Raw genomic sequence first — 71,326 nt, 5'->3', positions numbered from 1 at the left:
GCCCTTCTCTGACCTTCCTGACAGTCGCAAGGATAGATGAAATAGGTTCAGAAAATAAGATGGGCACACATGGTCGTCGAATCCCATATGACGCCAAGATAGGTGGTTCTCTGTGATGGAGAAAGCACACTTTTCCCGGCATTCAGCTGAAACTCCAGTTTCTTCATCTGAGCGAAAACGACATCACATGCCAGACCGCTTACTGCTCTGATCGAACTAATATTAACCAGTTGTTGATTATAATTGGGGATGCGGATGCCCTAAAGTCTCAGGAGAGCCAGAGCCGCATCGACACATTTTATGAAGATTCCGGGGTATTAAGGCAAGGCTGAACAGAAAACCCAGGTATTGGTACCCTTTAAGGCCAAGAGCAAACCTCAGGAACTTCCTGTGCGAAGGGAGAATGGGTACATGAAAGTACGCATCCTTTAGATCTACCGTTACAAACCAGTTCTCGGATCTGATCTGAGACACCACCTGCTTAAGGCTCAGCATGTTGAACTGGAGCCTCATCAAAGAGTGGTACAGCTGACTTAGATCAAGGATAGGACGCTAGGAACTATGAAGTACCGGCTGCAGAACCTGGACTATTTGTCTGAAGGAGGGACCACCTCGATGGCCTTCTTCCTCAGGAGGGTATGTACTTCCTGTTCTATGGCCAGAGCCTGCTCGATTCCAACCAGAGTGGGGCAAGCTAAGATGAAACCCGAACTGAATTATATAGCCTCGCTCTACAGTGTGCAGGATCAATCAAGACACCATCAAGACAAGACTGTAAGCCTTACCCACCAGCGCTGACGTAGTACGCTGGGACTTGGTGGGTAGTGTCGGGGTCTTAAGTGAGGATGCCACACCTGGGGAGAGATAGCCTCCTAGCATCTCTTCAACCCATTGCATGACTCCATAGACTTCCATAGAAGGGTCAGGCCGAGATATATATATTTTTTGTATTTTTCTACTAAAGATTTTACTTTGATTATATGAATTATATGTGCATGTACGCTGTTTGATTATAGTTAAAGCATGTCGCCTGCAGTTTTTTGGTGCATTGGCTGCTCAAACTAAAACCGAACTACTGCTCGAGCCTCTCCTTCCTCCACTTATTCTCTAACCACTTCTTTCTCTTCTGGTGATGAACCTGGTCCTTCCTATTGCTCAGGACCTGACACCATTGTTCTCTCACCGTGAACTTTTCCCCCAGCAAGTTGTGTTTTATATTTGCTTTCTTTTCTAGGCTCTAACCTCATCCATCAGCTTCGCCTGCTCTCCAGCCTTTAAAATATGAGTGTCATATGCACGATTAAGCATTGTGATGATATATTTCTTTTATGCAAATTTTGCCTCTTTAAGCATGATTATTAGATTTTTTATGAACTCACTTTATACACCGAGTTCTCTGCTAAGCTGAGTATTATACTATGTTAATGCTGAATGCTGATTGTCTTTATACACCATTTTATGCAAAATTAAAATGCCATGCAGTTTCTAGCCAAGCTAATCCGCTGTGTTGCTTACATTTTGCACACTTTGCAAAACTGCACCTGCTATTTTCCGAAAAACCTGGACTGGAGACAAGGAATTAAAATAAATCTGACTTTCTATAAAAGCTGGTTAAATACATAAATCTGGTCTTAAATACCACTAATTGATCAGTACGAGATTATAAGAGGTTATAGTACTTGGACTCTAATAATAAACACAGTTGATTTATGATCATGAATACGGCTAGCAGATGTACTGTATTGAGATCTGCAGGGGTTGGGATAAGTCGAGAGAAATTCATACCTGGAAATTCACAATAAATGTCAGTAAATCCCAAAATTTAGTGAATCATTGTGATGGACTGAATAAAATGAATACTTATAAAAGTAGTGAAGAACAGAGATGATGACGAGCAGATTTCCACACACTGTTAGAAGAACCACAGCAGCTGAACACACGTACAGTAAGATATAAACTGCAGGAGATACAGATCTCTCTGGACAGAAGAAATGCTCACAGATATCAGACCGGTTAAACTCCGTCATATTCATGAATACAGCCATTTTTTTATCTCTGTAAGAGTAACTGTAATAAGACACTAATAGATGTTTCTACTGAACTAATTCTGCTACATTATTGGAAAATGAACTACAGTTCAGGCAGCACTGATATTTTTATAGTTCAAAAATGAAATACGCCTCCAGCCTTAATGAATTCCATGCCTTTGGGAAACAAAAGAACCCAGAACGCACTTCACACAAAAAACAATTAACATGTGATTCTTCATTTTACAAGTAGGAGAGCTTTAAAGGAACCTAAGTAATTAAAATGTGATAAATGCTGTAAATATCTGATCTCAAAATGCACTTTTGCATGTATTGTTCTAAAAATAATTATGATAATTTTACTTCGATTAGGGTCATTCAAAGACATCATAGAATACACCAAGGCATACATAGTTCCCTTTTAGGAACTCAAGCTGTGTGGCAACACTTTGAGAACATTTCTGTGGTGTCCACACTCTGAAATATTGTGTGTAATCAGTCAAAATTGGACGCGGGATGTCACCGTTGGGGTAACGTCATGACCAGGAAGCCATAAAACGCACATGGAGTGAAGCTGGCACCACCTTCAGTTTGTTCATGAAGCGCTCTGTGTGTATTTCATGTTGAATTGTTTGTCTATCGTTTGTTTCATAAAAAAAAATCCTTGGAGCAGAGTTTTTCTAGGGAGACAGCTGTGAGCACTGTGCGAGTAAAATGCTCGTGCTCCTCACGGTTCTGGCCTCACTGTCACTGAAGCAGATCAGTGTGCCACCAGTTCCTGGGGCTTGTCCCTTTCTCCAACCTCACCTGTTAGCATGCCTTTCGGGGGTTTCTACCCCCTGTGATAGGGTTGTGCTAGACACTAGATCACTAGACAGAGCTACACGGCTTTTTCTGCAATTCTGTTAACACAGTGGTCGAAAGGTTTCAGGAGAGCAAAAAGCAAGCAGCAGCATTCCAGCAGTACCTCCCATGCCGCTCTAATGGGGATGCTTGTTGGGCGAAGCCCCAGCCTCAACCCAGCACCTCTCTTCAGAAACCGTACAAAAATAGGATCAGGGATCCTGCGAGGAGCTCAGAGATTACCTAGAGATGCTGGCCGTGCTTCTAGCTTTGAAGCATTTCTCCTGTACCTAAGAGATCATCACGTGCTGCTTCTTATGGAGAACACCTTGGTGGTTTCATATATCAACCATAAAGGAGGTCTGTGCTCGCTCCCCCTGTACAGGCTGCCCCACCAGATGCTCCTGTGGGCTGAGGGAAAACTGTCAGAGAGAAGCTTACATCCCAGGTCGGTTAAACAAAGCAGCAGACACCCTGTCAAGGCAAGGGTTGAGACCCGGGGAATGGCGGCTCAACCCTCACGTGGTGGAGTCGATTTGGGAGAAATTTGGCAAAGCCCAGTAGGATTTGTTCCCATCATGAGAGACATCGCACTGTCCCCCCTGGTTCTCCCTTACCCCTCCAACCCCATGGCTCCGGCGTGGCTGAAGGCTGTGTCTGTATGCCATCCCCCATCATGCTGCGTCCGGAAATTCTGGAGAGAGTTTGCTGGGATGAAGTCTGTCTCCTCCTGGTGGCTCCAATGGGCCTGGTCCTTGAGCACCCTCCCTGAGGGATTCCTCTGAGGATCTGCCATTGTCCACCCCCGTCTGGAGTTATGGATGCTGTGGTTGTGGCCCCTGAGGGGGCACAGCTCCGAGGTTCCTGTCGCTTCACCGAGGTGGTAGAGACTATTCTCCACTCCAGAGCTCCCTCCACGAGTAGGTTGTATGCTGCTAGATGGCGTCTGTTCTGCTCGTGGTTTGAGCACCACCAGCTGGATCCAGTCCACTGCCCGGTTGCATCAGTGCTGGACAGTACAGTCCGACAAAGGTTTGGCTCCGCCCACCCTGAAAGTCTACGCATCCACCATTTCGGCGTATCATGCACCATGACAGGGCAATCTCTGGGCAGAGATCCTCTAATGACACTTTTTCTTCATGGCACCTGGAGGCTGAGGCCCCCCGTGCGACTTAGAGTGCCTGAGTGGGACCTGGCTGTCATGTTGGATGCTTTGTCTGAGCCCCCCTTTATCTTGAAGGCCCCTTTCAATCAAGACAGTGTTCTTGCTGTTGGATATTTGCTCTCTCAAGAGATTCGAAAATCTGCAGGCCCTTTCTGTGGCCCACTCCTGTCTAAAGTTTACTCCTGTCTGGGCTGTCCCACGAACCATTAGGTTAAAGACATTCTGCCCTTCTCCGTTTCAGGCCCCAGACCAGGAGAAACTGAACCGGCTGTGAACTGAACCGGTGTGAGCACTGGACACTTACGCCCACAGGGCAGGTCCCTGGAGGAAGTCTGACCAACTCTGTTGTTTTTAATACACTAATTAACATGTGCATGAACAAATATTGATGCTTTACACAAATGTATGATTATTTTCAGTGAAACCAAACTCAACACAGAGCATGAACACTAAATATTCTTGTAAATGTTTTAAAGTAATTATGGTGTTTTAAATAACAGAAATTATCAGGACACCAAACGGAACCTTTGCTATGTTTCCAAACGGAAATGACATTATTGTCAAATGACGGATAGGTCAGGCAGCGCAGAAATTTTTATGGTGTAATCATTTAGCACGCCCACAAGTTTGATTGACAGATTAATGAATATGATGTCATGCCTTGGGGTAAACAAAGACATCAGAAGACGCCGAGCTCAGACGAATATCTATAAATATTATGTTGAATTCCCCACAGCGATGCTCAGTTTTGATACTAGATTAACGTGTACCAGAATTATAGAAAAAGTATAGTTATAAAGCAGAAAAGAGGATTCATGCATTAAAGCATACTACATCATCTCTTAATGATGTTGGAGGTTATGGCTAGAGCATGTATGCTGCCAAACTAACTGGATCACTGACACTGGTGTATAAATATGTGTATAGATCTATACTATTGTCTGATTTAGTCACATGCAATAAACCAATACGATGGCACTATACTGTCCCGTAGATTCCAAAGATTCCAAAAGTACCATGAAAGAAACCTGAAAAGGAATATTGAGTCAAGCCAACTGAGCTCCTTTTCATAAAGACAAAATGATGGCAGAAGGCTGCAGTAAAAACTTGCCATTTGTTCATGTCCCTGTGTTCCAGATTTCTAGCTGTCACCATCTGCAAATTATTAGCATCCAGGTCTATAAAATAATCCTAACATTTCAGATTCTTATTCTTCACTTACTTGAGGTTATAAAATTAAAGGTACTATAAAAATGTCCATTGCAATTTGTTTGTTAATCCCATTCAGTAAAAGATGAGCCTGAACTTCTATCAGATCCTAATTGCTTCAAATCTAAGAAACAAATATCCAAAGATGTGACACTTTTGTCTCAAAAATATAAAACACATTTATGAAAGTACATTGATTAATGCAGAGTCTGTTTGGAATATTTTCAGAGTTATAATGAATTTAATGCACCTCCTAAACCACGGATAAAACAGAGCGTAAATAATCGGATTAATGGAGGAATTCAGATAAAGCACAATCGCAAGCTTCTGAAAAGTTTCTCTCTGTAGTTCAATAACGTCACCTAATAAACTGTAAATAAAATACGGTAGTAAACAAACCAGAAACACGGACACTAAAATACCGAGGACTTTGGCTGCTTTTCTCTCAGATTTCATGGAGTGGGAGGTGATTTTCTGTGTTTGAGGTCGTGTGTGATTATTAAGCTCTCTGATAGCAGTGGCGTGTTTCTTAGCGATCAGAAAAACCCGACTGTACAATATGATTATGACAGAAAGTGGAAATATAAATGTTACAACAAGATCAACTGCAAATAAAACCTCATTCAGGAAAAGATAACAATCTTCAGGACACCGTAAATAGCTTGAAAAGCTTCCATTAAAGTAATAAAATGCTGTGGTATACACCAGACACACAACCCAGTTAGAAGAAACCACAGTACACATTGTCCTACTGGAGATTGTGTTTGCGTAGAGGAAGGGGTTTGAAAGAGCCAGATAGCGATCCACAGCGATCAGAGCGACATTATAGATAGACAGACTTGTTAGAAAATAAGAGGTCATCAAAAAACAAATGCAGTAACCCATATCAAAGATCCAGCATGACTCCATCGTCCAGATTAATGCCGGCGGCATCACAAAAGCACCCACAAAGAAATCCGACACAGCCAGAGAGAGAACGAGGATGTTGGTTGGAGTGTGAAGCTGTTTGAAGTGAAGAACAGAGATGATGATGAGCAGATTTCCACACACTGTTAGAAGAACCACAGCAGCTGAACACACGTACAGTAAGATATAAACTGCAGGAGATACAGATCTCTCTGGACAGGAGAAATTGACACAGAGATTAGACTGGTTAAACTCGGTCAGGTTCATGAAGACATGCATTGTTCAAAATGTCACATTACGGTCAAATGAATTATAAGGTTATGCAGCCTTTTATATACAGTAGTTTGGAATGATGAAGCACGCCTCCTAAGTCTGACTGACAGCACGATGTCATGCCTTGGGGACACCAAAGACCACAGAAGGTATTAAGCACAGAACAATAACAACTTTTGTTTTCTAATTTTTAAATAAGAAAGCATTTATAGAATCTAGGGACATAATAAACATGGAGCCCCCACAAAAAAACCCAAATAAATGCTTGTGTCTTCTAGTGTGGATAAAGAAAACATTTGTGAAGTAACTTGCAAAAACAATTTGTGCTGAATGTCTGGTCTTATACATCTCAGACAGATTTGCTGTTTAGTTTGTTGTCTTAATATCATTATGATATTTATACCTAGACTAGCCAATAGTCAAGCATAGTGGTATTAGTGGTAGTAGTATTTTGCAATATATCTGTTTGGAAAGACTTCAGATCAAGTAGGCTTGACTTCCATGGTCAAATAATCAGACACTGTGTCTGATTATTTGACCATGGAAGTCAATCCTACTTGATCTGAATAATACTACTACCACTAATACCACTATGCTTGACTATTGGCAATAGGCAATTTTCTAGGTACTTCTCACCTGGGCATTGACACATATTCTGGACATAATTTTCGCCAAACAAGTTTATCTTAGTCATATTTAAGTAAGTAATTCAAGCTCTTGGACAAGTTGTTTTCAGCAAATTGTTGTGGCTTTTCTTGTGAGCAGCTTCAAAAGAGGCCCCTTCTGGGATGACGGCCTAAAAACTGACTGGTTGCAGTGTGAGGTGTACAGTCAGTGCTCAGACGAGTGGACTTTCCACCTCTGCAACGTGTAAAGCAATGGTGCAGAACTCATGCATCTTTTTTTTTGAAGCAGTTTCTGCACCTGATGCACAGTACGAGGACTCGTCTTTTTTGATGGACCCTTGCGAAGCCTGTTCCGAGTGGAACCCCTCTTGGAAAACCTCTGTATGACCCTGGACATTATACTGTAACTCACTTTCAGGGAGTTACTGATCTTCTTACAGCCTTTGCATCTTTGAAAGCAACAATTCTAATTCTCAAATCCTCAGAGAGTTCTTTGCAATGAGGTGCCATCCAGTGGTCAGTATGAGTATGACATGCAGTAAAATGCTTTAAATGACTGTCCAGCTTTTAAGCATGAAAAAAAAAGCACTGGGGGCCCTCCTGCCTTGCTACCTGAGTACCTTGAGGACCCTACCAGGCCCTCCCGATATCTAAGAGACCAACACCTTAAGGCTGTATTCTCCCGCCAATGCATCATCAGGGGTCAGCGGACCTACACAGTGCACCAGATACTGGAGATACTGGACTCATGTCGTTTGCAGAGATTACTGCATTCAGAGATCACCATGCATCTGGTGGATTGGGAGGGTTACAGTATGGAGAACCACTCCTGGGTAACCTTCCGAGACATCTTGGACCCTGAGCTCATCAAGAAATTAGACATCCGACACCCTGATTGGGAGGGAGTTTCCTGTCAGGGGGCTACCGCTGCACTGTTTTTTTTTTTTTTATTCCCTTCTACAATCTGTTGAGGTCCAATCTCTATTTTCATGATTCTACCTTGAGACTTTTCCCAAAGCACTTATTGTGCTTAAAAGTAAGTTTTGTAGTTTGTTTCTGGTGCAGTTCTGTATCTTTCCTGCCTTTACTTTCGGTTTCGTTTGTTACTTTGTCTAATTGTTTTTTTTGGATTTTGGTTGTCACTTTGCTGGGGTGGTATGTACTTGTATGCTTGTCTCTATTTTCTTTGTCTGTTAACCTTATGCTTACCTCTTTATATTTGCATACTGATCCTTGCTAGTTGGCTTGTAGTCTATTCAAACATGAATGTCTTGCAAGATACAGTATCATTAGGGGTCAGACGTGTTAAAAATGTCCTCTATCGGTAGTATGTATTTGTGCTTGGCATCCTTCATTCTTCTCGACAGGTTGGCTCTTGTACTTTATGTACTTTAATTATTTGATCTGCTGTCCCAAAACAATTGTGTTGTGCATGCATTATGGGGACAAACCTTTGTATTCATCCAAAATTAGTGTGAAATGTTTGCCTGTTGAATAAATTAAATTTAAAATGTTCACTGCATAAAAAAAAAAACAATAATGAATGGAGACGGATGATCGGCTGTGAAGACCCCTAATGGGAGCAGCCGAAAGAATAAAGATTTTTTTTTTTGGCAATATACAGTACAGGCCTGAAAAAATATTACTGTAAATCAAATCTGGACCAGCAACTTCAGTGTTTCAGAGTGCTGAAATTTCTTAGCCAGTTCTACCTCATTCATACTTTCTCTCAAATTGCATTAAGGCCATGCTCATATTACAGTCATTATTAAATCCTTACGAACATGCAAACCACATTATTTATTTCAAGTCAGTGAGTGAGAGTCACATTCATGCTTTAAAATTCCTTAATATACCTTCAGACTGTAAAGATGAGTTCAGACGTGTCTATATAATTGAAAGCGGTATATTTTATGAAATAATACCCCCTGCGCCAGGCATGCCAGTTTTGTGTATGTCCATCCTGCTCAGGTTGCAGCACAAATCTGCGCTTGATCAGTTAGAAGCTCAGCTCTGGTATATGCTGCTGTGATATTATATGAAAGCTTCACTAACATAAGACTTTCTTTCAACGTCCGCATCCACGCTTTAAAAATGCCTTGAAATACCCTAATATTTGGACAAGATTGTAAACATGATATCAGACATGCCTCAGCATAATTCTATTACTGCTTTTTTTATTATCTCACAGGTTTCCTACAGAAAATAAACGACATGATTAGGATTTAGAAAAATAAATAAATACAATTACACAATTACAGTTAGTGGTCCAAATTACAATTTTAACAACAAACTGAAAAATTAAACATATATTAACATTTTTTTGTAAATCTATTTATATTTGGCACTTGTTGGTTTCTAGCATTACTGTTTGTATCATTAGGGCCTTTTTCTCTTCGGGTGCATTTGCATTTGTAATGTCTGAATTCCTATTTTTGTTACAGAAATCGAAATGATGTGTCAATCACAATAATTAGACACTTTATCAGAAGGCTATTTATGAAAGAACATTCATTAATGAAGAGTCTGTTTGGAATATTTGCAGACTTATAATGGATTTAATGCACCTCCTAAACCACGGATAAAACAGAGCGTAAATAAATGGATTAATGGTGGAATTTAGAACAAACAGCACCATGAGTTTATGACTTGTTTCTATATTTGTTTCGACAACAACACCTAATAAATTGTAAAGATAATATGGAAGTAAAAACACTATAAACACGGACACTAAAATGCCGAGGACTTTGGCTGCTTTTCTCTCAGATTTCATGGAGTGGGAGGTGATTTTCTGTGTTTGAGGTCGTGTGTGATTATTAAGCTCTCTGATAGCAGTGGCGTGTTTCTTAGCGATCAGAAAAACTCCACTATACAGTATGATTATGACAGAAAATGGAAATATAAAATTGACTACAATATCAGCTATGAGCCACATGTCATTTGAAGGGAGAAAACACTCTCCAGGACACAATACAAAATTCATGAAGGTTCCATTGAAATAACAGAATGATATGATGTATGCCAGACACACGAACCAGTTCGAATAAATCACAATGCACATAGTCCCTGTGGAGATTTTGTTTGTGTAGAAAAATGGTTTGGAGAGAGCCAAATAGCGATCCACAGAGATCAGAGCAACATTATAGAAGGATAAGAACAAAAAGTATCCACCAAGCAACCAAAAACAGATGCAGAAACTTCTCCCAAGAATCCAGCACGACTCGATTGTCCATGTGAACAATGCCGGCATCACAAAAGCACCAGTGAGGAAATCCAGCAAAGCCAGTGAGAACACGAGCATGTTGGTCGGAGTGTGAAGCTGCTTGAAGTGAAGAACAGAGATGATGACGAGCAGATTTCCACACACTGTTAGAAGAACCACAGCAGCTGAACACATGTACAGTAAGATATAAACTGCAGGAGATACAGATCTCTCTGGACAGGAGAAATGCTCACAGCGATCAGAGAGATTCAACTCAGTCACGTTCATGAACACAGCAATTAAAATAAGTCTCTGTTACATTATGGTCAAATGACTTATGTCAGGCAGCGCAGATATTTTTATAGTGTAATTATTTAGTACACCCACAAGTTTGTTTGACAGCTTAATGAATATGATGTCATGCCTTGGGGAAACTGAAGACCTCAGAAGGCACTAAGCACAAAAAACACACATTGTGTTGTGGCTATTTAGTTTATAATTAAGAAAACATTAATAGAAAAAAAAATACATCAAACCCAACCAAAGGCCATGAAATCTGCTCACAGTTTAAGTATTGAAGATTACTCCAAGGCATCTAATGTTATACCAAGGAATTTAGAGTATAAATCATTCCCAGGCATTTAGGGTTGCACATTTATGGTTATGACAAGGCATCTAGGTCTAGGAACAATTCATGTTATGGCAGTAGGTTGGTGAGGAAGCCTGGAGTTCAGTTGTGTCTTGATGGATTTAGATGTGTTTACAAGTGGAAATAAAGTGCGGGAGAACAATTCTTAGGCTTCTTAGTTCAATTGAAGAATAAACTCTAATGTTAAAGTGTACAAAGAAACCCAGCCATTATGGATGCACAAGTCAGTGCACTCTTAGTGCCGGTCCCAAGCCCGGGTAAATGGGGAGGGTTGCGTTAGGAAGGGCATCCAGCGTAAAACATGTGCCAAATCAAATATGCGGATCACAAATTAAAATTTGGTCGAGGCCTGGGTTAACAACGACCGCCACAGGTATCGTTAGCCGACAGGGTACCGGTGGAAATTGGGCTACTGTTGGCCAAAGGAGGAGAAGGAGAGGAGGAAGACGTCTAAGGTGTTTGGCAGGGGACAGTGTAGCTAAACAGCATCGGATGGTGGTCTGTAGGATGGTTTTGGAGGCGAAGAAGAAGAGGAGGAGAGTGAGGACTGAAAGAAGAATAAGATGGTGGAAACTGAAGGAGGAAGAGTGTAGTGTGGGGTTTAAGGAAGAGGTCAGAAAGAGGCTCGGTGGTGTTGAAGAGGTGTTGGATGATTGGGCAACTACTGCAGGAGTGATGAGGGAGGCAGCTAGAAAAGTACTTGGTGTGACATATGGAAATAGAAAGCAAGACAAGGAGACATGGTGGTGGAATGAGGAAGTGCAGGAGAGCATAAGGAGAAAGAGGTTGGCAAAACAGAAGTGGGATAGACAGAGTGATGAGAAAAGTAGGCAGGAGTACAAGGAGATGTGGCAGCAGGTAAAGAGGGATGTGGCGAAAGCCAAGGAAAAGGCATATGAGGAGCTGTATGAGAGGTTGGACACTAAGGAAGGAGAAAAGGATTTATACCAATTGGCCAGTCAGAGGGACCGAGCTGTAAAGGATGTACTGCAAGTTAGAGCAGTAAAGGATGGAGAGGAAATGTGTTGACTAGTGAGGAGAGTGTGTTGAGAAGGTGGAGGGAGTATTTTGAGCAGCTGATGAATGAGGAAAATCAGAGAGAGAGAAGGTTGGACGATGTGAAGTTGGTGAAGCAGGATGTAGATAGGATTAGTTAAGAGGAAGTGAGAGCAGCGATTAAGAGGATGAAGAGTGGAAAGTCGGTTGGACCAGATGACATACCGGTAGAAGCGTGGAGATGTTTAGGAGAGATGGCAGTGGAGTTTTTGACCAGGTTGTTTAACAGGATTTTGGAAGGTGAGAAGATGCCTGAGGAATGGAAAACAAGTGTACTGGTACCGATCTTTAAGCATAAAGGAAATGTGCAGTCTTGCAGTAACTACAGGGGAATTAAGTTGATCAGTCACACCATGAATTTATGGGAAAGAGTAGTGGATGCCAGGCTGAGAGAAGAGGTGACCAACTGTGAGCAACAGTATGGTTTTATGCCGAGGAAGAGCACCACAGATGCCTTATTTGCTTTGAGGATGTTGATGGAGAAGTATAGAGAAGGACAGAAGGAATTGCATTGTGTATTTGTGGATTTAGAGAAAGCGTACGACAGAGTACCAAGAGAGGAGTTGTGGTATTGTATGAGGAAGTCAGGTGTGTCAGAGAAGTATGTGAGGGTGGTGCAGGACATGTATGAGGACAGTGTGACGGCAGTGAAGTGTGCAGTAGGTACGACAGACTGGTTCAGGGTGAAGGTTGGACTGCATCAAGGATTGGCCATGAGCCCTTTTCTGTTTGCAGTGGTGATGGACAGGTTGACGGACGAGGTCAGACAGGAGTCTCCCTGGACTATGATGTTTGCGGATGATATTGTGATGTGTGGTGAGAGTAGGGAGCAGGTTGAGAAGAGCCTGGAGAGGAGGAGATATGTGTTGGAGAGAAGGGGAATGAGAATCAGTAGGAGTAAGACAGAGTACATGGGTGTACAGGGAGAAGAGGTGGAAAAGGTGGAGAAATTCAGGTACCTGGGGTCAACAGTGCAAAGTAATGGAGAGTGTGTTAGAGAAGTAAAGAAAAGAGTGCAGGCAGGGTGGAGTGGGTGGAGAAGAGTGACAGGAGTGATTTGTGATAGTAGGGTATCTGCAAGAATGAAAGGGAAAGTTTATAGGACTGTGGTAAGACCTGCAATGTTGTATGGATTAGAGACAGTGGCATTGAGTAAAAGACAGGAGATGGAGCTGGAGGTAGCAGAGCTGAAGATGTTAAGGTTTTCGTTGGGCGTGACGAGGATGGACAAGATTAGAAATTAGTTTATTAGAGGGACAGCGCATGTAGGATGTTTTGGTGACAAGGTGAGGGAGACGAGATTGAGATGGTTTGGATATGTGCAAAGTAGGGGCATGAATTATATTGGTAGAAGAATGCTGAGGATGGAGCCACCAGGTAGGAGGAAAAGATGAGGGGCAGGAGGGTCTGAAACAGACAGGAAGCTGAAGACACAATCTGGCAGAGAACGTGAGATGGCAGCTGGGGTGGTTGCAGGTTCCGCTGCCCCGGAAGTGGAAGGCGGGAGCCCTGAAAGTGCATGCGCCGCTGGTTGACAGCAGAGATGTTCAATAGGGTTCAAGCCCCGGCTCTGGCAGGGGCCACTTTAAGACATTACCAGAGTCTTTCCTAAGCCCCTCCTGTGTTATCCTGGCTGTGTGCTTAGGGTTGTTGTCAAGCAAAAAGGTGAACCTTCACAGATTGAGGTCCTGATTGCTGTGTAATAGTTTTTTTATTGAGATATTTCTATTGTAATCTATTCAGCTTCCCTCAACCCAGACAATCCTGTATCTAATCCAACCCAACTTGCAACAATCAGTTTATTTGACCTCATGTTATTTTGCTCTGATATGCATTGTCAGTTCTGAGGCCCTATAAAGATTGGTGTGGGACTTCATCTCCACTCAATAAACCTTTTTAAAGGTGGACTCTAATTAAGGTGTCAAAACATCTCAGAAACAATCAAGAGAAATGGGAGGCACCTGAGCAAATGTTTACATGTTGTTGTAAAGTGTCTGAATACTTATGTACATGTAATATTTAAGATTTTTTTTTTTTAAATGATTTACACACATTTCAGAAATTCTGTCTGTAGGTAGGAGTGTGGGAAAAATTTATTCAAATGATTGTAGTGTCAGACTGCATACATGTCTCATTACCTTTTCAATGCTGTAGATTTAATAGAGATATACTTTTATAAGAATTTCCAAAGGATTAAAGTCTTAATTTAAGATTCTTTATTTACATAATAAAATAATGATATTTAAATGCATTTTATGTATAACTGAACAAATATTGTTGTAAGCTAAAACTGTACAATTAGGTTGGGAGTTCAAATTTTATTTGTGATACAAGCCAAATAAGTGATACTAAGGCACATCATCATAAGGAATAGACTTCCTTTTATCTTTCTCTTATCATAGAAAAAATACTTTTCATGAGAAGACATTAATTAATGCAGAGTCTGTTTGGAATATTTGCAGAGTTATAATCAATTTAATGCACTTCCTAAACCACCGGTAAAACAGGGCGTAAATAAATGGATTAATGGTGGAATTCAGACAACCAAAATACATGACTATATGAAATGTTTCTGTCTGAATTTCAATAACGTCACCTAATAAACTGTAAATAAAATATGGAAGTAAACACATCAGAAACACTGCCACTACTATGCCGAGGACTTTGGCTGCTTTTCTCTCAGATTTCATGGAGTGGGAGGTGATTTTCTGTGTTTGAGGTCGTGTGTGATTATTAAGCTCTCTGATAGCAGTGGCGTGTTTCTTAGCGATCAGAAAAACCCGACTGTACAATATGATTATAACAGAAAGTGGAAATATAAATGATATTACAAGGTCAATTACAGTCCCAACCTCATTCATGAACACAAAACACTCTCCAGGACACGTTACACTTGTGAAGTTTGCATTGAAATATAAGAGCGCTAAGCTATAGGCCAATACTACACACCAGTCAAAAATAATTACAATACAACTGATGCAGGGAGTCATTCCTTTGTCCTTCTGAAATCAACAACCATCTCTTTGGTTTTATTTAAATTTATATACATGTTGTTGGCTGTACCTTGAACTTTTGCATTTCATCTCTGAATGCTGATGTTTTTTATTTTTGCTGATGAGACCAACCGCAGTCTTAGGGAGAGTCTCTTTGTGTTGCAGTGTAAACCGCAATGGACTGAGCACACAGACCTGGTGGCCCCGGTGTTCACTGTGATGATGCTGGGGGAAATTGGGCTGCTGTTAGCTGAAGGAGGAGAAGGAGAGGAGGAAGACATCTACAGAGACGACAGGGAAAGAAGAAGTGTAGAAGAGTGGAGGTTCAGGTTGATACTTTAAATGTTGGTACTATGACTGGTAAAGGGAGAGAGGGAGCTGATATGATGGAGAGGAGAAAGGTAGATATGTTGTGTGTTCAGGAGACCAAGTGGAAAGGGAGTAAGAGCAGGAACATTGGAGGAGGAGGTTTAAACTTTTCCAGGAATGAGACAATTAATCTTCTTCTTCTTTCGGCTGCTCCCATTAGGGGTCTTCACAGCAGATCATCTGTCTCCATACCCCCCTGTCTTCTACATCTGCCTCTTTCACATCAACTACCTGCATGTCTTCCCTCACCACATCCATAAACCTCCTCCTTGGTCTTCCTCTTTTCCTCCTTCCTGGTGTCTCCATCCTCAGCATTCTCCTACTGATATACCCCATGTCCCTCCTCTGCACATGTCCAAACCATCTCAATCTCACCTCCCTCACCTTGTCTCCAAAACGTCCTACATGCGCTGTACCTCTAATAAACTCATTTCTAATCCTGTCCATCGCCGTCACTTTCTTTTGAAAATCTTAATGAGGCAATTAGTAGTAAAATAAATAAATAAATAAATAAACAAACATTACCATTATTCTTTATTATCTCATAAAGGTGAGATAAGGAAATGACACTCTCAACATAAACATATATAATATAAAATATTCACAGTGGAAATAATAATTTATCTACAAACAAACTCCTTATATTTCAATTAAATTTCATTACAAATATTTGAAGGACAAATGCTGCTAGTGGAGAAAACAGGATATTATATTGTGGAGGTTATAATTTAATTTTTGATAAAAGTTTGAATGGTTTATAATATGAATATGTAAAAACATAATTATAAGGAACCGAAAATTATTTTCATGAAAGTACATTGATTAATGAAGAGTCTGTTTGGAATATCTGCAGAGTAATAATTAATTTAATGCACCTCCTAAACCACGGATAAAACAGAGCGTAAATAAATGGATTAATGGTGGAATTCAGATAAACCACCATCATGAGTTTATGAATTATTTCTATTTGTAGTTTAATAACGTCACCTAATAAACTGTAAATAAAATACGGAAGTAAACACGCCAGAAACACGGCCACTAAAACACCGAGGACTTTGGCTGCTTTTCTCTCAGATTTCATGGAGTGGGAGGTGATTTTCTGTGTTTGAGGTCGTGTGTGATTATTAAGCTCTCTGATAGCAGTGGCGTGTTTCTTAGCGATCAGAAAAACCCGACTGTACAATATGATTATGACAGAAAGTGGAAATATAAATGAAACAACAAGATCAATTACAGACCAAACCTCATTCACAGTGAGAAAACACTCTCCAGGACACATTACAGAACCTGTGAAGTTTCCAGTGAAACATATAAGTGTTACTATATAAATCCCCAGTACACACCAGTCTGAAACAATTACAATACAACTGATCCTCACTGATACTCTGTTCATGTAGAAAAATGGATGTGAGAGAGACAAATAGCGATCCACAGAGATCAGAGCGACATTATAGACTGATATGATTGTGAGGAAACTGCCAATAAACCAAAAAAAGGTGCAGAAAATCTTCCCAAAAATCCAGCATGTTTCAATAATCCAGATTAACACCGGCGGCATTACAAAAGCACCGACGAGAAAATCCGACATGGCCAGAGAGAGCACGAGCATGTTGGTCGGAGTGTGAAGCTGCTTGAAGTGAAGAACAGAGATGATGATGAGCAGATTTCCACACACTGTTAGTAGAACCACAGCAGCTGAACACACGTACAGTAAGATATAAACTGCAGGAGATACAGATCTCTCTGGACAGGAGAAATGCTCACAGCGATCCGAGAGATTCAACTCCGTCACATTCATGAACACAGCAGGTTTTATAATAAAACAGTAAACGTAAATCAAAATCACAAATAAACATTTCTTAAGCAGCTCTGGTGATTTATTTAGTTTAGAAATTGATCACACCCCCTAATTTGAATGACAGAATTATTAATATGATGTAATGCTTTGATGGAACAAAAGGGCCTTGAAGGGGTCCTGTCACATGGTTGTCAGACACGAGCAAACACTCTGGGAAAACATGTGGCCATGTGGACTTTAGACATTGGATTTTTTTCGGATTTTTTTCACGTTGCCTTTAATTTTCTGTGGTAAAGTGATTGCTAGGTGGTCCACATGGCTATATATGCATCTTCTCAAAAGTATTAACTAAGATTCTTGATTGTTTCCACTCAGAAATTCAGACAGTGAATTGCTAAATTGACATGAACATGTGTAAGGGCAGAAAATGGCCACAAGGTGGCGGCAGATACCGTGAATTAAAGCTTTGCTAAAGAAATGGAAGAAGTGGCATTTCTGCCAGCAGGGTTTGAAAAGATTTCTGATAGTCAGCAATTTACACCAATTTTAAAGCATTTGGTCCCATCATGATCTAACCGTAGTTCTAGATTTGCTCTCACCTTCACCTTTTGAGGTCTTTGTAATAAACATGTTCTAAAATGTATCAGAATCAGTTTTATTGAACAAGCATGCCTGAGCATATAATAAATTAGGTTTCTAGTTTACACCAAAAAAACAGTGTACATTTAACATACAGGCAGTGCATAATGTAACCATGGTGACATGCAGTTGTCTGCTAAAAAAACTGAGCAGGTTTCAAGCAGTGATGCTGGACCCCTTCTGTGCACACATTTTATTTTGGGTCACATCAAGTCAACATTGCATCCTAACCATGCTGAAGTCCTGAAGTTTGACAGTTTTACTGTTTTTTTTGGAGTGGTAGAAGATAGTCCAGTTTAAAAGGATGTACTTGTTACATGAGCATTTTTCCTGAGAAGCTTTAACACAATGCCTGCAAAATAATTCCACCATCCAAATATTCACCAAGGAAACGCTTACGAAAATCTATTTGGAAGCTATATATTAGTATATTCTCTTATTTTTTGAAAAGTAATTGGCTGTATCTCAATTTGGCCGTACTGAAATTGAAGCAATGTGTTTTTCCATCTTTTATTTATGTTATAAAATGTCACATGCACTTTAAAGTCATGATATTGCTTTATGAACGTTTCTTCACATCTGAAAGCTGTGTATAAAATAATTCATTTAAAAAATTCATAATTTTTTCTCTGAGTGCTCCAAGGTGGCTTGCATCATCTCCCTGTTATTAGCCAAGGCCAGACTGTGGGCCCCCATGGAGTGGGAGCATCAGTCGGCCATCTGGTCATTGAACAATGGCTCCTCCGGGGAGCTGCAGAAGATTTTGACACTTCCTGACCCCAGACCAGGAGAGGTTGAACCGGCTGTGCCCAGTCTGAGTGCTGGACTGTTATGTCCACTGTAAGAGTCCCTGGAGAAAATTGGAACAACTGTTCATCCGCTAAGGCCCTCTGAGGAGAGGCCTTCCTGCTCATTAGCAGACGCTCAGCAGATGGATTATTGATGCTATTGCATCGACTTACGGGTCCTCTGTTGTCCTCGCTCCAGTCGGGGTCAGAGCTCACTCGACCCGGAGTGTGGCAGCCTCTAAGGCTTGGTCCTCTGGAGTGTCTCTCTAAGACCTCTGCGACACTTCGGGGTGGTCCACTTCGCTCACCTTTGCCAGGTTTTATACCCTTGACCACTGTGCCACTCGTGGCACCTCTGTCCTCTGACCTTGTGGTCATTCAGACTAGTTAGGGACTGGTCGGTGTGCTGTTATTGGACTCTCGCTCCCAAATCGTTCCTACGCAGCTCGAGTTCCTGAATGGAAACGTCTCTAGGTTAGGTATGTAACCCTATTTCCCTGAGGGAACAAGACGCTGTGTCTTTAGCCACACCTCCGGCGCCCCGTCAGCACTTATTTCACAGTTACAGAAGCTGAAGCCGTGTTCTCTACAGATGAGCTTTATACTCCCTGGTCATGACGTCACCCCGCCGGAGACAGCCTGTCTTCAATTTTGACTGATTAGACTCATTACTCAGGGCATGGACAACGCAGTCGTGTTCCCAAGGTGTTCCGATGCAGAGTATCGTTCCCTGAGGGAACGATATCGTACCATAAAGACGATATACAGGAAGTATGAAATCTTATATTTTTGTTTCTTGTATGTGTGTAAAGTTCTCAATTTACTTTAAACTATTTTTTATTTCGATTAGTGCACCTTTAAATATGAGAAAATAACAGAAGTACACATTGGCAAGCAAAGAGAAAATTGAATTAATTCAACGCTACTTTGAGGAAGGACATTCATATGCATTGATGTTGGAGATGCTGCAGTATATCATGACAAAGATTAGTTTGTACACTTTTACACATACGTTCCAACTTTCTCCTGCCGCAGACTGTTGTACTTCCTGTATATCTTGAATGTTAACGTGCTTCTGTATTTGTTCATTTGTTTTGGGATTTGTAAATGTGTTTATTAGAAATGCAATTGTAAACACTAAAGCACATAATATTATCACTTGGGTGTATATTTTGTGCAAAATGACACATCCCTGATATCCTCCATACAGAGCATTACTAACTGTGAGGCCTCACAGGGCCTGTTTCTTCCTTTATACATCTCAAGATCTTATAGTTCTAATAGAGTGTCTTTAAAAAAAATTTCCAGCATTGGACCATTGCTTTCAGTGCCATTTTTAATAATAATAATAATAATAATAATAATAATAATAATAATAATAATAATAATGCCTTTTTTTATTGGTATTTACATTTGGACTTTTGTTCCAACAAAACATTACCTCATATTAATGATGCTGCCAGCCAGATTGGGGGCGTGACCAATTATTAAACTATATAAAGCACCAGAGCTGCATTTATTTACATCTTTCTTCATTTATTTATGATTTTTTTCATTTATTTTTTATTTATTATAGAAACATTGTGTTCATGAACGTTACAGAGTTGAACCTTTCTGATGTCTGTGAGCATTTCTCCTGTCCAGAGAGATCTGGATCTTCTGCAGTTTATATCTTTCTGTACATGTGTGGAGCTGCTATGGTTTTTCTAACAATGTGTGGAAATCTGCTCGTCATCATCTCTGTTCTTCACTTCAAGCAGCTTCACACTCCGACCAACATGCTCGTGCTTTCTCTGGCCGTGACGGATTTCTTTGTGGGTGCTTTGGCGATCCCGCCGATGTTAATCTGGATTATTGAAAGATGCTGGATTTTTGGGAGAGGTTACTGCACCATGTTGTGGTTGATTGGTTTTTTCCTCACAAATTTATCAATCTATAATGTCGCTCTGATCGCTGTGGATCGCTATTTTGCTCTCTCATACCCCTTTTTCTACATGAACAGAGTATCAGTAAGATTTACTTGTATCGTTATTATTTCTGACTGGTGTCTACAGGTGGTCTATATCTTAGTATTTATGTATTTCAGTGGAAACTTCACAAATTCTATAATGTGTCCTGGAGAGTGTTTTCTTTTACTAAATGAGGTTTGGGCTGTAGTTGATCTTGTAATGACATTTATATTTCCACTTTCTGTCATAATCATATTGTACAGTCTGGTGTTTATGACCGTTAAGAAACACGCCACTGCTATCAGAGAGCTTAATAATCACACACGACCTCAAACACAGAAAATCACCTCCCACTCCATGAAATCTGAGAGAAAAGCAGCCAAAGTCCTCAGCATTTTAGTGTCCGTGTTTCTGGCGTGTTTACTTCCGTATTTTATTTACAGTTTATTAGGTGACGTTATTGAAATACATGCAGAAACATTTCACAAAATCATGATTTTCATGTGTCTGAATTCCACCATTAATCCTATTATTTACGCTCTGTTTTATCCGTGGTTTAGGAGGTGCGTTAAATTAGTTATAACTCTGCAAATATTCCAAACAGATTCTGAACTGATGAATGTTCTTGCATGAAATGCCTTTTTATCTCTTTAATATTTCTTTTATTCATCATTTAAACTTCAAACACAAAACCGAATTTCATTCCCGACAATATACTGTTTTATCCAGTAACAATATTTCCATGATTAATAATCGATTGAATTCAAATCTTACTAGTTTTATTATATAGATGATTGTACCTGATTATGATTGTAAATTGTAATTTTACTTGTAAAACTCCGCATCCCCCCGACCTTCCATGCATCCCATCTCACGCCCGCAAAGCCTGCTTCTTTTTCTCCTTCTCTTTTGTTCATAATTAAAAGACGTTTTATTAAATCTCTCTTCTGTGTTCTGCATTTGGGTTCAGATGGTCAGTGCCTGACATAATCAGGTTATTTGGCAACAGGTCAGTAACAACTAGGTATTAAAAAAAGACAGCGTTAGAGATGGGCAGAGGTTTACCAATCTAGAATAAACTGCACCTTCATATTTTGGAAATATTTTAAGGAGTGGAGACTGCATTTATTTCTCAACATACTATCCTGCTACATTTACACACTAATACCAGCATTTAATGAAAACCTGGAAAGAATCTGCATAGAAAGATTTGTCAATATGCCTGAGCCATCCTAGCTAGATTATATTAAGTTTGTAATCTGGCGTACCAGTGCACATTTATTCATTGCTAGAGACTCAAAGGACTTTTGTACGTTGCTCTGGATAAGTCTGCTAAATGCCGTAAATGTAAATGTAAATGTAATCCTAGGAAAGGCCTACTTGACTTGATTTAGATATAGTTAGCCTAACGGGGAGAGGGCCCATCTAGCTTGATATCAGCGCTGTCCATGAGGAAATTTAGTTGGTCACTAGAAAAATAAAGCGTGCCGATCTACGAGTGGGGGTCGGCGGACGTCACACAGAAAAAGACGTCTTGAACCGCAAAACTGTGGGTGAGCCCCGGTGTAAGTACTGATTAAGTATAATGGGAGGCCTCCATGTCAGCCTCAGGTTGAAGCTCACCATTGTAGACTGAAATGTCAGCTGTAGCAGTAAGCTTGATTGTTAAGTTCCAAGGGTGAGCTTGGTAGTGGAGGTTATCAAGTTAACCTCAGGCTAGAACTTGTATGTTAACCTTGGATTTGAGCTCTTCATGGCCTTTCCACTTAAAAAAATGGGAATGGCCATGCGGGCTCATCAGTCAAGCTAATCTCTCAAGCTCAAAAGATCTCACTATCACACTTATGCTACTCTTAAAGAAAAACATTTAGCAAGCAGGTCAACAAATCCAATGATATGGCTAGTGTCTTTAGTTCCTGTCTGAATCAGGAGTTCCACCTATTTGTGAGTGTTCCCATGGATCTCAAATGCATTGACAGTTAGTTTGAGTTAGTTGGAGTTTAGTTAGATACAAAGAATGAACAACCACCTCAGCCTTGTAGGAGATTATGTCCCAGGTACTTGGGGCCTTTCACCAGGCAGAGACAAATCAACCAGGTGACATACCGTCTAAAGCTCTCACAGCATTGGTGTCATCTGGGACCTCTTACCACAAAGGTACACCAAAAACCTTGCCAGGCCCTCTTAACAATGACATACTGCCTGCATACCTGGCAATAAAAAATAATCTGTTCATAATGTGAGGGGGGTATAGCTCTGAGGGTCATGGTCAACAACCAATATTGGATGCCTGTGATCTTTGGCCCTCGAGCACCTGTGCATTTAAAACTGCATGTGCTCAGAAACATCTTTAGAAATCATTGTCAGTTTGCGGTGCTATACACAAATTTATCTTACAAACAAACATGACAAACAGTCATCTGGGCCAAAAATCTGGTTTAAAATGGACTGAGGCAAAGTAGAGAACTGTTCTGTGGTCAGACAAATCAACATTTGAATTCATTTTAGAAATGATGCACACCGTGTATAAAAGAGGACTGAAGAGGAGTGGGATCATTTGGCTTGTTATCAGTACTCCATTCAAACGTCTGCATCTCTGATGATCCATATTATAACAACCACCTTCATCCACCTCAGTAGCTTAAGTTTTGTTAGGGCATGATAAAAATCTAACATCACCTTAACTGTTCAATTTTGTAGAGCTGCTTTGAGACAATGTCTGTCGTGAAAAGCGCAATAGAAATAAACTTGACTTGACTTGACTCTGATGGGATGTGCCTATGGTATGAGCATGATACACACCAGATTATTCTGTCAGTGGTGTGATTATTCCAGGATTATTCCGGGTTGAGTGAGGACTGGATAGAAGGACCCAAATGTAGGATGCTACAGAAGTAAGGTGAAAACAGGTTTTGATATGAAAAGTAGAGCAAAGGGGCAAAGGCAAAAAACACAGTCCAAAAACAGTCCGGGGTCAAGGCACATGCAAACAGGGTGATACAGGCAAAGCAGAAACAAAAAAACAATAAACAGTCCAGAGTTCAAACCAGGTAACTAGGGAGGCAGAGCAGACCAGGGGTCAGGAACAGGAGCAGGAGCAGGAGTAGGAACGTATGATAATCTAGCCCCCAGATAAAGTCTTGGTTGTCCTTAAATACTGGGAGGCGGGGAAAAAACATTCCACTTTTACTGATCAATGGTATCTGGCTACTCTACCATATAGGCCTGATTGGTGGCGTGCTGCAGAGATGGTTCGTCTTCTGGAAGGTTGCTGAAGCTCTTTCGGCGTGACCATCAGGTTCTTGGTCACCTTCCTGACTAAGGCCCTTCTTCCCTGTTAACTCAGTTTGGTTGTGCGGCTCTGCTCTAGGAAGAGTCCTGGTGGTTCCAAACTTCTTCCATTTACGGATTATTGAGGTCACTGTGCTCATTGTAACCTTCAATGCTGCAGAAATATTTCTGTCCCCTTTCCCATATCTTTGTCTCGATACAATCCTGTTTCGGAGGTCTACAGACAATTCCTTGTCTTCATGGATTGGTTTGTGCTCTGACATGCACTGTAACTGTGGGGCCTTCTACAGACAGGTGTGTGCCTTTCCAAATCATGTCTAATCAATGAATGAATTAGCAAGGCTAGATTCTGAAAAAGAGAAGGTAAGCGCGGCAGGGATGCAGGAAGTGTGGCTTAGACTCATCCCCTTAGAGAACCCCTTAGTCTTGTTCTTTTAGGGAACTGGGGTTACATACATAACCTAGAGACGTTCCCTTTTTGGGAACTTCAAGCTGCAACGCAATGTTTTGGGAACAAGTGTCCAATCGCGGCACACTGACCAGACTCTGCCAAGTGTGTGTGAGCACAACCAGAACGTAGGACAGAGGAGCCGGAAATGGCTCTAAGGTCGAGGTCGTAAAACCTGACGAAGGGCAGCGTGGTGGACCAGTCCGCAGTGTTGCAGATGTCCTGGGTTGAAGTGAGACTTGACTCCGAACGGAGTGGGGAGACCAGAGGACTCGTAAGATGATGCATCCACAATCTACCTTTTGGCTGCAGCTGTGCCCTGAATTATACTGGCAGGGCTAGTAGCCTGGCTTTCTGGTGGTGCTGAGGAGAGACAGGCACAGTACAACGTGGTGCACACCGCCCTCCTAGATCGTCGCTGGTCTACAACAATTGTAAACACTAAAACACAATATTATCACTTGGCTGTATATTTTGTGCAAAATGCCACATCCCTGATATCCTCCATACAGAATGTAAAACGTTACTAACTGTGAGGCCTCACAGGGCCTGTTTCTTCCTTTATACATCTCAAGATCTTATAGTTCTAATAAAGTGTCTATTTTTTTAAATAAAGTAAAACATTTTTCTACTTTGGACCATTGTTTCCAGGGGCATTTCTAATAATAATAATGAACTGATTATATATCAGTCATAAAACTGCTCTTTTAAATTGGTATTTACATTTGGACTTTTGTTCCAACAAAACATTACCTCATATTAATGATGCTGCCAGCCAGATTAGGGGGCGTGACCAATTATTAAACTATATAAAGCACCACAGCTGCTTGAGAAACATTTATTTAGGTCTTTCGTCATTTATTTATGTTTTTTTATTTTTTTTCTATTCATTATAGAAACATCGTGTTCATGAATGTGACCGAGTTGAACCTTTCTGATGTCTGTAAGCATTTCTCCTGTCCAGAGAGATCTGGATCTCCTGCAGATTATATCTTACTGTACGTGTGTTCAGCTGCTGTGGTTCTTCTAACAATGTTTGGAAATCTGCTCGTCATCATCTCTGTTCTTCACTTCAAGCAGCTTCACACACCAACCAACATGCTCGTGCTCTCACTGGCCGTGACGGATTTCTTTGTGGGTGCTTTGGCGATGCCGCCGATGTTAATCTGGATTATTGAAAGATGCTGGATTTTTGGGAGAGGTTACTGCACCATGTTGTGGTTGATTGGTTTTTTCCTCACAAATTTATCAATCTATAATGTCGCTCTGATCGCTGTGGATCGCTATTTTGCTCTCTCATACCCCTTTTTCTACATGAACAGAGTATCAGTGAGATTTACTTGTATCGTTATTATTTCTGACTGGTGTCTACAGGTGGTCTATATCTTAGTATTTATGTATTTCAGTGGAAACTTCACAAATTCTATAATGTGTCCTGGAGAGTGTTTTCTTTTACTAAATGAGGTTTGGGCTGTAATTGATCTTGTATTAACATTTATATTTCCACTTTCTGCCATAATCATATTGTACACTCGAGTGTTTATGATTGTAAAGAAACACGCCACTGCTATCAGAGAGCTTAATAATCACACACGACCTCAAACACAGAAAATCACCTCCCACTCCATGAAATCTGAGAGAAAAGCAGCCAAAGTCCTCAGCATTTTAGTGGTTGTGTTTCTGGCGTGTTTACTTCCGTATTTCATTTACAGTTTATTAGGTGGCGTTATTGAAATACAGGAAGAAATATTTCACAAACTCATGATTGTGATTTCTGTGAATTCCACCATTAATCCTATTATTTACGCTCTGTTTTACCCGTGGTTTAGGAAGTGCGTTAAATTAATTATAACTCTGCAAATATTCCAAACAGACTCTGAATTGATGAATGTTCTTGCATGAAATGCCTTTTTATCTATTTATGAAACCAAATTTCATCCCCGACAATATACTCTTTTATCCAGTAACAATATTTCCATGATTTATAATCAATTAAATTCAAATCTTACTAGTTTTATTATGTAGATGATTGTACCTTTATACTGATTATGATTGTAAATTGTAATTTTCCTTGTTCAAATGTAACAGATACTTTCATGAAATAAAAAGCGGTGGTCATTTGTTTAATTATTTTACTGCATATTGCCTCAAATGCAATGGCGTTTTATCTACTGATGAAAATCAACAGCATTGTACAGTGTTGTGAGTAAAATGATGTATTTTAAAGGGTAGATGAGCAGCTTTAAAGAGGTTTATTCGAAACAACCTAAAGCATAGTCATGTAAAGCTTTGTTTAGTGAACAACAGTGAAACCAAGAGTGTATAAATTGTGAGCAGAAGGTCGACTGTTGTGATTAACACTTTTTATTTTGATTATATCAATGTGTCGTTCAATATGACATTATATTTCCCATAAAATGGCACATTCCAGCAGTTAAAACATTTAATATTTTTCTGTTTTTTAGGAATAAAATATTGTTTTATGAGACTTTTCAAATCAGTGCATTCTGTTTTTAATGTACATTTTACACAGTGTCCCAAATTATTTCTAACATAAAATCAACATTTCAACAAAACTGAAATTAGGGATAAACACATTGATTAAAGCAAAATCAGTTCAATCATTATTTAATATATATATATATATATATATATATATATATATATATATATATATATATATATATATATATATATGGTAAATCAGAGTATAAATAAATGTATTAATGATGAAAATAAGATACAGTGCATCTGGAAGGTTTTCACAGTGTTTCACATTTTCCACACTTTATGTTACAGCTTTATTAAAGGATTAAATTCATTCTTTTCCTCGGAATTCTTCAAACAAAACCCCATAATGACAACAGGAAATAAGTTTGTTTGAAATCTTTGCAAATGTATTTAAAATAAAAAATCACATGTACACTAGTATTCACAGCCTTTGCTCAATTTTCTTAACGACGTTCCTTTGGCACCAATTACAAGTCAAGTCAAGAAGCTTTTATTGTCATTTGAACCATATATATGTGACTCAGTACACAGTGAAATGAAACAACGTTCCTCCAAAACCCTGGTGCTATATAAACAACATGAAGCTACATAACAGAGAACAGAGAGTTAAGGACTGTAAGTGTCCTCGCCACATAAAGTGCATCGTGTGCAACCTGGTGCAAACAGTGCAAGACAACACAAGACAGTGCGAGACAATACAGGACAGTGCAAGACAACACAAGACAGTGTAAGACAAATACACAAAACACAAAATAGCACCACCAGTGAACTTGTTGGGGGTGGGAGGGGGGTTTGTTATAAATGAACTTTCCTTAGGGGATGAGCTTTCCTTAGCCTTCTCAGGAAGTACAGATGCTGCTGGGCTTTCTTGGTGATGAAGCTGGTGTTGAGTGAACAGGTGAGGTTATCCACCAAATAAACACCAAGGAATTTCACCACAGAGGATCCATCGATGTTCAGTGGAGAATGGTCGCTCTGTGCCCTTCTAAAGTCAACAACCATCTCTTTCGTTTTGTCGTCGTTCAGATACAGATTGTTTGCTCCACACCAGGCTGTTAACCATTGCATCTCCTCTCTGTATGCTGACTCATCGTTCTTGCTGATGAGACCCACCACGGTCGTGTCATCGGCAAACTTAATCATGTGATTCGAGCTGTGCATTGCTACACAGTCGTAAGTCAGCAGAGTGAACAGCAGTGGCCTGAGCACACAGCCCTGAGGGGGGCCCCGGTGCTCAGTGTGGCGGTGCTGGAGATTTTCTATCCAGACTGACTGAGGTCTCCCAGTCAGGAAGTCCAGGATCCAGATGCAAAGGGAGATGTTCAGGCCCAGTAGGCTCAACTTCTCGGTCAAATGATGAGGGATGATGGTGTTGAATGCTGAGCTGAAGTATATGAACAGCATTCGTGCATATGAGTCCTTGTTGTATAGGTGGCAGAACAGTCTTTTTGAGTTTGATGATACAAACTTGACAACTATTTTTCAGCAGTTTCTCCCATTATTTTTTGCAGAACCTTTTAAACTCCATCAGGTTGAATGGGTAGCTTTGCTGCACAGCCATTTCTCAAATCTCTTCAGAGATGTTCATTCAGCTTCAAGTCTGGGCTCTGGCTGGGCCACTCAAGGAAATTCACAGAGTCATCCCATAGTCACCACTTTGTTATCTTGGCTGTGTGAATCGCTGCATTCATCTTTCCCTCAATCCTGACTAATCTCCCAGTTCCTGCTGCTAAGAAACATCCCCACAGCATGATGCCTCACTGTTGGGATGGTATTGGCAAGGTGATGAGTGGTGCCTGGTCTCCTCCAGACATTAAGCTTGGCATTCAGACCAAAGAGTTCCATCTTTATTTCTCATGGTCTGAGAGTCCTTCAGGTGACTTTTGGCAAACTCCAGGTGGGCTGTCATGTGACTTTTACTGAGGAGTTCTGTCTGGACACTCTACCATACAGGCCTGATTGGTGGAGTGCTGCAGAGATGGTTGTTCTTCTGGAAGGTCGAGAGACAGTTCCTTAAACTTCATTGCTTTGTTTGTGCTCTGACATGCACTGTAACTGTGGGACCTTCTATAGACAGATGTGTGTCTTTATAAATCATGTCCAAATCAACTGTATTTACTACAGGTGGACTCCAATCAAGTTGTAGAAACATCTCAAGGATGAAAAACAGAATGCACATGAGCTCAATTTTGAATTTTATGTTTGAAGGCTGTTGTATATGTGATTTATTTTATTTTTAATACATTTGCAAAGAATTCAAACAAACGTCTTTCATGTTGTCATTATCGGGTTTTGTTTGTAGAATTCTGAGGATAATAATGAATTGAACCCATTTTGGAATAAAACTGTAACATAAAAAATGTGGAAAAACTGAAGCTCTGTGAAAACTTTATAGATGCACTATAAAGCACCATCACATGTTTTTGCATGTTAGAAAACACACCAAAAAATCTCGTACTAAAATGCTGAGGTCTCAGATTTCATTGCTTGATTATCTGTGCGTGAGGCCGTATGCGATTATTGAGCTGATTATAATCTTATTGAGTCTGATAGCAGTGGCATGTTACTTAGCAACCACAAAAAAAACTAGAGTATACAATATGATTATGGGATCAGTGGAATCTCAGGAGCATTAAGGTACCTCAACTAGCTTGACAGCTAGACTAGATAGAACAGCATAACTTAAAGGAAGAGCAAAAAGGTAACTCAGAAATGATGAATGATTTGTGACTTTTGGATTTCTTTTGCTCACCAGGCACTGAAGGCACCTGAGGACGGAGAAGTGGTCTACATACATTTCATTGCCTCTGTAGATGTTTTAGGTAAAATGCCCATCATTCTATACTGTAGAATGACAAGCCCATCATATCCCTAAATATATAAATATAATTATATATTTAATTCTGTTCTTTCATTAGGTTGCCTGGGTGATGTTTCCTGGTTGGAATAGACCTTTTGATTAAATTCAGTCTTGTAGAACGATATTCAACAAACATTCAGGTCGATCCTAAAGATTTAGTCTCAGATACTCGCATTTGTACTTTACCATTAACCAATTATTTAAATTATCTAAACACCATATATGATCAATCACATGTCACACATCAGTTTCCTCACAAACTGCATCTTTAACCTTTATAACTTCCAATCATGATCGATATTCACACTTTAATGATCCTGAAACTTTTCTCCACAGCTATATTGTTCTTAAGCTCGAAGTATGCAGGGTTGTATTTAATGGTATCCATCACAAAATGAACTCCAGGTTACACTTGGCTGCTAGAGCTTTGACTCGCAGTAGATCCTCGACTCACATTTCAAACAAAATTGCAAACTCCCTTTAAAATACAGCATTCTCCAAGCAAACTTTACTTTTAAAGATAAAATGAGAAGTACTATTGCTTTTAAAATCATATGTAGTAAAACAAACAAACAACAACAAAAAATTTAATAAAATCAAGTATTGCTTCATTATTTCAAGAAGGTGTTTATTACTCTTTCACCAAGAAATTCTCATTTCAGCATTAATGATAATCACTATAGAATTACACAATAAAAATTTTTGGGATCGATTATATAAACAAAACAAATCCCATCGCCTATGTGATAAAACTAGTTTGATTTGAACTCTTGCTACTGGATAACAATATTTTAGATTTTAGGGGTTGAAATTGTGCTTGTGATAGAAGTTTAAATGTATATATAAATATAATAGAAATATTCAGACATCATAAGGAGTAGAAAATCATTTCTTTAAAGAACATTGATTAAAGCAGAATCTATCTGGAATATATGCAGAGTTATAATGAATTTAATGCACCTCCTAAACCACGGATAAAACAGAGCGTAAATAAATGGATTAATGGTGGAATTGAGGGATCCGACAATCATGAGATTCTGAATAGTTTCTATTTGAATTTCAACGATGCCACCTAATAAACTGTAAATATAATAAGGAAGTAAACACATTAGAAACACAGCCACTAAAATCCCGAGGACTTTGGCTGCTTTTCTCTCAGATTTCATGGAGTGGGAGGTGATTTTCTGTGTTTGAGGTCGTGTGTGATTATTAAGCTCTCTGATAGCAGTGGCGTGTTTCTTAGCGATCAGAAAAACCCGACTGTACAATATGATTATGACAGAAAGTGGAAATGTTAAGGATAAAACAAGATTAATTGCAGACAAAACCTCCTTCAGAAACAGAAAACATTGTCCAGGGCACAATAAAGAACTTGTGAAGTTTCCATTGAAATATGAGAAAGCCACAATGTAGGTCACCACTACACACCAGTCTAAACCAATTACAATACAACTGATCCTCACTGATACTCTGTTCATGTAGAAAAAGGGGTGTGAAAGAGCCAAATAGCGATCCACAGCAATCAGAGCAACATTATAGATTGATATAATTGTTAGGAAACTGCCAATAAACCAAAAAATGGTGCAGAAAATCTTCCCAAAAATCCAACACGTTTCAATCATCCAGATGAACATCGGCGGCATCACTAAAGCACCGACAAAGAAATCCGTCACAGCCAGAGAGAGCACGAGCATGTTGGTCGGAGTGTGAAGCTGCTTGAAGTGAAGAACAGAGATGATGACGAGCAGATTTCCACACACTGTTAGAAGAACCACAGCAGCTGAACACACGTACAGTAAGATATAAACTGCAGGAGATACAGATCTCTCTGGACAGGAGAAATGCTCACAGATAGAGAGATTCAAGTCTGTCACAGTCATGAAATCATCAGGTTTATAGTAAAACAGTAAATGTAAAAAGTATCAAGTAAATGTTTCTCAAGCAGCTCTGGTGCTTTATATAGTTTAGAAATTGATCACGCCCCCTAATTTGAATAACTGCATAATTAATATGATGTAATTCCTTGTTGGAACAGAAGGACTGTTCTGTCTCATGAATGGCATGAATGTATGCTAAAAAAAAGGTCAAACATAGAAGTATAGAAGGATTAATACATCTGTCACATGGTTATCAGATACGAGTAAACACTCTGATCATGTGGATTCGAGTTTTTTTTACATTCTTTTAGCACTTTAGTAATTTAATTATAACGGCCTACTGTTTGTATGAGCTTATTGTGTAAACCATAAAAGCATTGCTAGAGTATGCTGTTGGATGGATGAAGGGAGAAACACATCTTCTGAGGCCCCACAGTCAGTCATTTCAAATTTCCGGCCTGGAGGTCAACAAAGATGTAACATTTAAAGATTTATAGCTAAACAATAATTTTCCCCTCATACCCATACAATATCTAAGCCAATAAATATGTTATTTCCAGTATCAAGTGATGATTTATGTATTTTCAGCATTACTGTCTACCCTGTTTCAAAATCTTAGTTTGCCTTTAATTTTCTGTGGTAAAGTGTGTCAGGGATGCCTGGCCAGAAGGACCCAAAAGCAGGACACCACTAAAAGAAATGACACTTGTCCAGTAGGAATAGCACAGGCAGTTCCGGTATTTACAGGGTTAATTCTGACCATCCAAAACACTGGGAAAGGAAACAAGGGGGCGGGTCAGAGAGCAGGAGCGTGTCCGAACTCGAATGGGGCAAACGGCAAATCCAAAGCTGAGAAAAAGCGAGAGTCCGAGAAGCCCCGGAGAAACAGAAAAGCTTAGTTGCCACCAATCTGGAAGTGGAAGTGGGAGCATGCCCGGACAGGTCTGAGGCAGGAGACATGGAAAATAGGATTCTGGGGAGTTTGAGACATTGAGACTGCAATGGGGTTTAGGGCCTCGGAGACAGGGAGAGGGCCCATGAAACAAGGGATGAGTTTCTTGCACATGGTTTTGAGGGTCAGGTCAAGATTAGAAAAAACAGACCCTTTGGCCAATCCAACAGCTCATAACTCTGAAAGGACTTGAGAACCCTTGCCGACAGTGCCTGAACAGGGCCAGGGCGGAAGGAACAGATCTCTCGGGCTCCTGGTCGAAGAACAGTGGAGCCGTACACAATCTGAATGGGGGAAAGACCGGTGGCAGGAGTGGGCAGAATGTTATGTGCATATTCTGTTTTTCGGACCAGGTGCATAAGTCTTGAGCGAAGAGCATATGGAGGTTAATATCAAGTTCCTGACTAAGCCTTTCTGTCTTGCTGTAGGTTTGAGGATGAACACTTTAGGAGAAGCTGACAGAAATGCCCAGGAGACGGATTAACTCCTTTCAAAAATGTACATAGAACTGGGGCCACTAAACCTGAGACAATATCCCAGGGTAAGCCATGCAGGCAAAAAACGTGTTGGAGAAGGAGCTGGGCTGTTTTTTTGGCCAAGGGAAGTTTAGGTAGAGGGTAACCTGTCGACCACTGTAAGGATGGTAGTATGACCGGCAGAGGGGCGAAGAATGTTTTAAAGTCCAAGGTGATGTGCGACCACGGATGTTGGGGTATGGGAAACGGATGAAGGAGCCCTTCAGGGTGCCCCTTAGGAGTCTTGTGTTGGGTGCACTTATGGCAGGAGGTGACAAACTTATGAACGATCTTGTGGATGGACAGCCACCAAAAACGTTGTAGGTGTCTGGCCAAAGAACAAGGGAGAACTGTGACACCACTGGAGGACTTCAGACCGGAGTTGCTCAATTACAAAGTTGCTCAATCACAAACCCAGTTCTCAGGGACAGGGTGGCTCACCATGGCCAGCTGAATGTTCCTTTTGATCTTTAAGTTGAGCAGGCAGACTGTAACTGAAGCAGGGAGTATGGTGTCAGATGGCAACTCTTTGTCGTTGGGAGAGTGCAGGCGAGGCAAGACATCAGGCTTTCCATTCTGAGATCCCGGCTGATAGGGAAAAAAAAGGTAAAACGTGTGAAAAACATTCCCCATTGTACTTGGTGTGGGATCAGACGCTTGGCTGATAGCAGATACTACAGATTTCGATGGTCAGTCCAACAAGGAACAGCACTTAAGCCAGTGATGCCATTCCTCGAGGGTAAACTTGACTGCCAAGAGCACCTGTTTACCGACAGGATATCTCTGTTCACCCGGACAAGGCGGCAAGAAAAGAAGTCACATGGGTGCATGTTATCACGGGTGCCTCTCTGAAAAAGTACGGCACATAGTTCCGGCTTAAAGCCTGGTGCTTGGAGGTAAGTTGGTGAAGGGAGACCGTGACATAGCTATAGCCCCTGATAAAGCACCAATAAAAATTGGTGAACCCCCAAGAACCTCGGTAATTGCTTCAGAGTGGTGGGTTGAGGCCAGTTCTTTATCACCTTAATCCTGGTTAGGTCTATCTGCACATTACCAGCTGAGTGGACAAACCCAAGGAAGGAGGTGCTGGAGACATGGAATTCACACTTCTCCGCCCTGACGAATAGCCCATTCTGGAGGAGTCACCCGAGTACTGAACGCACGTGCTGGACTTGTTTGTAAATGGAGTGCAAAAATACAAGGATGGCGCATTAGTGTGGCCAAACAACATGACCCGGTACTCATAGTGCCCAGACGGATTGCTGAAAGCTGGTTTCCACTCCTCCCCCTCCCAGATGAGGACATGGTGGTATGATTTATGACGATCCAATTTGGAGAAGATGGTGGAGCCTTGGAGAAATTCTAAGGCAGAGAACATTAGGGGCAAAAGGTAACAGTTCTTGATAGTAATGACATTCAAAGCCTAATAGGAAATACTGGGACAGAGTCTCTTGTCCTTCTTTTCCACATTAAAAAGAATCCAGCACCCACCAGAGAGGAAGAGGGGCAGAATAACTTGGCTGCGAGAGAGTCCTGAATGTATTGGGTCATGGCCGCCTGCTCGGGTGCAGAGAGATGATAGAGCCGGCTACGGGGAGGGCGGGGGGCAAGGAAGAGGTCTGGTTGGTTTCTGAATAATTGTACATAAGTGAGCATTTAATTTGCCAAATTTTTTTTGCCTAAGGATCAAAACTCTTCTAATGAAGTGGAAGAACTGTTACTTCTGGTTTAAGAAGTCTTCTGATAGTCAGCACTAACTTGTAGGTTGGTTTTAAAAAGGCATACATTATTCATGGTAACCTCAAAGCATTTGTTCTTTAAAAACTCATCAGAATGAAAATCAACTTTATTGGCCAAGCATGTCTGGGGAATTTGTTTCTGGTTTACACCAAACCAACAGTACACATTTAATCTACAGACAGTGCATGATGTAGACCCCTAGACATGCAGATATCTTCTCAATAAGTGAGCAGTATTTAGTCATTATTGCTGAACCCTTCTGTGCACAATTTATCTTGGGTCACAAAACGTTTTGCATTCGGCCCATATATGTTTATCTGTACAATTTGTCACATTTCTGTATGTATGAATGTCTAAGGCTGTAAGTGACGAGGTGAAACCTCCAAAAATCAGGCCTGTTATATATAAAATAAACAGTGATGCTTACATTATAACACCATAAAGCAAAGTATATATTTAGTTTTATTTATTATTAATATTCTTGTGGTGGGAAATGGCTTTGTAATATTAGCCAAAATCTAGTTAGTATAAAATCAGCATTTAGATGAATCAAAAGGAGACAAAAAAACTAATTTCTTAAAAAACATTGATTATTGCAGAGTCTGTTTGGAATATTTGCAGAGTTATAATTAATTTAAAGCACCTCCTAAACCACGGATAAAACAGAGCGTAAATAACCGGATTAATGGTGGAATTAAGACACATCATAATCAAAACCTTTTGTATTATTTCTTTTTGCATTTGAATAACACCGCCTAATAAACTGTAAATATAATACGGAAGTAAACATGCCAGAAACACGGACACTAAAACGCCCAGGACTTTGGCTGCTTTTCTCTCAGATTTCATGGAGTGGGAGGTGATTTTCTGTGTTTGAGGTCGTGTGTGATTATTAAGCTCTCTGATAGCAGTGGCGTGTTTCTTAGCGATCAGAAAAACCCGACTGTACAATATGATTATGACAGAAAGTGGAAATATAAATGTTATTACAAGATCAATTACAGACCAAACCTCAGTTACAGTGATAAAACACTCTCCAGGACACATGACAGAACCTGTGAAGTTTCCAGTAAAATATAAAAGTGCTAAGATATAAATCCCCAGTACAAACCAGTCTGAAACAATTACAATACAACTGATCCTCACTGATACTCTGTTCATGTAGAAAAAAGGGTGTGAAAGAGCCAAATAGCGATCCACAGAGATCAGAGCGACATTATAGATTGATATAATTGTAAGGAAACCACCAATAAACCAAAAAATGGTGCAGAAACTTTTCCCGTAAATCCAGCATCTTTCAATAATCCAGATCAACATCAATGGCATTAAAAAAGCACCGACAAAAAAATCCAACACGGCCAGAGAGAGCACGAGCATGTTGGTCGGCATGTGAAGCTGCTTGAAGTGAAGAACAGAGATGATGACAAGCAGATTTCCACACACTGTTAGAAGAACCACAGCAGCTGAACACACGTACAGTAAGATATAAACTGCAGGAGATACAGATCTCTCTGGACAGGAGAAATGCTCACAGCGATCAGAGAGATTCAACTCCGTCACCTTCATAACCACAGCATTCTTTAATCTCTGGAACAGTAACTGTAATAAGAAACTAAAAGATGTTTCTCAAGCTGCTTTGGTGCTTTATATAGTTTAGAAATTGATCACACCCCCTAATTTGAATAACTGAATAATTAATATCTCATGCTTTATTGGAACAAAAGAACTTAATAAAACAGCAGAACAGTCTCATGTGGTTCTGGCTTAGATTCTTCAAATTTCATTTATATGAAACTAAACACATTGTATTAACAATGTAGTGAACATTAGATAAGCATATAGTTAACATCTTTTATTATACAGTGGAACCTTGGAGCTCGTGAGGGTTAGGGACCAAGACCGGTCGTGAGTTCCGAATTTTCGCGACCTTTTGATACGCCCCTTCCAACCCAGTAAAAACCCAAAGAACACTATACGAAATCGATTTAAATGAGTAAATAACACAATTTCACTCCATACCTAATAAAAATAGTTTTCAAGCATTTTTTAGACAATTTTAATGAGATAAACCTTCATTAGCTCGCAGTTGCTCACGAGCCGATCTGAATGAGAGTCGCCGGAAGGAATGAAAGTCATGCATGCGAGCACTGAGGTCACACGAGGCCAAAAACAGAAAAAAACAAGACTAAACAAATGTCATATGGTTGTAAGCTACATTTAAACACTATGAGAACATTCAACATTTTGTCTATGTGGACTCTATACAGTGACTTTTCTGTAATCTTTCTGACAAATTCAATAATTGAAATGTGAGATGGAGCTTGAAAACACAAGGATGTCATCCAGGTAGACGAAGGACAAACAACATGACCTGGTACTCATAGTGCCCAGATGGATTGTTGAACGCTGTTTTCCACTCATCCCACTCTCAGATGCGGACAAGGTGGTAGGTGTTACATAGATCCAATTTGAAGAACATGGTGGAGCCTTTTAGAAATTCGAAGGCAGAGAACATCAGGGGCAATGGGTAACAATTGTTGATCGTGATGGCACTCAATCCCTGATAGTCAATGCACGGGTGGAGGCTCTTGTCCTTCTTTTCCATGAAAAGGAATCCGGCACCCACCAGAGAGGAAGAGGGGAAGATGATGCTGGCTGCGAGAGAGTTCTGAATGTATTGGGTCAAGGCGGCCTGCTCAGGTGCAGAGAGATGATAGAGCCGCCCATGGGGCGGCATGGCTCCGGGAAGAAGATTGATTGCACAATCATAGGGTTGGTAGGGGAGCAAGGAGTAGGCCTTGGCTTTACTGAATTCTTTAGCGAGATCTGTGGTATGCAGGCGGAACAGAACCGAGGTCGGGAGGAGTCTCTGGGGAGCACGGTGCCGGTGCGGGGAAAGATGGAGTGAGACAGTGGGATTGGCAGTTGGTTCCCCACTCGTACTGGTAGCTGACTGCTGAACCAGTTCAAGTTAAGGTTGTGCTTGCAGAGCCAGGGGAAGTCAAGCATGACGGGGGCGTGAGGCGACATGATCTACAGAAAGGTAAGCCACTCCCTGTGTCGCTTGCCGATGGTCACCTGAAGGGGCTAGGTTCAACCTGTCGCCTTGTCTAGGGGTGTCCATCCAGGGCCCGGACCTGAAAAATTGCCTTCAAAGGCCTGGTTTCCAGCCAAGGTTCTGGTCCATGAAATATGCATTCGCCCCAGAGTCCACAAAAGCCACCAGCAAAAAATCACGATTGGCGGAACGAATGCTGAACTTGAACAAGGGCTTGGTAAGGGCAGTTTGATTGTGGCTAGTTGGGGGCCCACCTTCAACGACAAGCCTGTCCTTTTGCGGGACACATCGCCACCATGTACCCAGCACCACCACAGTAGAGACAGTGCCCTAGAGAACAGTGTCTTTCCTTCTCAATGGGTGATAGGTGCCAACGGGCAATCAACATGAGCTGTGGTGGTAGGGAGGATGCCGGGGTAGGTGTGGATGGACAGTTGGACTACATGGCTATGTGTGCATGTTGTCAGAGGCATTAACCAGAAACCCTTGATTGTTTTCACTCAAAAATCACAGTGAATTGATGAATTATGTTGTCATGTTTTATATTGAAGTTTTAATATGATTATTAATGAACATGTATGTGAGGTAGATGCTCAATTTACTGTCATTCAGCAGATAATGGCCACAAGGTGGTGCTACATAACTCACAATTGGCATCTCAATAGTTGTACATTGGTCATAATTTAATTTGCCAATTTTTGTTGCCTAAGGTTCAAAACTCTTCTAATGAAGTAGAAGAACTGTCACTTCTGGTTTAAAATAGACTTCAGATAGTCAGTACTAACTTGTGGGTTGGTTTTAAAAAGGCATACATCATTCGTGGTAACCTCAAAGCATTTGTTCCTGTACAATAAAACATTTTGTCTTTATTAGCTTTCTATTTGGATTTATTGGCCAAGCATGCTTGGAGAATTTGTATCACGTTTACACCAAACCAACAGCACACATTTAATCTACAGACAGTGCATGATGTAAACACATATACATACAGATATCTACTCAATAAGTGAGCAGTCTTCAGGCATTATTGCTGAACCCTTCTGTGCACAATTTATCTTGGGTCACAGTGGGGGCACATTGACTCCTAACCAAGCTTTTCTTTCTGAATTCAGTGACTCATCTGACAGTTTTACAAATTTAGAGTTAAAATCATGCAATTGTTATATGTTCATGAGAAGCTTTATGCTCATTTTCACCAAAGAAACACTAACAAAAGTCTATTTGGAAGTCTTTTTGTTTTCTTTCTTTTTCTTTTTTTTTTTTTACTAATTGGCTGCATCTAAATGTCCCCATACTGCTGGTGTAGCAAAGGGTTTTCCTTCTTTTATTTAGGTTTCAAATGTCAGATGTAGATTAAATTCATGACATGAGAATCCACAGGCTCTTTTATGTCTAATTATCTGTAACACATTCAATTTAGGAAGCTGTGCCTTCGCATCTGGAATCAGTGGAAAATGATTCACGATCATTGAAAAAAATCAATGAAATTTTACTATTGCTTCTTTGTTTTCTCATAATTGGGAGGTGCTTGGTTCATGTTACAATTTTAACATACAACCTGTTCAAAAATCACAATAAAAAAACAAATTATTATAATTACATATGTATATATATTGTATTCGGCCCATATATGTTTATCTGTACAATTTGTCACATTTCTGTATGTATGAATGTTTAAGGCTGTAAGTGACGAGGTGAAGCCTCCAAAAATCAGACCTGTTATATATAAACAACAAACACAGTGATGCTTACATTATAACATCATACAGCAAAGTATATATTTAGTATATTTTGAATATTCTTGTGGTGGGAATTACATTTGTAAAATAAGCTGAAATTCTATTAAGTATAAAAGCAGCATTAAGATGAATCAAAAGCTATTTATTAAAGAACACTGATTAATGCAGAGTCTGTTTGGAATATTTGCAGAGTTATAATTAATTTAATGCACCTCCTAAACCACGGATAAAACAGAGCGTAAATAACCGGATTAATGGTGGAATTCAGACACAGCATGATCAAAACGTTTTGTATTATTTCTATTTGTAGCTCAATAACACCGCCTAATAAACTGTAAATAAAATATGGAAGTAAACACGCCAGAAACACACACACTAAAATACTGAGGACTTTGGCTGCTTTTCTCTCAGATTTCATGGAGTGGGAGGTGATTTTCTGTGTTTGAGGTCGTGTGTGATTATTAAGCTCTCTGATAGCAGTGGCGTGTTTCTTAGCGATCAGAAAAACCCGACTGTACAATATGATTATGACAGAAAGTGGAAATATAAATGATACAACAAGATCAATTACAGACCAAACCTCATTCACAGTAAAATAACACTCTCCAGGACACATTACAGAGCCTGTGAAGTTTCCGGTAAAATATACAAGTGCTAAGATATAAGTCACCACTACACACCAGTCTGAAACAATTACAATACAACTGATCCTCACTGATACTCTGTTCATGTAGAAAAAAGGGTGTGAAAGAGCCAAATAGCGATCCACAGCAATCAGAGCGATATTATAGACCGACATGATTGTCAGGAAACTGCCAATTAACCAAAAAATAGTGCAGAAACCTTTCCTATAAATCCAGCATGTTTCAATCGTCCATATCAACATCAATGGCATTAAAAAAGCACCGACGAGGAAATCCGACACGGCCAGTGAGAGCACGAGCATGTTGGTCGGCGTGTGAAGCTGCTTGAAGTGAAGAACAGAGATGATGACGAGCAGATTTCCACACACTGTTAGAAGAACCACAGCAGCTGAACACACATACAGTAAGATATAAACTGCAGGAGATACAGATCTCTCTGGACAGGAGAAATGCTCACAGCGATCCGAGAGATTCAACTCCGTCACATTCATGAATACAGCATTTCTTGAATCTTTAAAAAAGTAACTGTAATAAGACACTAATAGATGTTTCTCAAGCTCCTCTGGTGCTTTATATAGTTTAGAAATTGATCACACCCCCTAATTTGAATAACTGAATAATTAATATGTCATGCCTTGTTGGAAAGAAGTAAATTAAACAGCAGAACAGTCTCATGTGGTTCTGGCTTTGATTCTTCAAATTTCATTAATATGAAACTAAACACACATTTGCAATGTAGTGAACATTAGAGAAGTAGACTCACAGCTGAAAATGCCCTACCTACATTTAAATGTTAACAGTTCCTGAAAAAAAGTGGGCGACATACCCAATTTTAATATTTTTGGACACTTTGAGCTTCACTGACCATTATTCAAAGTTGATAATGTTTAAAAAGATAAGTTATAGATGATGAAGTACCATGGATAAACATTTCCTGCATTGAACATTATTTTATTTTACATATAAATCAGTAAAATCAGTCCTGGAGCAAACCAGAAAAGTACCGAGTTGAAAGCCACATACCTAGTGAGTTTATATTTCAAATTTTATGATGTCGTCATGACAAATGAGATTCCTACAAACATTTATCTGAGACAATATCTGATCCTTTTCTCCCTTCCCCTGTTTGAGAGACACCTGCTAAACTCAGGTGTCCATTCGTTCAGTCTGCATATAAATGAATGTCAGGGTTCGTTAACCCTGCCACGGAATGTGCTTCAGGGAACGGCCAGCTCCAGTGAGCTCCCTTCTCGGTTTCCGCCCGGCATCGTTGCAGACCAGGAGCATTACCAGGACAGCATTAAAAAGGGAATTGTGTAACAATAAAACAATACAGTACAGTATGTATAAAAAATAGAGTGCAACAAAAACAATAACACAATACACTACAGTAGGGTTCCTTAAATCCTAGCATGTAGGGATACAATACTGTGCATTAAATATATTAAAAAAAAAGAAAAAAAAGAGTGCAACAATAACAATAAAACAATACACTACAATACTATACAAAATCCCTGTGCCACTTGAAAGCAGATCCTGTTCAACTAAAGACACAGGTGAACATCGCATGCCAGGCATTTCCATGGTGTTTTGTGGTGTTTACTATGCAATGTTTTGCAATGCACAAAGCTCTTGCGGCCAGCAGTGGCAACATTTCTGGCATCAAAGCACAGTTCAGCTCCTGGAACTGGTACATGATCAGAGTTGGTCCGTTTTGACACTACTTTCTGTGTGACGCTACAAAGCTCGGCAATGAGTTGTTCCATAAATTCTTTATGGGACACGTCACCATACAGTTCTTTATGCACAATGAAACTGTTGGTGGCAACGATGTCCAAGAAGTGTAGAAAAATCTTTCGGTACCACTTCATTGTTTTGTGCTGTGCGGTGTAGTATTGTAACAGTTGATCAGACGGGTCACCGCCCCCCATGTGCTGGTTGTATGCAGTTACAAGTGCAATGCATGGAAATGTCTTTGTTTCCCATTTACCTTGTAATTTCACCCTCCTCTGCACAGTGTCTCCTGTACATGCAGAATGAATGGTGGAACACAATGAGACCTCTCGTGTGTCCATCCACTTCACAAATACAAGAGGCCCATCCCGAATCCACCTGATGGATCCCCTAGGAGAATTTTTAGAAAGAGAATTATCTGCATTTTGAGGGCAATCTTTCCTGTTCTCTCTGTACGTCCCACATGCACCAAACTTCATGGATAGCAAGTCTTTTAAGAGCTTTGGACTTGTGTAAAAATTGTCCATGTACACATGGTACCCAGAGCCTAAAACTTTACCAACCAGTTTCCAGTGAAGGCAAGGGTGATGCAGCCACATTCCTAAAAATAATCAAACAATATATTTTAGGAGGATGAATACACTTAAATAATATATAGGTCTATTTGTTGATGGGCAATAGGACAGATAAATGTTTGTTGATGGGCCATAGACCATAATGCATCTCAGACATTTACACCATCACCATTTACAGCTGAGCAAATAATATTGTCATTGGTAAAGTTGTTTGCATATGACATACAAAGCAATAATGATTCAAACTAAATATAATTTCAGAAAATATAAAATATGTACTTACTCAGGATGATTCTCGGTCGAACTCAAAATGGAGCGACACCTGCGTGGCCTGGTGTGAGTTTCCAGTGAAGGCAGGGGTGATGCAGCCACACTCCTAAAAATAACCAAACAATATATTTTAGGATGATGAATACACTTGAACAACATATTTTTGTTATCATGCATTGTACATATAGCATTTACACCTTAGCATTCCAGAACATCTCTGCTAGCTAACACTCCATAACAGCCTTTCAGGATGATCAGTGACACTAACCAAAACTGAACTGAGGCTAAAATATAACTTTATATAACCTCAACAATATTTAGGGAATAAAATTACAACAGTCCATGTTAAAAGTGAGCAGATATTGTCAGATTTTTGTTGTAACATTAAAAGGCAATGCTGACAAAAGCTAGGCAGAGATGTCTACAAACAATGAGAGTTTTATATGATCAGAATGTAAGATTTAATAACTTACTCATCGTAGCAACGTGCTGGAAAGTCCTCGCTCTTCAAAATGCAAACGCTCCTCGTCTGAATCGCAATCTTCTTCGGATGAAAAGGTAAATTCTTCATCACTGTCCAAAACCATCTGAAGAGCTTCCTCACCGGTGTAGTGTGTCAAATCGCATTGTTTTATGCCACTGTCCGGGGCGTGTGTGTGTGTGTGTGTGACTCAAAGTGTGAACTGTTTTACCTGTGAATAGCGGGGGGGCATGACCGGTCGCAGCTCATTATCAGATAATGAGCTGCGGTGGAAAATCTGTGCCTCTACATAGTTTCACATGATTTACATTCATTGAAAACATATGTTTTTTTATTTCACAGACTTATTCTAAAACTACACACTTTAAGCTGTCTGAAGATATATTTTTTATTTCCGTGTGTCAGCTATTGGCCGAGTTTCAGCGCCCTGAATATTTTATTCATTTAAAAAAAATACGTTTTGTTTATATAGTGAGCATACACAAATGAAAGTAGACCCTTTACAGATTTAAATGATGTATTACTTTGACATGTTTGATCAAATATGGCCGAGCAGTTTAAGCTCTTTCTGCTGGCATCTGAAAAAAAAACACGTTTGGGTGCCGGAGGCGAATCAGACCCCAGAGGGTTAAGGATGCATACTTCCATCTATCCATCCTTCCATCTTACAGGAAATTCCTGAGTTTCACTTTCAGGACCGAAGCTTACCAGTATCGGGTTCTTCTGTTTGGCCAAACCCTCTCACATTGCACCTTCACAAAGTGTGTCGATGCAGCTCTGATCTCCTTGAGACTTCAGGGCTTCCGCATCCTCAACTAAATCAATGACTGTTAATATTAGCTCAAATAAAGCAGTTAGCGGTCCTGCATTGAGATGTCATTCTCGCTCACGTGAAGGCCTTGGGGTTTCGGCTGAATGTGAGGAAGAGTGTGCTTTCTCCATTACAGAGAATCATACGCCGTATCGTGCCCCTGTGGTGGGGCAGTCTCTGGGCAGAGACCCTTTTATGACACATTTTCTCCATGGTACACAGGGGCTGAGGCCCTCGGTGCGACCTAGAGTGCCCCGACCTGTGAGGTCACAGGCATTCTGCACTCCCCCGTTTCAGTCCCCAGACCAGAAAAAACTGTGCTGGTTCGAGCACTGGACTTATGTCCACAGGATGGGTCCTTGGGGGAAGTCTGACCAACTGCTCGTCTGCTACGGCCCTCTGAGGAGAGGCCTCATTGCCATAAACAGACCTTGACCAGATGCTATTGATGCAAAGCTCCCTCAGGGAACTAGGGCTGCACTGCTTAACACAATACCAATAATATTACTGTATTAGTGCATTCCTAACTCACTATGTTTTTCAGACATTGTTCTTTGTTTATGAAAGCACTGGCAAAGATTCTTTTAATCAGAACTAAATGGTTCTTTTTTTCTTTGCAAGAACTTACAAAGCATATTGGGTAGAATTTTTTATGTTTTTAGATTATGTCCTCTTGATGTAATATAAATATGACAATTTAAGCAAAATACTGCAGCTCATAAAAAAAATTAAATACATATTTGTGGTGCAATGTGCACACAGAAGGTGAAAATACCTTATATTCAAAGAATGTGTGTACCGATCACCATTAGATTGAAATAAAAATGTAAATATTTACTCACCATATGAATTTGCCAAACAGAAGAATCAATATAAAACCAAGAAGAATAACCACTGCCGTTGAAGCTTTGGTCAAATGCACTTGCTGAGGCATGTTTAATACTGAAACAAAGGTGTTTGATTTTAACTAAATTGTTTAATAAGAGTAAACTTAGCTTGTTGACCCAAAATAACTTATTTAAGATGAGTGTTTATAATAATAGTTTTTTCCCATTAACTACAATGTTAGTATTTACAGTGTAGTTTTAGTCCTTTGAGTGACAAACTAAGGCCTTTAATAGATCAGACTTGTTATATATAAAATAGACACAATGATGTAACAATAATGTAACTCACATTACAACTTAATACAGTGCACTACTGTACATAGTTTATTTAGATCTTGTGGTGACAATTGGATTTGTAATATAAACCATATAATATTGTAATATTATATCCAATAAAAAAGCAACATTTAAACATAATCAAAAAGAGTAATAAAGCTATTTCTTAAAGAACGTTGATTAAAGAAGAGCCTGTGTGAAGTATTTGCAGAGTTATAATTAATTTAATGCACCTCCTAAACCACGGATAAAACAGAGCGTAAATAACCGGATTCATGGTAGAATTTAAATAAAGCACCATCACAAGTATCTGAATGATTTCTATCCGTATTTCAACAATATCATTTAATAAAGTGTAAATAAAATACGGAAGTAAACACGCCAGAAACACGGACACTAAAATGCCGAGGACTTTGGCTGCTTTTCTCTCAGATTTCATGGAGTGGGAGGTGATTTTCTGTGTTTGAGGTCGTGTGTGATTATTAAGCTCTCTGATAGCAGTGGCGTGTTTCTTAGCGATCAGAAAAACCCGACTGTACAATATGATTATGACAGAAAGTGGAAATATAAATGTTATTATAATGTTAATTACAGCCCAAGAACCATTTATAAAGACAAAACACTCTCCAGGACACATTACAGAACTTGTGAAGTTTCCATTGAAATAAATGAGTGCTAAGATATAAGTCACCACTACACACCAGTCACAAACAACTACTATACAACTGATCCTCACTGATACTCTGTTCATGTAGAAAAAAGGGTGTGAAAGAGCCAAATAGCGATCCACAGAGATCAGAGCGATATTATAGATGGACAGGATTGTGATGAAACCCCCAATAAACCATAAGAAGGTGCAAAAAACTCTTCCAAAAATCCAGCATGACTCAATAATCCAGATTAACATAAAAGGCATAAGTAAAGAGCTGATGAGGAAATCCGTCACAGCCAGTGAGAGCACGAGCATGTTGGTCGGTGTGTGAAGCTGCTTGAAGTGAAGAACAGAGATGATGATGAGCAGATTTCCACACACTGTTAGAAGAACCACAGCAGCTGAACACACGTACAGTAAGATATAAACTGCAGGAGATACAGATCTCTCTGAACAGGAGAAATGCTCACAGCGATCCGAGAGATTCAACTCCGTCACGTTCATGAAAACAGCAGGTTTATAGTAAAACAGTAAACATAAATAAATGCTTCTCAAGCAGCTTTGCTGTTTTATATAGTTAAGAAATTGATCACACCCCCTAATTTGAATGACTGCATAATAAAAATGATGTAATGCTTGTTGGAACAGAATTACTTGCAAATCTCATAAATCCACAATTTATTCACAATAGAACTGAGGAAATTTATCATTTTAGGAAAAAAATAAGCTTATTTTGAATTTAAGAGATGAAACGTCAAAAAAGTTTAAAAAGTAAGATGTTAGGGACCAGGGACAAGGGTGAAAATCAATGTATGATGCCTGTGATCTTTGGGCCATCAGACGGCACTGCATTGATTTTGTATTGAAATCACTGCATGGGCTTATTAATACTTTCAGAAATCATTGCTCCCTTTCAGGAACTCCAGCTACGTGGAAATGATTTGGGAATGCGCCTGAGTGTTTACGCTCTAAAATAATGCGTGTAATTAGTCAAAAATTCAACGCTCACAACTTCACAACCAGGAAATATTAAATGCACATGGAGTGAGGCAGGGCCATCTTCTGTTTGTTTACGAAGCGCTCTGTTTGTTGTCTGTCAATGGTCTGTCTCAAAAATAACATAGTAGGGGCAAGGATAGCCTTGGGTGTCGCTTGCTTGGGGTTCTCGAGGGAGCCAACTGAGCTCATTGTGCTCGCATGTCTTTGGGCTCGCTCCGCTCCCACTGGGCACTCTGTGAGGAGGGTGCCCTAACTCCTCATGGTTCTGGCCCCACTTTTTCTAAGGTAGAGCGTCATACCAGCTCTTGGGGTTCGCACATGGACCTTGCAGAGGCCTCGTCCAGCGTTTGCTTTCAGGCTCGGAAGCATGCCTGTGGATTCTTCCCCCTGTGACAAGCGCATGCCAGCTCTGTCTTTCTCTCCTAGGAGGGGAGAGCGGTCAAGCAGGTCATGCTTCAAATTAGATCCGAGAACTGGTTGGTCACAGTAGATCTAAAGTATGCGTACTTTCATGTACCCATCCAGCTTTCTCACAGAAAGTTCCTGAGGTTCGCTTTCAGAGCTGAAACAATATCAGGTTCTTCCATTTGGCCCTGCCCTCTTGCCCCGTACCTTCAAAAAATGTGTGGATGCGGCTCTGGTTCCCCTGAGGTCTCAGGGCATTTGCATCCTCAACTACATAGACAGTTGTTTAATTTAAGCCTAATCAGAGCAGTTGGCGGTCCAGCATCGATATGTCACTCTCGCCCACATGAAGGTGTTGAGGTTTCGGGCTGAACGCCAGGAAGTGTGCTTTCTCCATAACACAGAATTACCTATCTCAGAGTCATATGGGATTCGGGTACTTTGTGCGCTCAGCTTTTTCCTGCCCGCATTGTGGCCATCCTTACGGCCAAAGTCAGAAAATGGCAGTCTCTCACTGTCAAGCAGTTCCAGAAACTGCTAGGGCTAATTGCAGCTGTGTCCAGTGTTATTCCACTTGGTCTGCTGTACATTAGACCCCTTCAGGGGTGGCTCAAGATCCGTAGGTTTTCACAAAGGGGCGATCCCCTCTGACCATCAAGGTCACATGGCAATGCCTACGTGCCTTAGATGTTTGGAGAGATCCCGGGTTCCTATCTCTCTGCCCCTTGCTGGGAGTCCCTGGTGGTCGCGTAACGCTAACGACGGATGTTTCCCTCAAGGGGTGGGGAGCAATCATAAGTGGTCACTCCACCCAAAGTCTATGGGAAGGCCCCCTTCTACTTTGGCACGTCAGAGAACAAAACGCTGCATCTCTAAGCCACACTGCTGGCGTCTATGCAGCACTTCCTTCTCCTTTACAGAAGTTGGTGCTGCCTCACTCCATGTGTGTTTTATACTTCCTGGTCGTGACGTCACACCGCCGGTGACGGCCAGCATCCAATTTTTGACTGATTACACACATTTTGTGTGGAACACAGATGGCGTCCACGAATGCAGGTTCAATCTCTATCATTAAAAAGAAGTAGGTATGCGTAAACATGATCCAGAAACGCCTCCATCCTCTCTGGACCAAAACTCTTTTAAAATGTACTGAGGAAAAGTGGAAAACTGTTCTGTGGTCAGATGAATCAAAATGTTAATTTATTTTTGGAAACCATGGACACCACGTCCTCCGGACTAAAGAGGAGAGGGACCATTTTGGTTATTATAAGCACTCAGTTCCAAAAGCCACATTTCTGATGGTATGGTGGTGCATTATTGCCTATGCCTATTTGCTCAATGCTGAATGCTATTGTTACATATCTATGCAGTTTTTCCTACTTTCCCCTCACCCACTTGTGTTGGCTCAGTTTTTGGCTCTCTACTATATATATATATATATATATATATATATATATATATATATTATATGAATTGAAAAATACAACATAGAAAACCCAGAACTGTTTAGCAGCTAGAAATCTATATCACACACACATGGGAAAATGTCTCAAAACTTCAGCAACTGCTCTCCTCAGATCCCAGCGGTATACGGACAAAAGACGTCATGCTACACAGTGGGAAACATGGCCCTGTAATTACATTTTTGTGATGTGTTGCAGCCATCAAATTCAAAAGACATTGTTTAATTAAATAGAAACTCCAACCTAAAATTACACTCACATGTGAACTTGAGGGAAACACTATGAAATGAAGATTATTTACTGTTGGGAATAATGTAATACATAATAGAACATCAGTCAGTGATTCTGATCAAGTTTAGTTCAGTAGAGAACGCCTTGCTGGCCCTGATGGACCACACTGTCTGTGGTCCATCAGGGCCATTCACTGTAGGTTTTTCTTGCTGGCTTTAAAAATAATTCATCATTTCAATATTTTTATTATTCCTGGTCTGTTAGAAATCTTAGTTTTTGGTCATTATTTATTAATCTGTACAACTCTGCACGTCCCGGTATAAATTATCTTCTGTGATAAAAAACATCAAAGCACAACATGAAACCACCAGCCTGTTATTGTGTAGATTCTCTTTGTGATGCAAAACACCTCTGACCCATTGAGGTCTGAACACCTCTGAATGTGTGGTGTGCTTTCTAACACCAAGATGTTAGCAGTAGATAGTTTTAGTCCTGTTAATGGCAAAGTGAGTCCTCCATAAATCAGACTTGCGATATAAAAATGAATAAAAACAACTCACATTATAACATAATACAGCACACTACATTATTTATTTATATCTTCAATATAAACTGAATTATTTCCAATATAAAAGCAACAATTGACATCAAAAGGAGTAAAATTGAAAATGCTTTTCATGTAAGAACATTGATTAATGCAGAGTCTGTTTGGAATATTTGCAGAGTTATAATTAATTTAATGCACCTCCTAAACCACGGATAAAACAGAGCGTAAATAACCGGATTAATGGTGGAATTCAGATAAAGCACCATCACAAGTATCTCAAATATTGCTGCTTGTATTGCAGTAACACTCCCTAACAAACTGCAAATATAATACGGAAGTAAACACGCTACAAACACGGCCACTAAAATGCCGAGGACTTTGGCTGCTTTTCTCTCAGATTTCATGGAGTGGGAGGTGATTTTCTGTGTTTGAGGTCGTGTGTGATTATTAAGCTCTCTGATAGCAGTGGCGTGTTTCTTAGCGATCAGAAAAACCCGACTGTACAATATGATTATGACAGAAAGTGGAAATATAAAAGAAAATACAAGATTCGTTATAAACCAAACCTCGTTCGGATAGAGCAAACACTCCCCAGGACACATGACAAAACCTGTGAAGTTTCCATTGAAATAAATAAGTGCAAGGACATAAGTCACCACTACACACCAGTCAAAAACAATCACAATACAACTGATCGTCACTGATACTCTGTTCATGTAGAAAAAAGGGTGTGAAAGAGCCAAATAGCGATCCACAGCGATCAGAGCGATATTATAGATGGATATAATTGTGACAAAACTGCCAATAAACCAAAAGACAGTGCAGAAAATCTTCCCAAAAATCCAACACGTTTCAATCGACCAGATTAACATCAGAGGCATCACAAAAGCACCAACGAGGAAATCCGACACAGCCAGAGAGAGCACGAGCATGTTGGTCGGTGTGTGAAGCTGCTTGAAGTGAACAACAGAGATGATGACGAGCAGATTTCCACACACTGTTAGAAGAACCACAGCAGCTGAACACACGTACAGTAAGATATAAACTGCAGGAGATCCAGATCTCTCTGGACAGGAGAAATGCTCACAGCGATCCGAGAGATTCAACTCCGTCACATTCATGAATACAACATTTCCTCGACATCTACAACACTAAATCTAAAAAGTCCTCAATAAATTGCATCTCTGGTGGTTTATATATTCTAGGAATTGATCACGCCCCCTTTCTTTGAATGACTGCATAATTAATATACCTCGATGGAGCAATGAGTCCTAAAGAAAATAACAGCAGAAAGTCTCTGTCTCATGTGGTCCTCACTGGACTGATGGGACACGTGACACGACGGAGTCTCTAACTGTAAATTAAGATTGTTTTGAATTCATTCATATGAAACCAAACACATAAAATCGTGTTAAACTTGGTGAAAAGCTGAAGTATAGAGCTCACATTGGATAAGTATATTTATTGGGAATACCACCAGGGAGAAAATGGAACAGGAAAGAAGAAAGAAGGTTGTAAATACGTCTCTTTGGATGTGAGAATGAAAGTCTTTTTTTATATCTGGTGAGAGTGTGTGTAATTGTGGAAGGGTGTATCTGGGCATGGTGTTTGTTTTGTGTGTTCTGGGAATTGTACAGATGTGTACAGTAGGATGTGTGAGCTGCTGAGAGTTACAGTTCTCCATAAAGCTCAGGGAACATCCCTAAAAGAGCTCAAGATGGACACTTGGAGACACCTGGGACTCTCTCAAGGTTTGGGACGAGGATTTTGTGCTTGACTGCATGATAATCTGTGCACAATTTGGAATCCAGTCATAGTTTTTATGATGTAGATTTAATCAGATTGTTGAGGCAAATTGTTTCCACCTGCATTCGCATTTTAAGTGGAACATGAACACTGCAGTCATGACGAGTTTTAAGACTTTATAGCAAGCAAACTGTATTTTCCAACGCAGTGTCTGTGTCACATTCACTCAGTTTTCTGACCTGCTTCAAAAATAATCTAATTATCTGTACATTATTATAGATTTGATTTGTTCTCGGGTGTAATAATTGTGTGAGGTTCATGGCCCATGTTATAATTTTAACATGAAACGTATTAAAAACACAACAAAAGCACGATTATCATTATTTTCTCTTTTGACAATCGGTTTGTTGTTGATCTACACAAATATTAATCTGTACATTTCTGTATAAATAACCTGTAATATAAAATATTAAACTATACAACATGATCAGCCACAACATGAAACCACCAGCCTGTTATTCAGTGTGCAAAACACCTCTAAAAGGTGACGTTCACATTACAACTTAATACGTTACATCATTTATTTCAAGTTTGTGATGGGAATTGGATTTGTAATATAAACCTAAATACAGATCTCTCTGGACAGGAGAAATGCTCACAGCGATCAAGTAGGTTAAACTCTGTCAGGTTCATGCTGAAAGAAATTCCTCATATACTGGGTTTAATGACAGAGCTGAAACGGCTGGTGGTTTTATAGATTGTAGATTACGCACGCCCCCTGGGTTTAAGTGGCAGCATATGCAGACATATGATGTCATTCCTTGTTGGAACAAAAGTTCTAGTAGGTAGAAATGAAATAATTTAACCTTCTTGAGTTAAAGCTTGAGTGACTTTTTTTTAACTAGCAGTGTAAAAATCTGTAGGGTGAAAAAGAAATCCTCTAAATGCATTTGCTGTAGAACACAAGTTTAAGTTTCCTGCTTTGTTTCGATACACAAGTGTGTAACTATTAAACAAAACAACATGCCTAGAAGAAGTTAGGGGTTCATTAGGAGCAATATCTGATATTAAGTCATTTTGATGTAATAAGTCATTGTTAGTATATTATGCGAGATACAAACTACAATAGAAATGCCAATAGGACCCAAAATAGGTGTTTAGAAAAGAAGGGAAATAAACAGATAAACAAATGCATAAAAATAGAGAGGTACTTAAAAAACTTGCAAACTCCATCAGTGCTGTCATAAAGAATAATCTCACAGGGGGTGTTGCACCAAAGGGCATTTATGAGGACCATTCACTGTGGATTTTGTGGAACCACGTCGCTTCTATCCAATCAGATTTCGGTCCCCACATCAAGTATTGCCACAAGGTCAGAAATAAAGTGTGGGCTTTTGCTAGATTTAAATCCATGCTGCTTTAAGCTGTTGCTTTAACCAATCATACAGTGATTTGGTCACTCCAACGCCCCCTAGCCAGCATCCATTCACACTGGTATTTTCACATCCTTTGATGAGATAGTCAGAGGGTGCACTAGTCAGAGCTTGCAAGTTGCATCTGTAGCAAATTGCATCTGTATCAAACATATTAATTTAGATATACATTACACTTTAAGGACATTTACAAGATAGATCTTTCAAGAAAAGCTGGACATCGTGTGTAAAGGCCAGCCAAGAAAGTTCAAAACAATTGTTAAACTTTTTCCATGATCCACTTATACTTTTGCACTTTCTTTCAGGCTCAGAGTCTGGGAGATGCCCTCAGCAAGGCCCAGAGGTTTGGGAAAAGGTTTTCTGATGGGGTAACTGAAAAGCCACTTAAATTCTGCAGCAAAGCCCAAGTTGCTGGAGCAGACGCACTTTGGGGCTCCAGGCAGTCATGGACCACTCGAAGGCTTTGCCCAAGAGGTGAAAATTAATGTAGGCAATCTTCTTCATGAATAAGGATAGTTGCAATTTAAAAGCAAGGGAGCACTGGATGAGAAAACCATGACAGGGACTGGGATCTCCCGAGCAGCACTGGAGCAGTGAGTGCCAAAGCTTCTGCCAACATGGTGGAGCAGTGGCCAGGGGGGGACAGGATCCTGAGCCAATGCAGGTGCAGGCAGAAGCCAATCAACAAGTTGCTGTATAGGGTTGCTGAGCACGGCTCAGAGACTAAGGGGAACAGACATTTGCATTTGAATAGTCATCTCGACTGGTTGAATGTGGTACATTGGTTTAGCAAGGGGTGCCTTGTAGTGCTCCATTTTTTGCTGGTGCATGATATCTCAGGATTTGCCTCTTTCTGCTGGGTTCATGGCTGGCTAGTTTGTTCTTTCAGAGTTGGTGCTTGAACCAGGGTCAACTGCATGAGATGCAGAAGCTCTAGCATTCTGCCACAGGAGGTGTGTGAACTCAAATGCAGAAACAGACTCGGAAATGTAAAAACACCTTGCCCTGAGGCTGTCCTGCTTCCGCTCCAAAAACTTGACATTGGCTAACAGGTGCTAGTCAAAGGCACATGATGTGCACAAGCCCTCAGGCTGTTCCTAATGCAAATCTCATAAATCCACATTTTATTGAAAATAAAACAACATCAAAAAACACATCAAATGTTCAAACTGAGAATATTTACCATTTTAAGGAAAAAAGAAGGTAATTTTCCCCCCATGTCGCATCACATCTACTGTCAGTATACATCTCGGAACTGAGGAGACCAGTTGTTAAATTTTGAGACAGGACTGTTGTCCCATATGTGTCTGATACAGGATTTTAATTTTTGCTGCCCTAATAACTGTATATAGCATTTAGCATTGATGAAACTTTCCAGATGTGCAAGCTGCCCATTTTACAGGAACTAATGCACCATCATAACATCAGAGATGTGACTTTTTAAACTGGGTGCTAAAAACAAGCTGGTCCCTATAATCTTTAGTCCAGAAAACAGGATGTCAATGGTTTTGTCTCACCACAGAACAGTTTTCCATTCTGTCTCAGTACATTTTAAAAGAGTTTTGTCCCAGAGAAGATGGTGGTGTTTCTGAATCATGTTTATGCAGTCTTTAACAGATTGAAGCTCTGCCCATCTTTTCTTCTGAGAGACTCTTCCTCTTTTAGATGCACTGTTTATATTTAATCATCTCACTGACCTGCTGACAATAATCCCTATTAGTTGCTTAATGTTTTTCCAACTGTTTAATTTTAATAACACTCATTTTTTAAACAGTTTTGTTGCACCGTCCCAACTTTTTTGAGACGTGTTTCAGCCATCAAACTCTAAAATTACCTTGTTTTTTCCTTAAAATGGTATATATTCTCAGTTCAAACATTTGACATGATTTCTGTTTTATTGTAAATAAAATATGGGTTTATGAAATTTGCAAATCATTACATTCTGTATTTATTTACACTTTTTTTTGGAATTGGGTTTGTACACCATACTGATTCAGTAAACCATACTAACTTAATGCTTATTTTTCTGAATTCCCCCTTTAACTTTAACTTGAATTTTATTGCATATTAATCATATTTATGATGTAAATTGAACATTGTAGTTTAGATGCAATAAGAGGATTTTTCCTTATTCCTTGCACGTTGCAGTCATCAAATACAGAAGATTATTCACTCTCATTGAAAAAGAAGGAAAATTCTACTGCTGCTCTTTTGTTATCTAATAACTGTGTCTAGAAAAGAGATCAAATGTTGGAATATTTGCAGAGTTACACTTTATTTAATTCACCACCTTAAAACATTCGGCAAACAGTAGTCATAATTTAAAGCCCATTTCTGAGTTTGCTATTAATATTTATTTTGGAATATTTTGCAAAGTGTAATAAGCAACTGTGATACACATCTCACTACAGTACAGTGTGTATGTTACTATACTGATTTTGAGAATTTGATGATATAGATATTTGTAATTACAACATTTACAAATATTATTAAAACCTTTCTAAAAACAAATTCATGAAAGTATATTAATCCATGTAAAAAAGAGGAATTATAAAGGATTTAACAGGAAATATTCATGAAAGCACATTGATTAATGCAGAATCTGTTTGGAATATCTGCAGAGTTATAATTAATGTAACGCACCTCCTAAACCACGGATAAAACAGAGCGTAAATAACCGGATTGATGGTGGAATTTAGATAAACCACGATCATAAGCCTCTGAATAGTTTCTGCCTGCAGGTCAATAACACCACCTAATAAACTGTAAATATAATACGGAAGTAAACACGCTAGAAACACACACACTACTATACCGAGGACTTTGGCTGCTTTTCTCTCAGATTTCATGGAGTGGGAGGTGATTTTCTGTGTTTGAGGTCGTGTGTGATTATTAAGCTCTCTGATAGCAGTGGCGTGTTTCTTAGCGATCAGAAAAACCCGACTGTACAATATGATTATGACAGAAAGAGGAAATATAAATGTTAGTGTAAGGTCAATAAAGGGCCAAACCTCATTGATATAAAACACACACTCTCCAGGACACATAAAAGAATTTGTGAAGTTTCCATTGACATACATGAGTGCTATGATGTAGGTCACCACTACACACCAGTCAAACACAATTACAGTACAAGTGATCCTCACTGATACTCTGTTCCTGTACAGAAAAGGGTGTGAAAGAGCAAAATAGCGATCCACAGCAATCAGAGTGATGTTATAAATGGACAAGATTGTGAGGAAACAAGCAATCAACCAAAAACTGATGCAGAATCCTCTCCCAAAAATCCAGCACGACTCAATAATCCAGATTAACATCAGAGGCATCACAAAAGCACCAACAAGGAAATCCGTTACAGCCAGAGAGAGCAAGAGCATGTTGGTTGGTGTGTGAAGCTGCCTAAAGTGAAAAATAGAGATGATGACAAGCAGATTTCCACACATTGTTAGAAGAACCACAGCAGCTGAACACACGTACAGTAAGATATAAACTGCAGGAGATCCAGATCTCTCTGGACAGGAAGAATTTATACAGTAATCTGACTGGTTAACCTCTGTCAGGTTCATACTGTCTACACCACTGAAATAAATACTTCATATTCAAATGATATCATTGTTCAACAGTAACAAGTCAGAATTAAATGAATTATGGCTGAAACTGATGGTGGTTTTATAGTCTATAAATTGCTCACACCCCCTGAGTTTGAGTGGCAGCAGATGATGTAATGCTGGAAAAAAAGGCCTCGATTGTACGGTAGAGAGAATTATACCAGCAATTATGTAAACTAAAGGAAAAACATTGTTATGTATAGACACACTACATACATATAAACTTTTAATAGGATATAATCTCATCAGGACCGCTTTAGTCTGGATTAGAAGGTCATGAGTTTCTACCCCCGCACTGCCATGTTGCCTCTGCTTGTAATTTCATCAAGGCCTTTAACCCTTCAAATCCTCCCGCAGTAGCAAGGTAAGGCCATTAGGTGGCAGTCATGCCACTTTCCTTAGGCAAATACTGATTTTTAAAGATGTAGAGAATACGAGGCGCATCTGAGGGCACCAGGATGAATTAAGTAAACTGACTTTTATAATTCTGGATAGAGCACAAATTTACCACTTTATCTTACATGTTAAATTAAGGCTGAAAAATTTGATAAAGGTGCGCGCAAACCCAAAGCTTAACTCCGACTTTTTACATTAGTTTCAGGTTTCAAGTTTTATTTGTCGTTTGTACAATGAAATTCTTAAATGAGGCTTCAGGTGAACTACAGCAAATATTAAATATACAACATTTAGAAAAATGTTATATTTACCGTACATTAGAACAGTTAAGAAACTAATTCATTCATCTTCAGTGATGTTACTTAAAAGTTTTCAGAAACTCTAAATAATTTAGTGAAAAGTAATGAAAGCCATCTGGTATGTCACTCCTCTATAAGTTATACTAACAATCTATGCTAAAGCCTGGAACTGTGGGCCAAATGTTCACAGAACTAGAACTTGGATCTGGAAGCAGGAAATGTCCTTTCTGCAAGGCTGATTCAGGTTTTTCAGAGATAAATTGCTCCAACAGAAGCAGCTGCATCACAAAAGCATAGAGAACAAAAGGCCTACAAGTTGCCATCAATATGCAGACTTCCGTGAAACAAAATCTATTTTGAATATCAACACAGTTCTTATGAGCACCTGCCCTATAAATAAAAACAAGTGTAAAATAAAATATTTTCAGAATAAATCCTAATGCCATATTAAACGTGTACCTGTGTCTTTATAGCTTCTTCCCAAATCATTGTCCCAAACTGATAACAGGATATATTGTCAATGGATAAATAAAATTAAATAAATAGTAGAATAAAAAGCTGTGTTGTCTAATATCTTAGTAAAATGGACGACTTGGCCAGCAAACTTGCCGCCACACTGGGGTCGGTTACTAGGCTTTGAAATGTAGAACAAGTGTGGATCCTACACTATTGGGCCCAGGTGGGCTGTATGTGGGTTCCCCACACTATCTAGAGCAGGGCCTAGGGTGCCCCATTCACTTTAGCCTGGATGTAGGCTAGCACACAAGGATCCCACATGGGACCATGCTTGCCCAATGTTTCAGGATGGTAACAAAAGCAGCACAAAGTACTTCATTTGCATAATGTTGCCACAAAGTGGATTCCATTGGGGGCCACTCCACATGGGCCACCACTTTTAGGCTGTTTCACTAGGTCAAGAGTTAGAGTCACCTGTGATTTTCATGAACAAAATAAACAAAAACATAAAGTCATGGTCTTCCGGGTTTGTGGTGCGCACTTCCGGGATGGATTTAGAGTCGGTGGGTGTCTTGCAGTTTTTCCTGTGCCACCGGATATTTAAGGACTCCAAAACTCTTACTCTCTGACAAATTGTCTCATCGGTTCCCCTGATTTTCCCTGAGATATTTCAGCCATTTACCTGCACTTTTCCTACTGCCTGTACGATTTATGGACTGTATTGTCGGTTTGCATTTCCTTCTGACCTGCTCTGCTCTGCGCTGTTGCCAGTTTTGGTGGACTGTATGTTGTTGTGGGCCTGCGCCTGAACCTGCGGTTGGCCCAGCGGGCGTAGAAGAGGGAAGACCGGAGGAGTGCAGCCCAGATATTCTTCCAGGCACTGTGACAGCGGTTGACCATAGATCCTGCTGATGGTACCAGGGTCTCCTCTTCTCGAGAGTAAAATACGGGTGGGAGGTTACAGAATTCAATCCAGAGGTTGGTGGTGAATTGAGGACCTTCACCAGACACAATATTACTGGGGAGACAATAAACTTTCTTTCGGCTTCTCTCATTAGGGGTCGCCACAGCGGATCATCTGCATGTTTGATTTGGCACGCTTTTACGCTGGATGCCATTCCTAACGCAACCCTCCCCAATTAATCCGGGCTTGGGACCGGCACTGAAAGTGGCTGGGGTTGGTTCCCTGACCGGGGCTCGATTAATGGAGAGACAATGTAGCCAAAAAACATGCTGAAGCAGAAGTCAGGCCATTTCTTTGATCTAGAGGAGTTTGGGAAGTGGTATAAAGTGAGCCATTTTGGATATCCGATCTATTATTGAAAGGATGGTAGTTTGGCCGGCGAGGGGGAATAGGATGGTAGCAAAATCTAAAGCTATGCAGGTTTATGATTAACTGGGGACAGGAAAAGAACAAAACAGATCGGCTGAACAGGACCTTAGGGTCTTGTACTGGGCACAAATGGGATAGGCAGCCACAAACTGCCGAACATCATCTTTGATGATGGGCCACCAAAAGCGTTGCTACAGGTGGGTCAAGGTCCGAGTAGTGCCCATGTGGTAGAGAGGTGAAAGCTATGGTACCATTGGAGGACCTGGGAGTGAAGCTGGTCAGGCATGTAGAGTCTCACCTCAGGACTCAGGAGTTCGAGTCAGCGGGTGTCTTGCAGCTTTTTCCATTCCAACGGATATTTAAGGACCTTAAAACTCTTACTCTCTGCCAGATTGTCTCATCGGTTTCTCCCCTGAGATATTCCAGCCATTTACCTGCACTTTCCCTACTGTTTGTATAATTTATGGACTGTACTGTCAGTTTGCATCTCCATCTAACCTGCTCTGCTCTGCGCTGTTGCCAGTTTTAGCAGACTGTTTTTTCTGCCCTGCCCTCTTATGTACGAATGCTGTTCATTGACTTCAGCTCAGCATTCAACACAATCATTCCTCAGCACCTGATCGAGAAGTTGAACCTTCTGGGCCTGAACACCTCCCTCTGTAACTGGATCCTGGACTACTTCCCGACTGGGAGACCCCAGTCAGTCAGGATTGGGAACAGCATCTCCAGCACCAACACACTGAGCACTGGGGCGCCCCAGGGCTGTGTGCTCAGTCCACTGATGTTCACTCTGCTGACTCACAACTGTGTAGCAATGCACAGCTCGAACCACATCATGGGGTCTAATCAGCAAGAACGACGAGTCAGCATACAGAGAGGAGGTGCAACGGTTAACTGCCTGGTGTGGAGCAAACAACCTGTCTCTGAACGTGGACAAAACTAAAGAGATGGTTGTGGACTTCAGGAGAGCACAGAGCGACCAATCTCCACTGATTATTGATGGATCCTCAGTGGAGATCGTCAAGAGCACCAAATGTCTTGGTGTTCATCTGGCAGACAACCTCACCTGGTCACTCAACACCAGCTCCATCACAAAAAAAGCCCAGCAGCGTCTCTACTTTCTGAGAAGGCTGAGAAAAACCCACCTCCCTCCCCCATCCTGAGAGCATCCTGAGCAGCTGCATCACTGCCTGGTTTGGGAACTGCACCGCCTCGGACCGCAAGTCCCTACAGAGGATAGTGAGGACAGCTGAGAAGATCATCGGAATCTCTCTCCCCTCTATCATGGACATTTACACTACACGCTGCATCCGCAAAGCACACAGCATTGTGGACGATCACACACACCACTCACACACACTTTTTCCACTCCTACCATCAGGAAAACGGTTCCAAAGCATTCGGGCCGTCACAACAAGACTATGCAACAGTTTCTTTTCACAAGCCATCAGGCTTCTCAACACACAGAACTGAAACGGAACTCTCTCTCACACACACACACACTCAAATGTGTGTAACGAACTGTAAAATTTTTCCTAGACTTAACACTCCACTCCGTTCCACCACCATTCATTTATTTATTATTTATTATTCTAAACTGTACCACACTCTTAACTGCTGTTTTTTGCACATTTATCATTATCATTGTATTATACTGTTTACATGCAGTTTTTTGCACCTTTGACTGCTGCTGTATTTTTGCACTACATTGTTCTGTTTATGCTCACTTCTGGGATATAGTTTTAGTTTGTATAGTTTTTACAGTCTTCTTGTACAGTACCGTATAATCAAGTATACAGTAGGTTTACTGGTCGGCGCTATATTGGGTTTTGTGTCTTGTCTTGTGTCGTCTGTTTGCACTGTCTGTCTGCACTGTTTGCACTAGGTTGCACTCGATGCACTTTATGTAACTTGTGTTGTAGCTCTATGTTGTTTTGTTTGTTGTTGTTTAGTGTAGCACCAGGGTTCTGGAGAAATGTTGTCTCATTTTTACTGTGTACTGTGTACCACTGTGTATAGTAGAAATGACAATAAAAGCCTCTTGACTCTCTCTCTCAATGCATCCATATTTGGAATATTGAACTCTTTAGGTATCTGTGTTTTTGAACTGTTTTCTGGGGTCTCTGTTATTGGACTGTTTTTGAATCTGCACTGTTGTGATTTTTTTTTTTTGCATGCCATTGGAACTGTCCTCTTGGTTACACCTCAGCACTGTTGACTTTAACTTTAGACTCTCACATCCTGCATTTGGGTCCTACCACTCGCACTCCTAACACATACTAGCAAAATAGTGGGGCCTGCCCACATCAGCGAACATGGCATTAAACCTTGACTCACAAAGTGATAGTTGTTTAAAAGAACCAAATAGGGTTAAAAAACATGTCTGTCAGTCAGCACTATTCTTGCAGGTTTATTTTTAAAAGGTGCACATTTTTTTAAATCCAATTTTAGTGCAGTATGGCCCCTTTGTGGAATCTCACTGTAGCTCCAGAATCATTATGATAAATCACCTTTTGGTCTCTTGGAAATGTGACTCTCTGAACCCTCTGTAATATTTCTGGTGAGCTACAACTGAATTGCTGGAAGATAATAATAATAAAGAAATGTTCACTTCTGAGCCACGGTTATTTTTCTTATACTTCTAAATTCTTATTTTATGTTTTATTTTAATGTCACAGGCACATAAATAATAATTATATTGATTTAGATTAAGCCATACATAGGTTACTTTTAAATCTCTCATTCTAATATCACCTGATAAACAAAATAAATGTATTAATTAAATAAAAACACTTAATACAATAATATGATTTATAAAATAAACCTGCTACACCTTTGGAAAAATAGTCACAAGTGTAAAGTTTGCAGATGTGCTTATTTGTGAGCTTGTCATCAAAAATTTAATAGAATTACTTTAATGTTAAATAAATATTTTATGCTGAAAATCAGGGTTTTATTAATTTATTAATGATATACCAACATAAACATACATTTATTAAAAAAACAATTTTAACTGTACTGTTTTACAATCTGCTTTTAAAATCTTGACTTAATTCTATACTCTCATGTGCACTAAAATAATTTCTCTTTGAAATAACAAATGCTCTGTTTATAAGTTTGTGGACACCAAAGAATCACACTTGCATGATCTATTATCTATTTGCTGTTGCCTTGTAACTGTATAAGGACATTCTGTACAATTATCTGCTTCTTCTAACTTTGGGGTAACAGTTAAAAAAAACATCATATGGCTTTGATGGTCAGGTGTCCACAAACATTTGTCTATAAAGTGTAAATCTAATATCCATGTAAAATAGAGGAATTATAAAGGATTAAACAGGAAATATTCATGAAAGAACATTGATTAATGCAGAGTCTGTTTGGAAAATCTGCAGAGTTATAATTAATTTAATGCACCTCCTAAACCACGGATAAAACAGAGCGTAAATAACCGGATTAATGGTGGAATTTAGAAAAAGTGCCATCACCAGTTTCTGAAATGTTTCACTCTGAATTTCAATAACTTTACATAATATACTGTAAATATAATATGGAAGTAAACACACCAGAAACACGGACACTAAAATGCCGAGGACTTTGGCTGCTTTTCTCTCAGATTTCATGGAGTGGGAGGTGATTTTCTGTGTTTGAGGTCGTGTGTGATTATTAAGCTCTCTGATAGCAGTGGCGTGTTTCTTAGCGATCAGAAAAACCTGACTGTACAATATGATTAGGACAAAAAGTGGAAATATAAATGATAAAACAAGATCAATTACAGACCAAACCTCATTCAGAAAGAAGAAACACTCTCCAGGACACATGACAAAATACATAAAGTTTCCATTGAAATACAAAAGTGCTGTGATGTAGGTCACCACTACACACCAGTCAAAACCTACTAAAATACAAGTGATCCTCACTGATACTCTGTTCATGTACAGAAAAGGGTGTGAAAGAGCCAAATAGCGATCCACAGCGATCAGAGCGATGTTGTAGATGGAAAGGACTGTGATGAAACCACAAACCAGCCAAAAACCGATGCAGAAACTTCTTCCAAAAAACCAGCATGACTCAATAATCCAGATTAACATCGGCGGCATCACATAAGCACCAACGAGGAAATCTGACACGGCCAGAGAGAGCACGAGCATGTTGGTCGGAGTGTGAAGCTGCTTGAAGTGAAGAACAGAGATGATGATGAGCAGATTTCCACACACTGTTAGAAGAACCACAGCAGCTGAACACATGTACAGTAAGATATAAACTGCAGGAGATACAGATCTCTCTGGACAGGAGAAATGCTCACAGCGATCCGAGAGATTCAACTCTGTCACGTTCATGAATACAATGTTTGTCTCATTAAACAACTCACTATAAACTCATACTCCAAGTAGTTAAAGGGTGAGTAACTTGGATGCTTTTATACTGTTGAAAATGATAAATGATCCCACCCCTAAATTTTGATTGACCCGATAACACACATGTAGACATCTCATTGGAACAAAAGGGATAGAAGTGTTTTTTATCCATCAATATAGAAATATAATAGTTCAACACAGTAAGCCTCAGAGAAAAAAAACATCTATTCATAAAATACATGTTAAACTCGACTAATTAAAAGGTTTTAAAAGGTTTAAATATAATTTAATATTATTAATCTGCTGGCTGTAAAATTGGCACTCACTGGAGGCACTGACTGGAGGAGGCCCAGAACACCTTTCAGGTGATTACAGACCACAAGAATCTGACGTACATCCAGCAGACCTGCTGTCTCAACCCCCACCAAGCAGGATGGTCTCTGTTTTTGTGTGTTTTCTATTTACACTTGCGTATTAACCTGGGTTCAAAAATCTTAAACCCTATGCCTTGTCCCTTTTTTTTTATTCCTGCCAATGAGGAAAGGCCTGTATCCTCCATCCTACCACCCACTATAAAGTTATAGCATCTGTCAAATGGGCCATTAATTCCAACACTCATGAACCAGATCTGGGAGAAGGCCCTGTTAATTGCTTATTTGCCCCCAGAGCAGTCTGCTCCAGGGTCCTTCAATTGGGGCATTCGTCAAGGTTAGTTAACCATCTGGATTTGGCCGGCTTGCTTGACTTTTATCAAAAGAAGATTTTGGTGGTCCACTATCCATGAATATGTCAAGGCCTTTGTGGTTGCTTTTACTACATGCTCCCAAGGCAAGGTTTTAAACCAAGCACCTCAGCGGATGATCCAATCATTACCCACCCCTTATCCTCTGAGCTACCACCAACTTTTCTTCTGGCTTCCACTAGGAGTCTAAAGAGCAGATGGAAAGGCTGAACCAGGATTTAAAAGACCACCCTAAGGTGGATGGCTGCATAAAGCGAAAATGTCAGAAGAATAGGACTTAACTGGCTTGCCATGGATTAAGATGCTTGGCCGCTCTAAGATACTCTAGGTTTCAGCAATCTAATCACATGATGAACGTGTGTTTCGTGCCCTCCAGCCAATGGCGCCACTCCTTAAGTGCCAGCTTGACCGGCAGCAGCTCACAGTTCACGATGGAATAGTTCTGTTCGGCCGAGTTAAGTCGGCATGAGAAGAAGGCGCATAGATGGAGCAGATGTCACTGGCTTCTCTCTGGGACAGAATGGCCCCACACCCTTGTCAGAGGCATCAACTTCCACAACAAATTGCCAGGATGGGTCCGGCATAATGAGGACTGGCGCAGAGGTGAACTGGTTCTTGAGTCTCAGGAAGGCTTGTTTGGCCTCAGAGATCAAGGCTGTCTTCCATTCTCCCCTCCCGGACTTGAACCAGGTGGTAAGCGTTGTGAAGGTCTTGCTTGGTAAAGATGGTGGCCCCCTGGAGGATCTCAAAGGCCAAAGACATTAAAAGCAAGGCATACCGATTCCATGATAATTGCCCTGGTTTTGTTAAAGACCGTGCCAAGATCATGGTACTCAGCGGGGAGGGAGCTAAGTTCGGGGGTGGTTCCTTACCAGAATGAGCCTGGGGGTCGGGGAAATAGTGAAGAGACAACTGCCGTGACAGGAGACCCCCCACTCCAACACCTGGTTGCTAGTTCAGTCCAAGTTATCTTTATGTTTCTGCAACTGTGGGAAACCAAACATGGTAGGTGCTTGCAGTGAAGGGATGAAGAGGAAAGATAACCATCTTATGTAACACAGCAGTGAATATCAAAAGGGGTTTGGTGTGGCGGGTTATCCAGGGGAGAAAAAAGCCCTCAAAGGCTCAGACCAGGAAAGGCGAACAAAGTGGCTTAGACTCAAAGTCCAGCTGGTAAGCGAGCTCCTTATCAAGGAATTCTGCGCCTGCCCCGGAGTCGACAAACACAGCTAACTCGTGGGACAGAGTCCCAAGAACCGGTGTCTCTCCTTTTTTTGTCCTGTAGAGGGGGTGGCGGCCAATCTCCATGTGCTGTGGAGGTGGGATTTGTGGGACTATGGGGCGAGGTTTTGCTGTGGCCAGGAGAAAGTACGCTGGGGCAGGGTAGGGACTGGGTTGCCAGGGTCGTTAGTAAACTCTCATCCGCCAGTTGATCCGGGTAGCCAAGCTGATCAGGGTGTCCAGGCCCACCATTTGGCCATGCCTGAAAGCCATTTGGCCATGCCTGAAAGCAGGGAAATCACATAGGCCACCTTGATGTTCATCCAGAAAAGACAAGGGCTAGAGCTGTAAAGTGATCTTGCAGTTCAGCAGAAATGACTGGCACTCACCAGGTTGCCCTGCAAAACATGTAGGGGCCAGAAGATGAACCTCACATTGTTGTGTTGGTGCCAGGATGGGTGCTGGGATTGCGGTTGTTATGGCTTGGATAGTTGGCGTCTGAGAAGCAGGGGCCTGGGTGGCCAGGATCTAAGGAGTAGAACCCTGGTTGTGCTGAATGGCCAAGTCATGTATTGCGAATTCATATATGCATTCATATATATATATATATATATATATATATATATATATATATATATATATATATATATATATATCACAGGTGTGTAATTAGTAAGCCGGCGAGCAGCTCCGTGCGGGCGGGGCACGCACGGGAGAAGAATCAGGGAGCTCCCTTACAGTAAGTGTTAAATTATGTTTACATTACGGTAATTTGTGGTATATTTGTTTGTTAAAATAGGCTACAATTACTTTTTAAGTGCTTTATACTTTGTACTTTATAAGCGATTGAATGAGATCTCGGAACGGATTAAATCACTTTTACATTCATTCTTATGGGGAAAATCAGTTCGAACGTACGAGCAAATGGACCTACGAGCAATTTTCAAAAACGAATTAAGCTCGTACAACGGGGTTTCACTGTATCAGATTAAGCTCTCGTAAGAGAACAAGAGATTATTGCATGCAAACAAGGTCAATGGAGCTGAAGTGCGACATCTTTTGGGAAAACGTGGGCATTACAGGGGAAAGGTAAATTGAACCAGGTTTACCCGTACCTATTTTAATAGAATTTGATCATGTTTGGCGGGCCGGATTAATAAACCTAACGGGCAGTGTCTGGCCCGCGGGCCGTAGTTTGCCCATGTCTGATTTAAACAGTTCTTTTTATTAGAATTAGAGCAATATGCAGGGTATTTAAACTTGGAAGAACAGAAAACAAACTGTCCAAAAATGTATGGTCTCTTCGTAGGAACAACAGTCCAGAAATTGAAGAGCCAGAGATCAGAGAGTCCAAGGGAGGAAAAAAGAACCTGGTGAACGGAAAACCTGAATGCCGAGTGAGAAGGCAGGCCAAAAATAGTCTGTGATCCGCAAGCTGGCAAGGAAAAAAGAATCCAATGAAGCTGCGTGAGTCTGAGAAAACCAGGAAATACAAAATCCAAACGAAAAAAAACCCGCAAAGGGAAAACAAGGGCTGGAATGTCTTGAAATGCCCGGGGCGGGGCGACGAGACAATCTGGCAAAGGAGGCGAGGAAACGGCCACTGGTGGACATTTTCAATACCTTTAAATGTGGTTTTAATATTGTTTTCTTTAAAATCTCTTACTTTAATATTATCTGATAAACTAAATAAATATATACATCAAATTAAAAAAATGTATACATTGATATAATTAATAAAATGCTGCTCCTACACCTTTGGAAAAATAGTCACAGGTTTAAAGTTTGCAGATGTGATTATTTGTGTTTTAATTGTATTTTAATGTTAAATCAATAATTATATAGAATTACTGTAATGTTAATTCGATTATTTATGCATCAAATCAGGATTTTATTATTTCATGTACCAACATAGACATACATTTAATCGAAAACAATTTTAACTGTACAGTTTTACAAACTGCTTTTTAAAGGCTTTACTTAATTCTATTCTCTCATGTGCACTAAAATAATTTCTTTTAAAATAACAAATACTCTGTTTATACAACAGACAACAAACCAATTCATTTAAATCAAATCACTTTTTATTTGTCACATACACATACATACAGAGTACGACATGCAGTGAAATGCTTTTTACGACGGTCCAGCATGAGGGAATAGGATGGGGAGAAAAAAAAAAAAAAAAAAGGAGGTAGATAAATAAAAATAAAAAGTATAAACTATATAAAATAAATGTATATACAAGCATGCGTATGAACAGTAAACAGGAATATTTAAGGTGATTGATGTGATTGTCCTTAAAGTGACCGTGTGCGGTATGGTGTGGTATAAAGTGCACTGTGCTGTGCAAGTCCAGAGTTAAAGTCACATTATATTAATGATGTGAGCTTAAAAAAAGATTTGTGGACACCAGAGAATCACACTTGCATGATTTATTCTCTATTTGCTGTTATAATAACCTTCACTCGTCTGAATAAAGGTCTTCTATTAGATTTTGCAGTGTGGCTGAGGGGATTTATAATCGTTTAGCCACAAAAGCATAAGTGAGATCAGGTCCTGATGTTGGTGAGGAAGCCTGGGGTTCAGTCGTGTCTTAATGGAGCTCCATGTGTGTACAAGTGGAAATGTCATGCAGGAGAACAATGTTGGGCTTCTTAGTTCCAGTGAAGAGAAACCTAGGTTCTGTCATGTGTCCTGGAGAGTGTTTTTTCTTTGTAAATGAGGTTTGGTCTGTAATTGATCTTGTTGTATCATTTCTATTTCCACTTTCTGTCATAATCATATTGTACAGTCGGGTTTTTATGGTCGCTAAGAAACACGCCACTGCTATCAGAGAGCTTAATAATCACACACGACCTCAATCACAGAAAATCACCTCCCACTCCATGAAATCTGAGAGAAAAGCAGCCAAAGTCCTCGGTATTTTAGTGTCCGTGTTTCTGGTGTGTTTACTCCCGTATTATATTTACAGTTTATTAGGTGGTGTTATTGTAATACATGAAGAAATATTTTATAAACTTACTGCTGTTGGATTTCTCAATTGCACCATTGATCCGTTTATTTACGCTCTGTTTTATCCGTGGTTTAGGAGGTGCATTAAATTAATTATAACTCTGCAGATATTCGAAACAGACTCTGCATTAATCAATATTCTTTCATGAATATTTCCTGTTAAATCCTTTATAATTCCTCTATTTTACATGGATATTAGATTTACACTCTACAGATTGTGGACACCTGACCAACAAAACCATATGATGTTCTTTCTTTAACTGTTACCCCAAAGTTAGAAGAAGCAGATAAGTGTTCAGAATGTCTTTATACTGTAACATTACAGTTTCCATTGAAATACAAAATTGATGTCATGTAGGTCACCACTACACACCAGTCAAAACCAATTATAATACAAGTGATTCTCACTGATACTCTGTTCATGTACAGAAAAGGGTGTGAAAGAGCCAAATAGCGATCCACAGCGATCAGAACGATGTTGTAGATGGAAAAGACTGTGATGAAACCACAAATCAACCAAAAAACACTGCAGAAACTTCTTCCAAAAATCCAGCATGACTCAATAATCCAGATGAACATCGGAGGCATCACAAAAGAGATCAGAGAGATTTGTCACATTCATGCTCTCTACAGCGTTTTAAGAAATAGCTCATATTTAGATGATTTAATACTAAAAGTGTAGAAATTCACAATCCTATGATTTCCTGCTCAAATGCTTGTTGGTTTTATAGGTTATAAATGACTCACACCCCCTGGGTTTGAGTGGCAGCAGATGAATACACATGATGTAATGCCATAGAGAACAACAGGCCTACAAGTTGCCATCATTATGCAGACGTGTGTGGAACAAAATCTCTATTGAATATCAACACAGATCTAATGAGCACCTGCCCTATGAATAAAGACACATGTAAAATAAAAGATTCTCAGATTAAATCCCAATGCCATATTGAATGTTTACCTGTGTCTTTATAGCTTCATCCCAAATCATTGTCCCAAACTGTGAATAGGATATACTGTCAAAAAATATTTTTTTATTAAATTAAAAGTAGAACAAAAATCTTTGCTGTCTAATATCTTATTAAAATGGAGGACTTGGCCAGCAAACTTGGCCATTTGTGCCCACACTGGTGGCAGTTACTAGGCTTGAAATGTAGAACAAGTGTGGATCCTACACTATTGGGCCCAGGTGGGCTGAAAGTGGGTTCCCCACACTATCTAGAGCAGGGCCTAGGCTGCCCTATCCACTTAAGCCTGGATGTGGGCTAGCAAAAAAGCATCTCATGTGGGACCATGCTCTAAATGGGTCAGAGGCCAGCCCTGAGGGCCTGGTTCCCTTGAGGAATTTTCTGGCGGCCTGGGAGAGGTTGCCAGATGTGTCTGAGTGGGTCCTGTGTACTATAGAGAGGGGCTACTTGATTCAATTCGGTTCCTCTCCTCCCCTGTTCAACAGGGTGTGTCCCACCATGGTTGGACCTGAGCAGGCTCTGGTCCTGGAACAGGTGGTGCGTGCTCTTCTGGGGAAAGGGGCATCGAAGTGGTTCCCCCTCGGTCAGAGAGTCAGGCTACTACAGCCTGTACTTCGTTGTTCCAAAGAAGGATGCCAGTTTGCACCCGATCCTGGATCTGCACTCCTTGAACTGCTCACTTATGAGGTTTAGGTTCAGAACGCTCACTTCCAAAGATGTCAAGTCCGAGGACTAGTTTGTCATGATAGATCTAAAGGATGCTTACTTCTACATAGCCATCCTTCCTGCACAAAGGAGGTTCCTGAGGTTTGCTTTCGGGGGCGAAGCTTACCAATACCAGTTTCTGGGTATGAAACACTTCCTCCTAGACCTGAGGGGCCACCATGTGGTCTCTTATATTAACCCCCAGTGGGGTCTCTGTTTTCGCCTCTTAAACAAGCTTGCGCAACGGATCCTCCTGTGGTCCCAGGGGAAACTCACCTCACTGAGAGCTGTTTATATCCCGGGATAATTGAATTAGAGAGCAGACGCCCTTTTGAGGCAAAGGTCAAGGCCTAGGGAATAGAGACTCCACCACGATGTGGTGAAGCAGAAATAGAAGAGGTTTTACAGAGCCCAGTATGATCTGTTTGCGACTCAGGAGACTTTGCACTGGCCCCTAAGGGCTGGATACCATGGTGCAGATGTGGCCTATGTCTGTACGCCTTTCCCCCGATCGCGGTTCTTTTGAGAGTCCTGGAGAAAGTTCGCCAGAAAAGAGCCCGTCTCCTCTTGGTAGCACCTCGATGGCCGAGCAGACCATGTTTCGCAGACCTAGTGTCCCTCCTTGTGTGCCCTACTTGTGAAATTCCACCCAGGAGGGATCTCTTTTTACAGGCTTGGGAAGCCCTGTTTCACCCCTGCCCGGATTTGAGAAGGCTATGGCCGTGGCCCCTTGAGGGGGCACAGTTTGTAGCAGCTGGTCTCTCTGCTGAGGTACTGGAGACTGTCCTCCATTCCAGTATCTGTATGCCGTAGGTGGCGGCTGTTCACGGAGTGGTGTGAGCACCGCCGGCTGGACCCATTAAACGCCCAGTTGGTTCAGTTCTAAAGTTCTTACAGGGGCAGTTTGCCACTGGGTTGACTCCCTCGATCCTGAAGGTTTAAATGTCCACTATCGCAAAGTAAATTACCCCGCTTGCAGGGAAGTCGTTGGGTAGGCACCCTCTGGTGGCACGTTTCCTCCTCGGCTCCCGGAGGCTAAGGCCCGTGACACGACCCAGAGTGCCTGTCTGGGTGTTGGCCGTTGTGTTTATGGTTCATTTCAGCTCTTGGCCGAAGTAGCCCTTAGTTACCTGTCTGTAAATTTCTTATGAAGGTCGGGGTCCTGTGGGCTCTGTCCGTGGCTCCGTCTCACCTGGAGTTTGCCCCTGGCATGGCCAGCGCGTTTCTCTACCCGAAACCTGGGTACTTACCTAAGGTGCCTACACCTCCCTCACGACCTGTCGTGCTGCAGGCATTCTGCCTGCCTCCGTTCCTAGCCCCTAACCAGGAGAAGCAGAACTAGCTGTGTCCAGTGCGATTCTTATGTGTGGATACTTATCTCCACAAGTCTGTGGAGGAAGTTTAAGCAGCTGTTTGTCTGCTATGGCTCTAACTGTAAGGGATTACCTGCCAATAAGCAGACTCTCAGCAGGTGGGTAGCGGATGCTATCTCATCATCTTATGAGTCCTCTGGTCTCCCCGCTCCGCTCAGTATCAAGGCTCACTCTATTGGAGTGTGGCAGCCTCTACGGCCTGGTCCCCTGGATTC

At 40.5% G+C, this 71,326-nt stretch overlaps 11 protein-coding genes across 11 annotated transcripts; 2 read left to right on the top strand and 9 right to left on the bottom strand.

The window, feature by feature from the left end:
• Positions 1-5,424: 5,424 nt before the first annotated feature.
• Positions 5,425-6,417, bottom strand: LOC124401746 (trace amine-associated receptor 13c-like). Its single transcript, XM_046874174.1, has one exon. It carries the CDS (start codon positions 6,415-6,417, stop codon positions 5,425-5,427), a length of 993 nt encoding a protein of 330 aa, XP_046730130.1.
• A 9,706-nt stretch (positions 6,418-16,123) lies between these two features.
• LOC124401578 (trace amine-associated receptor 13c-like) lies at positions 16,124-17,116 on the bottom strand. The gene has a single exon (XM_046873973.1). It carries the CDS (start codon positions 17,114-17,116, stop codon positions 16,124-16,126), a length of 993 nt encoding a protein of 330 aa, XP_046729929.1.
• A 3,016-nt stretch (positions 17,117-20,132) lies between these two features.
• On the top strand, positions 20,133-21,125 carry LOC124401735 (trace amine-associated receptor 13c-like). Its single transcript, XM_046874161.1, has one exon. The coding sequence runs from the start codon at positions 20,133-20,135 to the stop codon at positions 21,123-21,125; it is 993 nt and encodes a 330-aa protein (XP_046730117.1).
• Positions 21,126-25,140: 4,015 nt separating this feature from the next.
• Positions 25,141-26,133, top strand: LOC124401734 (trace amine-associated receptor 13c-like). The gene has a single exon (XM_046874160.1). It carries the CDS (start codon positions 25,141-25,143, stop codon positions 26,131-26,133), a length of 993 nt encoding a protein of 330 aa, XP_046730116.1.
• Positions 26,134-30,495: 4,362 nt separating this feature from the next.
• On the bottom strand, positions 30,496-31,482 carry LOC124401733 (trace amine-associated receptor 13c-like). Its single transcript, XM_046874159.1, has one exon. It carries the CDS (start codon positions 31,480-31,482, stop codon positions 30,496-30,498), a length of 987 nt encoding a protein of 328 aa, XP_046730115.1.
• A 3,780-nt stretch (positions 31,483-35,262) lies between these two features.
• On the bottom strand, positions 35,263-36,252 carry LOC124401732 (trace amine-associated receptor 13c-like). The gene has a single exon (XM_046874158.1). The coding sequence runs from the start codon at positions 36,250-36,252 to the stop codon at positions 35,263-35,265; it is 990 nt and encodes a 329-aa protein (XP_046730114.1).
• Positions 36,253-39,628: 3,376 nt separating this feature from the next.
• LOC124401587 (trace amine-associated receptor 13c-like) lies at positions 39,629-40,618 on the bottom strand. The gene has a single exon (XM_046873990.1). The coding sequence runs from the start codon at positions 40,616-40,618 to the stop codon at positions 39,629-39,631; it is 990 nt and encodes a 329-aa protein (XP_046729946.1).
• Positions 40,619-45,327: 4,709 nt separating this feature from the next.
• Positions 45,328-46,317, bottom strand: LOC124401634 (trace amine-associated receptor 7a-like). Its single transcript, XM_046874058.1, has one exon. The coding sequence runs from the start codon at positions 46,315-46,317 to the stop codon at positions 45,328-45,330; it is 990 nt and encodes a 329-aa protein (XP_046730014.1).
• Positions 46,318-49,586: 3,269 nt separating this feature from the next.
• Positions 49,587-50,579, bottom strand: LOC124401563 (trace amine-associated receptor 13c-like). Its single transcript, XM_046873957.1, has one exon. The coding sequence runs from the start codon at positions 50,577-50,579 to the stop codon at positions 49,587-49,589; it is 993 nt and encodes a 330-aa protein (XP_046729913.1).
• A 4,631-nt stretch (positions 50,580-55,210) lies between these two features.
• LOC124401601 (trace amine-associated receptor 13c-like) lies at positions 55,211-56,203 on the bottom strand. Its single transcript, XM_046874013.1, has one exon. The coding sequence runs from the start codon at positions 56,201-56,203 to the stop codon at positions 55,211-55,213; it is 993 nt and encodes a 330-aa protein (XP_046729969.1).
• Positions 56,204-62,076: 5,873 nt separating this feature from the next.
• Positions 62,077-63,069, bottom strand: LOC124401590 (trace amine-associated receptor 13c-like). Its single transcript, XM_046873995.1, has one exon. It carries the CDS (start codon positions 63,067-63,069, stop codon positions 62,077-62,079), a length of 993 nt encoding a protein of 330 aa, XP_046729951.1.
• Positions 63,070-71,326: the final 8,257 nt, after the last annotated feature.

This window comes from Silurus meridionalis, chromosome 18 (assembly GCF_014805685.1).
Source record: "Silurus meridionalis isolate SWU-2019-XX chromosome 18, ASM1480568v1, whole genome shotgun sequence".
In the NCBI taxonomy this organism is placed as follows: Eukaryota; Metazoa; Chordata; class Actinopteri; order Siluriformes; family Siluridae; genus Silurus; species Silurus meridionalis.
This window is presented reverse-complemented; position numbering and strand designations above follow the sequence as displayed.

What these genes read in the sequence shown, in the direction of transcription:
- LOC124401735 (XM_046874161.1), top strand. Translation starts at nt 20,133, where the DNA reads ATGAACGTTACAGAGTTGAACCTTTCTGATGTCTGTGAGCATTTCTCC.
- LOC124401634 (XM_046874058.1), bottom strand. Translation starts at nt 46,317, where the DNA reads ATGAACGTGACGGAGTTGAATCTCTCGGATCGCTGTGAGCATTTCTCC.
- LOC124401578 (XM_046873973.1), bottom strand. Translation starts at nt 17,116, where the DNA reads ATGAATGTGACGGAGTTGAATCTCTCGGATCGCTGTGAGCATTTCTCC.
- LOC124401601 (XM_046874013.1), bottom strand. Translation starts at nt 56,203, where the DNA reads ATGAACCTGACAGAGGTTAACCAGTCAGATTACTGTATAAATTCTTCC.
- LOC124401590 (XM_046873995.1), bottom strand. Translation starts at nt 63,069, where the DNA reads ATGAACGTGACAGAGTTGAATCTCTCGGATCGCTGTGAGCATTTCTCC.
- LOC124401733 (XM_046874159.1), bottom strand. Translation starts at nt 31,482, where the DNA reads ATGACTGTGACAGACTTGAATCTCTCTATCTGTGAGCATTTCTCCTGT.
- LOC124401563 (XM_046873957.1), bottom strand. Translation starts at nt 50,579, where the DNA reads ATGAATGTGACGGAGTTGAATCTCTCGGATCGCTGTGAGCATTTCTCC.
- LOC124401734 (XM_046874160.1), top strand. Translation starts at nt 25,141, where the DNA reads ATGAATGTGACCGAGTTGAACCTTTCTGATGTCTGTAAGCATTTCTCC.
- LOC124401732 (XM_046874158.1), bottom strand. Translation starts at nt 36,252, where the DNA reads ATGAAGGTGACGGAGTTGAATCTCTCTGATCGCTGTGAGCATTTCTCC.
- LOC124401587 (XM_046873990.1), bottom strand. Translation starts at nt 40,618, where the DNA reads ATGAATGTGACGGAGTTGAATCTCTCGGATCGCTGTGAGCATTTCTCC.
- LOC124401746 (XM_046874174.1), bottom strand. Translation starts at nt 6,417, where the DNA reads ATGAACCTGACCGAGTTTAACCAGTCTAATCTCTGTGTCAATTTCTCC.